The sequence below is a fragment of the Pseudorasbora parva genome, chromosome 19 (genome assembly GCF_024679245.1).
Source record: "Pseudorasbora parva isolate DD20220531a chromosome 19, ASM2467924v1, whole genome shotgun sequence".
Classification (NCBI taxonomy): Eukaryota; Metazoa; Chordata; class Actinopteri; order Cypriniformes; family Gobionidae; genus Pseudorasbora; species Pseudorasbora parva.
In genome coordinates, this window is record NC_090190.1 from 32088646 (window position 1) to 32147717 (window position 59072).

The 59072-nt window shown below is 37.2% G+C and overlaps 3 protein-coding genes across 9 annotated transcripts; all 3 read left to right on the plus strand.

Annotated features, from left to right (window-relative positions):
* The first annotated feature begins 272 nt into the window (after window positions 1-272).
* ccdc106b (coiled-coil domain containing 106b) lies at window positions 273-4644 on the plus strand. The gene is made up of 6 exons (XM_067425731.1): window positions 273-419; window positions 1369-1467; window positions 1563-1769; window positions 1844-1996; window positions 3260-3466; window positions 3543-4644. The coding sequence occupies exons 1-6, from the start codon at window positions 383-385 to the stop codon at window positions 3857-3859; spliced, it is 1020 nt and encodes a 339-aa protein (XP_067281832.1). The 5' UTR covers window positions 273-382; the 3' UTR covers window positions 3860-4644.
* A 657-nt stretch (window positions 4645-5301) lies between these two features.
* On the plus strand, window positions 5302-19067 carry u2af2b (U2 small nuclear RNA auxiliary factor 2b). 4 transcript variants are annotated; one of them, XM_067424915.1, is made up of 14 exons: window positions 5302-5792; window positions 7541-7561; window positions 12211-12343; window positions 12715-12750; window positions 13001-13104; window positions 13826-13977; window positions 14844-14960; window positions 15049-15187; window positions 15456-15535; window positions 15956-15976; window positions 16208-16330; window positions 16422-16508; window positions 16688-16939; window positions 17112-19067. In XM_067424915.1, exons 1-14 carry the CDS (start codon window positions 5744-5746, stop codon window positions 17244-17246), a joined length of 1449 nt encoding a protein of 482 aa, XP_067281016.1. In that variant the 5' UTR covers window positions 5302-5743; the 3' UTR covers window positions 17247-19067. The 4 variants fall into 4 exon arrangements, with proteins under 4 accessions (XP_067281016.1, XP_067281018.1, XP_067281019.1 ...); XM_067424917.1 differs by lacking the exon at window positions 7541-7561; XM_067424916.1 differs by lacking the exon at window positions 15956-15976 and having other exon boundaries at window positions 5303-5792.
* A 763-nt stretch (window positions 19068-19830) lies between these two features.
* cnot3b (CCR4-NOT transcription complex, subunit 3b) lies at window positions 19831-51514 on the plus strand. 4 transcript variants are annotated; one of them, XM_067425588.1, is made up of 19 exons: window positions 19839-19985; window positions 27904-27960; window positions 34181-34244; window positions 34457-34524; window positions 35706-35780; window positions 36069-36158; window positions 36412-36540; window positions 38166-38261; window positions 40317-40539; window positions 40626-40753; window positions 41422-41475; window positions 41573-42449; window positions 42564-42669; window positions 43244-43385; window positions 47014-47110; window positions 47200-47356; window positions 48815-48947; window positions 49607-49732; window positions 50021-51514. In XM_067425588.1, exons 3-19 carry the CDS (start codon window positions 34220-34222, stop codon window positions 50117-50119), a joined length of 2625 nt encoding a protein of 874 aa, XP_067281689.1. In that variant the 5' UTR covers window positions 19839-19985; window positions 27904-27960; window positions 34181-34219; the 3' UTR covers window positions 50120-51514. The 4 variants fall into 4 exon arrangements, with proteins under 4 accessions (XP_067281688.1, XP_067281691.1, XP_067281689.1 ...); XM_067425587.1 differs by lacking the exon at window positions 27904-27960 and having other exon boundaries at window positions 19831-19985; XM_067425590.1 differs by lacking the exon at window positions 27904-27960 and having other exon boundaries at window positions 19831-19985; window positions 40320-40539.
* Window positions 51515-59072: the final 7558 nt, after the last annotated feature.

Genomic DNA, 59072 nt, shown 5'->3' on the forward strand with positions numbered 1-59072 from the left:
CAAGTTTATTAACCCCCATATGCAACAAATGTATCATGAACTCATTTAAGCAAATTCATATATTCAAAGCGTATTTAAATACAGGCTACGCGCATGAATTTAATATAGCAGCCAGAAACATACATTAAACGAATCCATTGCCCTTTTTATACAGGGCAAGAGACGCACAAGCAAATTAACTAATGTTTAATTAACTACTTGTTAATGTTAATGCCTAATTAACTACGTGGTTGTTATTAAGTGCAGCACGCCCTGTGCTGTCATGCATTTTTAGTCTTTTGAAATGTTTACTATCGGTTTTTGAGAGCAGTTGGATTCGTGATTTCGAGAGTTTATATTTTGTAGTTTTGCGGATGTATCAGCCATATCCATCACCGGAATCATGACTGATGCACAGAGAAGCACGGGGAGCTGCAGAGGTCAGACTTTAGTAGTTTTAAAAAGCTTTTAAACTGGGTAAAATCCTATTCCTTATGGAAAATCCAATTTGAGATGGTTCAAGGGGATTTTTGGGACCTTTTTAGCCATTGAACAAGCATATTAGCTTGTTGACTTATCTGTTTCAGAGATGTTTGACAAAATAAGCTATTTCTTTGCTGGTTTAACCCTCCAAATCCTGACATAAAAATTGAAAATGGAACAGTTTATTCAGTCTTTTTACAAAATATTAAGTGATAAAAGTTTGCTTATATTAACTAATTAAATTACAGAACAAATTAAGTCACATAGTGACTATGTGATGTATAGAGTTGGGTGTAAGTAGTTACTAAGTAGTGTAATATAGTGAGAATATGAAGCTTACACTCAAAGAAGGAAAAACCAGCCCAAAATATGCAGTTATTTTATAAAACCGAAAATTAAATTGTTATAGATTGTAATGTCAATAAGGTCTTTATATAGCAGACTGTACATTCCATAACATTTCTCAAAATCGTGTAAAATTTTATAATTGTTCTTCTCAAAAATGATGTATGGATATTCAAGGAAAACTAAGTTTCTTCAGTCCAGTAAATGTTCATCTAACTTACTAACAATATACAAGTTTTTCCTCTGGTGGTCCCTCTTACGAAAGATTTCACAGCAAAAAGTGAATGTGTTCCACAATCTGAAAGGTAGACATATTTTGATTTATATTAATAGGCCGTTTACTTGCTAAAGAGTATGAATTATCAATCAGAGGGCAGAAGGCATATAGTAAATTGTGTACAACAGGTTTTTCAGCAAAGTTATTATCATGGTAATAATTTAGAGGTCTTAGAAATTCACATATCACATTTTATACTGTAGGCTCTTAGGGTTAAGATTGGAGCAAATGGCCAGTGTGGATCAGCTAAAACCAGGTCACATTTGTCTTGTTCCTGTTTAAAGGTTTGAAGAACGAAGATGGGTATGAAATCTCAATCCCCTTTGAGGACAACAACCTGGACGATTCTGGTTTCTATAATGAAAATGACCACACCTTCGACGGTATTTACTTCAGCCATGTTGTGACCGCGTCACGTTTGATTATTAGAATTGAGCGCTACACTTTATTATAAATCTTCAAACCGATGCTTCTGTAGAGTCGGCCTCGGGTCAGGTTCCTCCTTGCAGTCCGTTACTTCTGATCACCAGCCTCCGAGCACAACTGCAGATTTCTCTGGAAAAGAATTCCTGGCTCCAAAAGCGCATCGAAGATCTGGAGGAGGAGAGGGACTTCCTGCGCTGCCAACTTGACAGATTCATTTTCACCACCAAGGGCCAAGAGTGCAATGGCACAATGAGAAACGGTAGTTTTAAATTGCACTTGTGCAAAGTTGTCTTTGTGTATTTTATGAAGTAATTTTTTATTGTTTTATGTAAGAAACGGAAGCAGAGGATATGCAGCAACCCACCTATCAGAAGCAGCCCACCAATCTGAAGCCTCCCATCCGGAAAACACCCACTCCTTCATCGCCCATGATGACACGCTCTGGAAAAATCCCCACACGCAACCAAAAGCGCAGCAGAAAAATCAGCTAATTCACTTTTACTACCACTTTTTGTTTTTTTTATCATTAAAAAAATCAATTGCAATCTCACTGTTGCTTTATGCTTCTCAACAGTGTTATTTTATTATCATTGATATAATATATTTGTTTTTGTTAATATTTTAAACAAGATTTTCTTTTTTAATTTTTATAATGTTTCTGTTTTTTTTAAACAAAATGTTGCTTTTGCAATTAAAGAAAACATCAATTGCATTTGCAATGATATTTTTTCATCACCATGTCATTTTAGGCCTTTAGAAGCTCTGTTATATTTTAGTTTTTTGTAAATTATTATTTGATTTAATATTATTACTTTTGTAAAAAAAAATTTTTTAAAGGGGTGATAAAACATATTCTTTCAAATGCTTAATTGTGTTCGCGGGATGCACTGTAACGTGTGTTCATGCTTCATTTTTAAAAAATTGCATTATTTTTCATACATTTTACCTTTATTGTACACTGCTCTGTCTCTCCTTCTGATAGTTTCATGGTTCTATGTAACCGGTCCCTCAAGAATACGCAGTGGGCTCTGATTGGTTAGCTGGCCCAGCTGTGTTGTGATTCGCTAAAAACCTAATGCACTCGAGCCTACTCTTCTACGCAGCAATAAAAAATGTCCTTGTCCCCCTTATTTTATATTCTCGGAGGAAAGGTTTATGTAAATATTGGAGCTGCTGATGTCAGCAACCCTGGAGGAAAAGGCTGTAGTTCCCAACCGTCCGTTTGCTGTAGTCCTTAGAAATGGATTTCTTTAAAAGCAAATATCTCCCTTTGCTTTAAACTTTAAGCGTTGTAACTTTGCAGGTGTTGATTATGCTCAAACAGCAACATTACACACTAGCTAAAGTTAGAAAAGTGAAATCGTGTTTTACCACCCCTTTAATTAGAAATTATTTTATTTGAGTTAGTTTATTATATTTTAAGTTATCAAAATACTTTTTATGGTTTGCTTTAGTTAATGATAATAATGACTTTAAGCAACAGCTACTGATGAAATGGTGAGGGCTATAGTAAGTAAATATATATAAAATATTACATTTAAGTATATAATCGGTCACATATTAGCGACTACGGCAAATCAGCTATTGTCCCGTAGTAGACGGTTGCTGTAGAACGTCACAAAGTAGCAGTTAAAGTTGTGCATGCACAATAAAAATCCAGACGGGCATTCTCGTTACATCAGCAGATGTCTCTAAATAGCCCTGATCTGTAATTATAAAATTATGTAATTATTATTTTTACTTTTTCAGATCAAGAAGCAGAGGAGGTGATTGAGGAGGAAGAGTATATAGCGGAGGAAGATTATGTGGAAGAGGAGCAGGTTGTTACAGATGATGATGGAGACGATTCAGACAGTAAAAGCTTACAAAAGAACCGTTCGGGCAGGCTGACTGGCCAAACGAGAGTGAAAAGACGACGTGTTTTTCGTATTGCGCGAAGCATGGAAAGACAAAGAGGTAAGAGGGCCTCTATATTCTTCAAAACAACTCTATATTTCCGAACAGGAGTTCAATATGGCAATTTTGTTTACAGTTAAAGACCCTGCAGGGGTTCTGCTTCGCTACAATAAGATCCTTGTGACCTATCAGAAGTTGAAGAGCATGTCTCGAGCATTCCAGGTCCATGGGGTTGACCGAAACACTGTGGCCTCCACCACTCCTATCGCTGAAATGCTTTTGGTTGCTCCTGAGAAGGTGTCTGAGGTTGGCGAGTTTGATTCCTCCAAGGAGAAGCTTCTGGATTATGCGAGGCGCTGCTATAAAGCTCTTGATGAGGACTCTCACGCTAAGGTGCAGACCTTGAAGAAGAACAACCTCTTGCTGCCCATTTCATACAGGTTTAGGCACTGAGTTTCCAACAAAATGTATTACTTTTTGGGGGAGAAGGAGCCAGCGGTGTTGAGGTAGTGGTTTGGACACCATAGAGTCCATCTATGGAACTTTATGGACAGTTTTTTTTTTTTCTCTCTCTCTCTTTTTGTCCCGCTACCTCAATTCTAGATCTACACATCCACAACTATGTGCCAGTTATTGATGGTAATTATTCAGTTAGAGTGTGTATATTGAAAGAATTGGATGTTGAGCAAGTATTTGGACAAATACGGTACAGTTTTGAAAGTTAAAGAGAAAAAATGTGTGAGGTCACAAAGGTCAGTACGTTTGTGAGGTAACAAGTCAGCCACTGTATTTGAAGGGTTGCTTGTCTTTATTTTGTATTTTTGCTTAAGTTTCTCATTGTGACGTTTTGAAATCTCACTCCTTAAATATAAAAGACTTTGTCTTGTTTGAGTTTATAAGTCGGAGATCACATAAGGTACCTCTTCTCTTTAATATCCTGACCTTGTGATCACATTTTGGCAATATGAGTCTGAGGTTAAATATTATTAAATAAAAAAATGTTCTCAGCTTGCTACCATCTAAAACAAATTGTGTTCCTAAATCATCTTCAGACTTTCTTTCTAAACTTTTCCTAACTAAAACGTTTTGCTATCAAATGATAGAGCGCATATTATTCTTTAATATTCCATTACATAACCTAGTGAAGAGGAACCTAAAAAACAGAATCATAGTTATGCTGTGTTCAACATCTGTTAATCATTGAAATTACTTGGATAAAAGTGTATTGCCTTATTAAAACGACTATGCACAAAATCTTTTTCTTTTCTTGTTTTGTAATTGACAAAAGTGGAAATTTAATTATGTACACCATGTATTTGATATCAGTCATTGTTTACTTTTGTACACTTTCCTACTCAGAAAATTACAACGCAAACCACAAATGCCAAAGATTTTTTTATTGATTTAAAATATAATTAATGAGAAAATGTCTTGTTCATAACTCTTGGTGTCTTTGTTTACTAGTTCAAAATCCTCTTTTGGTGTCTGTATAATGTTAAATAAAAAGCTCAATCTGTGTTTATACTTTGCAACATCAGTTTAATGGCTTAAATTGAGCTTCTGTTGTTGTATCTATTACTACTTTTGTATTATAACTTAATTTCAAAACTGTACCGTGCTGTTATTAAACACAATATTGTGGAAGAGCGTATCTTTCAGTCATTTATAGCGAGAAGTTCACTTCACCCTATGTGTAAAAAAACACACACAAGAAAACACATTTTGCCACATGAAAAACTACGATATTGCTTTCTTTGCTCTTGTTCTTATATCTTATAAAACACAAACTGCATGCACTGGTCCATTTGAACCATAGACTGTAAAAAATGTTTTACATGAAAAACGGTTTCCTCCAGGACTGTAGGGGCGCACAGATTCATTACCTTTGTTCACAGTGACTTTTGGGCTGTGAAGAAACGGTCAGCATCCGCCAACGCGGAATGAGCAGTTAGCTTCCTCGGCCGAGACGGGTTAGATTTCAACACAGTTAATAATGTCAATTGGCAGCATTTGACTATCAGGGAGACTATCTAAAAGAGCAAGTCTGTTTAGCTAAGTGCTTTAATCATCTGTATTGCCGACGCGAGCGTTTCTTTATCATCCTGCGGTGGTTCGAGCTAGCATTAGCAGCTAACAATTGCTCTGAAGCAAAGCGTGTATTTCTCCTTTCGCGAGTTTAGGTGCATTTCGGGAAACTATATATGCTGGTGAGATTTTAAAACATCTGTATTTTATAGTCCGTCCCTTGAAATTGCGTGCGACAGAGAAAGCGTTATTTACAAACGAAAGAGCGCGTTAACCTAAGTTTCAGAGTCTGGGTTAGATCAAAACACCAGGATGTCCGATTTTGATGAATTCGAGAGACAGCTATCTGAAAACAAACAAGGTGAGTATAGATGTGCACCATTGACTGCTTTGAACAGTAATCGCATGCATAAGATCATAATATCAAAATAACTAAATAAGTTGATGCTTACGGTAATGAAACTCACTCAGCACTTGAAGCATGTTGGTTGTTTTATACTGTAGAGAAAAAAAAGAAAGCTGTAAATATGCACACACATTTGTTAATTAGTCATTTGTTTATATTTTTCTGGCATAAAACGCGTTATTTAATTGTATTCTGTATTTGGTGAACATTCCGTTTGCTTGGATATAAAAGTTGTCAACAAAATTTCAGTGTACTTAAAGTCAACATGAAATTAAATTTATGGAACATTGCAGACGATGTTATAAATAATATATCCGTGCACATCATTACTTTTTGAAAAAAATGTATGTGCCCTTGTAATATTTAATTAAAAAAAAATCTCCCTCCCACTTACAAGGATATCCCTTGCCTGGCGACGTCATTACTGGCGCGAGGGCGGGACAACCTGTCATTCACATGAGATCAACCAATACCAATAGAAAACCCAAAGTATCCAATTCCCCATGGAATCCCCAAAATCAAGTCCAGCCCTACATTTTTGTTGTTGTTGTTTTCCAAGAAGCCATTTCACTCAGGGAAGAAAAGACTATCGCAACTTCCATTTCATGTTGACTTTAAGTCTTAAAATTGGAATAATGTAGTACATCGACTACATTTTTTTTGAACACCTCTACAATAACTGCTGAGAGTTTTATATTTGTAATCAACAGTTCAGAGCTTATGTGTGTGTGTTTTTTAGTTTTTTTTTTTTTTTTTAAGTTTTTTGTGATTGTCCCACAATTGACATGCCATTTTAAAAGCTTTGACTTTAAAGGGTTAGTTCACCCCAAAATGAAATGTATGTCATTAATGACTCACCCTAATGTCGTTCCACACCCGTTCATCTTCAGAACACAGTTTAAGATATTTTATATTTAGTCCGAGAGTGTATGCAAGTGTGCACACTATACTGTCCATGTCCAGAAAGGGAATAAAAACATCATCAAAGTAGTCCATATGTGACATCAGTTGGTTAATTAGAATCTCTTGAAGCATTGAAAATACATTTTGGTCTAAAATCACAAAAACTACGACTTTATTCAGCATTGTCTTCACTTCCCTGTTTGTTTTCAATTCTCTAAGAAAGATTTGAATGGTTATGAATCAGCGTATGGATTCAGGATTCGGATCGTGTGTGAAACTGCTGAAATGACGTGACATTGGCGATCCGAATCATGAATCAATCCGCTGATTCATAACCGATAAAATCTTTTTTTGAGAATTGAAAACAAACAGGGAAGATAAGACAATGCTGAATAAAGTCGTAGTTTTTTTATTTTTGGACCAAAATGTATTTTCGATGCTTCAAGAGATTCTAATTAACCAACTGATGTCACACATAGACTACTTTGATGATGTTTTTATTCCCTTTCTGGACATGGACAGTGCATACACTTGCATACACTCTCGGGGCTAAATATATAAAATCTTAAACTGTTCCGAAGATGAACGGAGGTCTTACGGGTGTGGAAGGACATTAAGGTGAGTCATTAATGATATTTCATTTTTGGGTGAACTAACCCTTTAACTGCAGGTTTTTTATGTCTACATTGTTGTCAGATCACCTGCCATAAGTGACATTCTGTATTCTGTTTGTAAGTTTATTTGAGTTGCATTAACTTCTGTTTTCCCTTTTTTTAACCCCTCTCGTTCTCTCCGCACAGGTGACAGTCTAAACGGTCATGGTGGGTATCCAATAATGAGGTGCAGAAAAGCACACACAACCTGTCTCTTTCCTTTACCTCTAATCTTCCTTTTTTCCCTAGATACTCACTGTGAAATCTGAAATTCTACATAATAGTGTGCCAAATCTTTTATTCTGCAGCTGGAATGGGCTTTCTCTTCTTGTTCCTTCCTCTTTCCTACTCTGACTCGATTGGTAGTCATACAATTTGGCCGATCTCACGAACCCATTTAAATTTGAGAAAGGAACAGTCTAGCAGATTACAAAAAAAAAAAAAAAACATTTGTTTCAATTTGTGACCAACTAAAAATGCATATGAAAAGTCGACGGGAACTTTATATATAGATTAGGGTTTTGCACCACATTTTTGAGAAACATTATTAAACCTAGCAAATCGCACATCTTTATTTAGATACGTAATATGATGCGTCATTTTTGAGAAAATCCTCACCAAGTGACATGACATGCTGTAAAGCTAAAGCTATAGGACGTCCGTAATCCGATCGCGCCACGATCATTATGCAGTGTTTTCATTTGAAAGTTCAACCAATGGAAGCTAGATCTCAGGCATGGTGGGTGGGTATAGTGTGTAGTGACAATGTGTAGAGGCCAATCGGACACTGTTTAACAGCTGGAGTGCGCTTAGATTGGTTTGATAGCTCAGATTGACAGGTCTTGATTTTCCGCCATAGAATAGAATGCTGGAGGATCATTATTCACCAACCAGGATCTTATTCCTTGTTACTTATTCGACTTGTTTACATATATTTGTATGATTTATTGTGCCGTTTACTGGGGGTGTAACGGTTCTAAAAAAAAAATTTTTTTTACTTTTTAAAAATCCGAACCGTATCATTCTACACTCAAGGTTTGGCACACGCTTGCACCAGATTTCAACTGAAATCTAACGATGCATCTATAATAACATGGTTTGTTAAAAATAACAATGCGTTAAACAGAAAGACTGAGTTCAGCTAATGTTTCTGTTGATGGATACACATTTTGGCTTCCCAATATATTACAACAAAAGCGATGATCAAAAAAATGTGGACAAAACAGTCACTCTTAGTAAACTTTGTTCAGTTGGAGTGCCGTATGCTCTAATACGACCGTCAGTGAAATTTCACAGTTATCGATACTTCAGCAAAAACTACTACTAGGTTAAGTAATGTAGGCCAAGTAAAAAGTCCTCAAAACAGTATAAATAAGCAAAATACAAATTAAATAAACAGTGTTTTAGGTTTTTCAATATGATGTACTTACAGTGGTGTTCAGATAAGCAATAGCCTACAACAGAAATGGAATAATTAAATATAAAATATCACTGCTGTATACATTAAATATAGACTAATCCTTATTAAAACTACAGCTTATTCATTCAAGCAGTGAGTGATTTTTATCTTTGTTTTTTCTTGTTTGATTAACATTAATGACTGCGGCCGTCACTTTAAGAACTGCACGGACCCAATATACTGTCACACACGTTCTTTCTCAGTGTTTACATTTACATAAAGGGTTAGTTCACCCAAAAATGAAATTTGTCATTTTTGACTCACCCTAATGTCCTTCCACACCTGTAAGACGGAACACAGTTTAAGATATTTTATATTTTAGTCCCAGAGCATATGCAGTCTATGCCCGCCATACTGTCCATGCTCAGAAAGTTAATAAAAACATCATCAAAGTAGTCCATATGTGACGTCAGTTTGTTGATTAGAATCTCTTGAAGCATCGAAAATACATTTTGGTCCAAAAATAACACAAACTACGACTTTATTCAGCATTGTCTTCTCTTACGTGTTCCTCAAATAAAGATTCAAACGGCCATGAATCAGTGAATCGATCAATGGTTCGGATCGTCAATTCCACGTGATTTCAGCCGATTACGTGTTAAACTGCTGAAATCACGTGACATTGGCGACCCGAATTATTGATCGATTTACTGATTCATGACCGTTTGAATCTTTATTTGATTCCCTAGTATATCCGCTCATTCAAAGCATGCAAACCCATGTCTAAGACAGCACGCAAATATTGAGTTTGAAAAAAAGTTTTGCATTTGGACAAATTCACACAAAAGAGATGTCAGCATGCCCGTCATGGTGAGTATCCTAGCTGACATAGTCTGTTACATCTTAAGTGAATATAAACAGTCGAGAACGACATGCACATGTATCAGTATATTAGATCCGTGCATTATCTTAAAGTGACAGCAGCCTAATATTCCTGCTGTCTGTTTTTAATTTTAATCAGATAAAAGACATAAATTACTGGCTGCTCTTGATTGAATCGTTTTTGTAACTTTAATAATGATGCATCTTTAATTTAGTCAAATATGCAATATTATTTTACATTTGCTTACTTTATTCAATTTCTGTACATGCAAACTAATGATAGACCTACATGAAAAGTACTGATTGTTTTATTTGTATATTTGCTCTATTGTATTTATTTGTGCGGTTGCTTGTAGTTAGATTATTTGTTCTTATTTTCTTGATTTTTATTTGACAATAGTCCTTTTTTCCCTGAACATAGCACATACCGTACAAAAATCGTGACTCTAAAACCTTGATGCAAACTGAATTGAGTAATTGTAACCGTTACACCCCTAGCGTTTAGACATAATTGTTAAGTTTAGTAAAACACTCAGGCATAGTTTCACAGACAGGGCTTAGATTAAGCCAGGACTAGGCCTTCAATAAATTACGACATTTAAAGGGATAGTTCACCCAAAAATGAATTTATTTAATTCAGTCATTAATTTCTCAACCTCATGCCGTTCCAAACCCATAAATAAAATATTAATTTGTAGTAATATTTTATTCTTAATTTAAACGGGTTTGAAACTACAAGAGGGTGAGTAATTAATGACAGAATTTTCATTTTTGGGGGAACCATTTAACATTATGAATCAGTGTATCGATTCATGATTCGGATCGCCAATGTCACGTGATTTCAGCAGTTTGACGCGATCCAGATCGAGAATCAATACGCTGATTCATAACTTTCGAAACTTTGTTTTGAAATCAGCCCATCACTATACAAGTCGGTATTTCGGGGTTTTTTGCGCAGAAAAAATATTCTTGTCAATTCATAAAATTATTGTAGAGCTACTGTAGTGAGATGGGCTTTGTAACTACGTTTTTTAGTTCCTTTTATGGGTCTTGAGAGATGAAATGACATTGGTGTTAATGAAGGCCTTTCTGAGCCATCGGATTTCAACAAAAATATATTCATTTGTGTTCCGAAGATGAACGAAGGTCTTACGGTTGTTCATTTTTGGGTGAACTAACCCTTTTATCTTGGTAGCACTTTACAATAAGGTTGTATTAGTTAACATGAACTAACCATGAACAACACATTTGTTCCACATTGGTAAATGTTTGTTAACATTACTTAATACAAATACAGCTGTTCATGGTTTATTCATGTTAGTTCACAGTGCATTAACTAATGTTATCAAGATTTTAATAATGCATTAGTACATTTTGAAATTAACATTAAAAATGGTTTATAAGTGCAGTTCATTATTCATGTTAATTAATGTAGTTAACTAACATTAGCTAATGAACCTTATTGTAAAGTGTTAACAGTATCGTATCTTTTATAATCCCACCTTGAAAAACATTACTGGTGTAATGTAATGGTGTGCATCTTGAGACAGAACAATGGCACTGACATATTTTAAGATAAATAAAATATCTATTTAGTATTTCATTTAAGATAGATAAAATACTAAAATGCATGTCTTAACTGAAAGCAACTTGCACTGACAGCAAGTCGCTTTCAGTTAAGACATGTATTTTAGTTGGGACTAAGTTTGAGCCTTGTCTGTGAAACCGGGCTTCAGAATGGTCCAAATGCCATAACTTTCGATAGCTTTTGGTTCTTCTTGAACGCTTTATCTCATTTGAACAAAACCGTGATAATATTGATAACCGTGATAATTTGGGTCACTATAACCGCGATGTTAAAATTCAATACCGTTTCATCCCTACTTTGAGATATCAACACAAAATTTGGCCCAGATGCAGTTGACTGGATTGTAAAAATGGCCAGAAGATGAATAGTGGTTTGCATAAGCCTGGTTTTTAAAGCCCTATTAAATGTTTATTGTAAAATTATATATATTTGTTGAAGTTAGTTATTTGATTCTCAGTTTAAAAACAACATTACTGTAAACCAGTGTTTCCCAACCACGATCCTGGAGGCACACCAACACTGCACATTTTGCTTGTGTCCCTAATCAAACACACCTGATTCAAATGATCATCTTATTAGTTGAGACTCATAGACCTGAAATGGGTATGGCAGATAAAGGAGACATGCAAAATGTGCAGTGTTGGCGTGCCTCCAGGATTGTGGTTGGGAAACACTGCTGTGAACAATATAAGGCAAGAGGGCAACATCTGTAGTATTACTTTATCTGGGGGGGAGGAAAGGATAACAGTCACAGTCAACAGACAGCTTACTTATCACTTATATAAAACTTGAATGATCGGTATCGGCCGATCATGATGACGAAATCGGTAGTCGGTATTGGCTGCAAAAATCCTGATAGGAGCATCCCTACTGGTTTGCTTCAGGAGCCTGTAGCTTTGTCTAATTTTTTTGGATGCTTATATTTTTCATTTCTTCCTTCTGTCTCAGAGCGGGATAAAGAGAATCGGCACCGGCGACGCAGCCCTTCACGCAGCCGTAGTCGAGAGAGGAAGAGGAGGAGCAGAGAGAGAAGAAGCAGGGAACGCCGCAGCGACAGCAAGGACCGCCGTCATAGACGCAGGTGCGAGAGAGAATGTTGTAACGTGACTGTCATCGCTGTTCAAGGCTCAACAATAAAGATGGTGCAGAGTGAGAGCTTTGGGCCAGTTGATGTACATGCATATTTAAACATCTGATTTTCTGCTAGGTATTCTTAGTGTTGAGCCCTGTTGTAACAGATGTTGCTACTACAATATGGGTCAGTTCGTGCCCTTTAATAATGCTATTTCTTGTTAATTTGTGCAGTTTAAACTGAATTTAAAACTGTAATAGTCAGGTTTAAGTGCACACACAATGGCACACAATCATTAGTCCTGCTCTTATTTATGTACTGTGGTTTAAGCTACTGTAAAGTAGCTACTTGTCAAACACTGTTCTTAAATGTCATTTCAGTGATCAAATTCAGAACCATCCCCAAGAAAATGTCAGGTAATACTGCAGTTGGGCTGACCCAGTTTTACGATTTGCAAGTGTTTTGACTCTTTGAAGGAGTTTGTGAGATGAATTAATACTCATTTCTGGATTAAAAGCATTTTTTTTATTGTACTGTTTTTTTTTTTTTTGGATTAAGGAATAATTTAAATAAGTGACTCTTAAATGAAATGAATAATCTTAATATTGTTTAATATGTAATATAACAGTTTGATAGAAATTAATTTACTTTGGTTCTTTTCCTCAGCCGTTCACCTCAACGGGAGAAAAAGAAGAAAATTAAGAAGTACTGGGATGTACCACCCCCTGGCTTTGAGCATATTACACCCATGCAGTACAAGGCAATGCAAGGTGCGCAACATGACAAAAGACTATGCTGGGTCTAGTGTCCACTCATTTTACTCAGTAGGGGTGGACGATTTACTGGTTGTGTATAAAATTTGATAACCATATCAATGACATTATTATTATTATTTGTCAGTAGTTTTAATTGCGTTCCATAAAATTTATATTTCACGTGATACAGTAGTTGTTGTTTTTTTATGACCCTACAAGTTTGATGCCTAGACTACTAAAACACTAAACTTGGTTAAGGCATTTATCTGACAAAATTATTTGGCAAAAAAGGCAATCTACAGGTTTAATTTTATGCATAGAATATTGTTTTTCCATGTTCATAATCTCTTTGCATGTCAGCCTGGCCAAAAATGATGTCTACACCATTTGGCATGTTTAATTTCTTTATCACAAATAAAACAATTCACTCCCAGCACAGCTACGTAATATGATTACAATAATATGTTCATAATAATTAATAAATAAAGGGTGAAGATGTAAATTTTCCCAGGCTGGACAATATATACTTTTGGTATGTTATCAACGAAATATTAGTTTTTTGCTCATATCGACCACTCCTATCAAGTATTATTTATCATCACCATCTCTTTCTTTGTCTGGCTTTTTTTATTTATTTATTTTAAATTTTGCAGACGACATCTGATAATAACAATGTAAGAATTGAATCATTCATGTTCTGTTGTTCATGCAATTATTCTGTCTGTTTCTTCCTCAGCTGCTGGTCAGATCCCTGCTACCGCTTTGCTGCCCACCATGACGCCAGACGGCCTGGCAGTAACGCCGACCCCGGTGCCCGTAGTGGGCAGTCAGATGACTCGCCAGGCTCGCAGACTTTACGTTGGCAATATCCCATTTGGCATCACAGAGGTGTTGAATGAACACCATTTACACACTAGAATTATTCTGCAGGGGTTTGGAGAATAAATCCACACCGATAACTGGCACAATTAGATGTATTATGCAAAAGCATATTTAACTGTACATGCTCATTTCCCCTATGTTCACATTTCTGAGAAACACTGTTGATATTTGAAATCAACCCAAACAAACTCACCCCTCCCTTCATTGGTCCGCCACCAAAATGCATGAACATGCAATGCAAGAGTGAATCATAGTTTAACAAAAGCGTAAAAATGTTATTCTCTAGTAGAACACCAGCTCTAGACAAACAATGACACTCAAAACTATAGCTAACATTACAAAAAAAAAGTAAATCTTGGTTCTGTGAAACAGAAAAACGAATGTTACTCACATGTCCATTCAAGGCCTGCCTGCTTCCTCCCCAGAGTTAGAAAGCTTTTCTAATATTAACACGGGTCCTCTTGCCTGAACGTAAACCTTCTTTTTCCAGTGATATTCCCCCGACCTCCTCTCTTTGTAATGTTTCTCAGCCATCTCTCTTTCTACAGTCTTTCCTCAAATCTCCCTCTTGGACACGCCCCTTACTTCTGATAGGCTACACGTGTGTTGTGGTGCTTTGTCAGATCCACTTTCAACAGTGTTTCTCAGAAATCACTTACTGCATCTTTAAAGTTAATCTTTAAAAACGGTAATAAATGAATACAACTTTTACATCTTTAAAATGTTTGTGTTTATTTTTGGTTTATTTGGAAGTATACTCTTTAATATAGACCATTTTATGTGGGTTAGTGGTCACAACATTAAAAATTATAATCTCTTGGTTATCTGTCCATCCTTTTTTTAACACTTTATATTACACCCATCTTCCTCAGGAATCCATGATGGACTTCTTCAATGCCCAGATGAGACTTGGCGGTCTGACTCAGGCCCCAGGAAACCCTGTCCTCGCCGTCCAGATTAACCAGGACAAGAACTTTGCTTTCCTTGAGGTGGGTAACACCTGTGCACACTGACTTTGTATTGCATTTGAATAGGCAAGCTCGGTTCTTTACAATTTTCTCCCAATTAATTCTTCAGTTCCGATCAGTGGATGAGACCACACAGGCCATGGCATTTGATGGTATCATCTTCCAGGCACAGAGTTTAAAGATTCGCCGGCCGCACGACTATCAGCCATTACCTGGCATGAGCGAGAACCCCAGCGTATATGTGCCGGGTATGCCCCTTTTACTTGTAGATCTTAAACTACAACAAACATGGCATGCTCCTTTTGTTCTTTTGGTTACAAATAGCTGATTTCCGCATACATTTTTATTACTTTCTCAGTGTTCAGACGAACGCATGTTGTAGTTAACTTGACCCTAAGAACATTCGTCTGTTACCAGTCTTGTACATTTCACCCCTATGATTTTAGTCTGTTATTCTCTTTATTTTCTTCTGCCAGCCAATTGTCTGTTAATGAATGTTCTCCGTCTGCTCCACAGGTGTGGTGTCCACTGTTGTACCTGACTCTATTCACAAGCTTTTCATTGGAGGATTGCCGAACTATCTCAACGATGACCAGGTTGGTTACAAATGGTTTCTGGTAGAAAGTCTATATAACGCATATATTTTATCAGAGAAATGTTTTAGCATAATTTATCAAATATTTTTAGATGCAAGAGCCTCATGTGCCATGAAAACTGGCTGCTCCCTTTTACTGGAACTAACAAAAAAGAACAGCATTTAATAAAAGTAATCTGCACAACATGCTTGCACACCATACTTATTTCACTGTCATAAAAATGATAGTGAAATAATGAGCTAGTATAAAATGTTATTCTTCCTAAACATTATAACAGCTCGCAATATGTCGTAAGGTTTGCCCAGCTTTGTGCTTGTCTTGGTTGCATGTGGCTCTTCATACTCTGCATAGCCTTCCCAACATGAGAAATGAGCAGCTAAAGTTGATTTTTTAAAAAGGTCCCTAATATTTCTATTACAGGACAGATTGTTTCAAACCCAGGTAATATATGCATATTTGACACACGAGCAAACTCACAGCAAAAGGTGGACATTGATCAGGGAAAAGCTGAAATGTTTTTGGCACAAAAAAGTATACATTTATAAGTGTACCACAGGGTAAATAAATATCTAAAATTTCATGTTTTTGTTTCGTTTGTATGTTTTTTTACTTTTTTTCCCTGCTTATGTTAGGTGTCATGTAAAACCTGAATTTCTTTCTTTGTGTATTCAGGTTAAAGAGTTGTTAACCTCTTTTGGACCTCTCAAAGCCTTCAATTTGGTTAAGGACAGCGCTACCGGCCTCTCAAAGGGCTATGCTTTCTGTGAATATGTGGATGTTAACATCAATGATCAGGTGAGTCGGCATAGTTCGTGTTTCATTCTATCCATGGATTTAGTATAGGATAAGACTTTAACATTTATGTATCTGTTAATATTTCTTCCAGGCTATTGCAGGATTGAATGGTATGCAGTTAGCAGATAAGAAGCTGCTGGTTCAGAGGGCAAGTGTCGGGGCCAAGAATGCCACAATGGTAAAAATCAGCTTGAAATTAAATATTTAAATTCACTAATGTGACATTTTATACAAATAAGACCTTATTTCTTATGTTACATTACAAAAGTTTGGGTTCAGTTAAATTATATATGTTTTTAAAAAGGATGATTTTAAATAGGATAAATATTCTATTCTTCTTTCCCTAACCCTCTGTAGACAAGCATAAATGAGACTCCGGTGACGTTGCAAGTACCGGGGCTGATGACCAACTCCATGATGCAGATGGGCGGCATCCCTACCGAGGTCCTGTGCCTGATGAACATGGTCGCTCCAGAGGAGCTCCTGGATGACGAAGAGTACGAGGAGATAGTGGAGGATGTCAAGGAAGAGTGCTCCAAATACGGCCAGGTCAAGAGCATAGAGATTCCCCGGCCTGTTGATGGCCTTGATATCCCTGGAACCGGCAAGGTAAGACTTACCAGACCAGCTCAAGTGATGGATTGGGGTCAAACTCGGCTGTTTATCAGTCCTCACGTAGGTGCTGATTAAAGCACTTTGACTCTGAACATCAGCAATGAACATCTGGTAGTGCTACACAAACATACGCAAACCATCCCAACAATCTGTTTTATTTTTCCAGATCTTTGTGGAGTTCACATCCGTTTACGACTCCCAGAAAGCCATGCAGGGCTTAACGGGGAGAAAGTTCGCCAACAGGGTGGTGGTGACCAAGTACTGCGATCCAGATGCCTACCACCGCCGAGACTTCTGGTAGAGGAAGAGAGCAAGAAAAGTTGTGATGGAGTAGCAGCTTTGCGATAACTCGTAAAAGAGAGAAATTGAGGCAGAGATGACACGGGGGAACATTTTTTTTTGTATGCTTAAAAAAAGCCAAAAGGTGAATGTTGTGTTTTTTTGTTTTGAGGCTTAAATTAAAAGATGATTTGTGAGCAATTATGGGAGGGTTTTTGCTTTTGTTTGTATTTTAAGATTATTAGCGGGAGATATTCTGTTATACTGATTATACTTATTCTGTTAATAAAATTGTTACTATTTTTTAATTGTACACTGAAACAAATGATGTAAAATCGTGATTGTTGACCATCAGAGAAGATAAAAGAACTTGATACCCAACCAAATGCTGAGATTTGTTTATAATCGCTGGGTGATTCAAATGAAGATGTAATCTTTCGGTCCCTTACCTTGTTTTTATCGCTTCTCTTTTTATTCCTCATTTGAATCGTATCCAACTGACAGATCCTTCTCAGAAGTCATTTGTCTTCTCTGTTGGCCAGCTCACCACATCTCCCTCCCATTTTGTAGCTTTTTGCAGTTCATATCTCCAGGTATTAGATCTTGTTTTTGTCTGTTTCGTTCTTACACTTACTGGGTCTCTTCCATACATATCACCAACCGATTAGATGGTGATGACATTTGTCCAATGTGGCACCTTTTCTGTTTCTGTATGTGTGATGTCTTTTTCTTTCTCAGTATAATAGGCCACTTTTGATAATAAAACTCTTGGAAGTATGATCCGTTGTCAATCTGTCCGTCTGGTTGTCATTGGTTTGAAAGACGCCGCATGCTTCTCTGTTAAGAAGCAATATGTAGCATTTTTGTACTTTGTGGCTGATCAGATGGTTTCTCTCTAAACAGAACTGGTATCTTTTTCATCTTGAGGGCTTAATATGCGTCTTTATTCCCTCTGCACGTCTAGTTAACTTGTTTTGAATATTTTTATTGCTTCTTGCATATTACAGCACAACAACCAGGCTTGTATATCTACAGGTTTTTTTTTTTAAATAGTACTAGGAACTTCTTTAGCGCTACAAACCCTAAAACCTAAAATCGGTAGATTGAAATAATACATTCATGTGCCGCAAGTGTCTATAATCAATGACAGATTTCCGAATGTTTCCCATTTAAGGACTATTTAGCGTGAAGGTCATCATAGTCTTTTAGCTTCTGTTACAGAATATCGGCTTGAACTGGGATGTACTGCTAAGGACTGATAGTTGTGTTTAGTTTAAAGAAGTCTTTTGTGATTCCAAACCAAAGTTAATCACTTATTTCTCCCTCTCTTTCTCTGTCAAGTTAAAGACTTTACCACTGCCGTGCAGCAACATGCTGCGAACACTTTTCTACTGGTGTGTTCTGATTTAAACTAGTTTTTATGCCGTCTAGTTCAAATCCAGTCTAATCATGTTCATTGTGGTTTGAACATCGAGATATGTGGTAACAAACACTGTAAGACGGTTGATAGAAAACCGAATAGGCTTGTTGTGTATTTTTATGTCAGCGGTCAGTTGTTCATGATGTGTTTCCATCTCATTCTCTGTTCATTGAATACTTTTGGTAATGTCTTGATTTTCTTATGTAAACAGTAGTAAAATGCTTTTACAACAATCAACAGTCTTTTAATGGAATGATTTTTGAAGATGCTTTTTTTTCTTGTGCATTTAAAACAACAACAACAGCATCTTACTTTGAGAAAGTTATGTTTCCCCCCCAAATGATTTCAAGATAACAGAGCATAAATCGTTGGCAAATAAAAGTGCACTGGATTGTTCATAAAAAGAATACTACTTAGAAAGACTTTTATTGGTTTGTCTTATTTCATCCCTCAATAATACTTCAATGAACTTGATTAGAGATTATTGTATTACTATACTATTATAGTATTAATGCTTTGAATATTTGAAATTTTTTTAATTCATATTTTCAACTTTCATTCTTTCAATGCGTTTCATTTCCATATTAAACTAAAATTAGATTATTTCTCTATAGCTTTATTTTTATCCAGGACTCCCTGATAGAAGAGATGTTTTGTCTCAATGGGGCCTTCCTGGTTAAATAAAATGGAATAAAATAAAAGTCATTTTAGTACCCCAACTTATTTCAGTCATTTCAAACCAGTTTAACAGTCTTAATTTATGCTTCGTAAAACAAGTGTAAATACTTAATCGAAGGTTTAGAAATTATTTCACGTTTTCACATTCTCGTGATATTTCATATCCTATATCCCATCCGTTTCCCTAGCAAGCTGTTTGACAAACTACATTGATGGTGAGAAGCTTCTTAGATTGGAAATTAATGTGAATAAAGTACTGCTTTTGTTAGAAACCTCTTACTTTTGATCGAAATAGTAATTAATAGAAACCATAGCAAGTCAGACAATTTAAAGATATCCCGGTACACCTTTAACCTCTCCATATACACCAACCATAACTCGCTATGTACGGAAGCTGTCAAGCACTTCGAATAGATAGACAGCTCCTCTTATCAAATGAGAGACGAGAACTGATGGCTGGCACCCAATGGCAAATTAGTGGGCGGGGCCACAAGGCTCCAGCGCACCAGCGGAGGAGGTGTTCCTGGCGGCCATCTTTGATGCGAGAAGTGATTGTTTGGCGAATAGAAATAATAGGAAATAAAAATATAGCGTGAAAAGTTGTGGAATTGTGGCGGAACTGAAGGGGATATTAAGCGGGAAAGTGAAACTCAGGAAAATCAGGTAAACATCCCCACGACGTGGGAGGGTCACTCCAATTATGTGCTGTTTTTTTTTTCCTTTCCAATTTGTATCCCAGCCAAAAAAAAGCTCTCACCGGTCGCGTACACTACTGGCTCGCGAGCTGCTTGCTGGAATTGAGCTTTCGAACTCCTCTAAAGTGTTAATATTATCGCATCGGTGTCTGGTCGCGTAGAAAAAGTATTGTGTGTATAAATGAAGTTGGCTAAGAGCATAGAAAAAAGCCACATGCATGCAAAGACAGTGGCAGTCTCTGGTTTCAAATTGCTGGAGTATTATTGAGTCCCATCTAAACCCGGGCTTGCTCTAAATGAGCTGTTATCACCAGGACTGTGAGATCTTGTGTTTTAGGTTTACTTTAAGCTGGTAACATATCGGATGCAGGATCAGCTCGCGAATTGCCAGGTGTTGTGGTTTCACGCGCTACATTGTTGCGAGAACTCAATGGACGCGCGCAACTGTGTGTCAGATAATTTTGATTGACATGCAGCTGTCATCCTCTCTGTTTATATTATATACGATGATCAGGACTGCTGCTTAGTGAATGTCACGTTTCTATGCAATATTCGATTTCTGCTTCAGTCACACTTGTACTTAACTACTAGTCATTGTGGAAGCGCATGGATGCATGAAATAATGTCTTAATTGTAGCAAATTAAGATGTTGCATCTTGCTCAGCTTGGACGATGAACATCTTTCTGATAAAAATTAATGTTTAATTTAGATTTCTGCTGTTTCATGGCATATTTTACTGTTGTCTAATTTGTGTTATACCTACATGTGAATCACTGACCATCACCAAAAGCAGGTTAAGTCATTATTGATTAATCCATTTTATTTGTTTAAATGGGATGTTGCAGTATTTATTATAAATAATTTACCTGTGGTGTGCACATTATCATTATTATTTTTAAACTAATGTGCCCTAAACTTCTCCCTCTTATAAAAACATCTCTGATGACATGTTTACTGGTGTGAGTGCGGGACAACCTGTCACTCACATGAGATCACATAAAACAATTCCCAGTGGACAAAATCAAGTATCTCCTTTTTTTATTTCTGGTTCGAGAAGGCTTTTACTCAGATAAGTGTCAAAATAGGAAAGAATTCCAAAACTTCTCTTTCATTCTTACTTAAAAGTAGGGCTGTGCAATTTATCAAAATGATCGAAATATCGCAATATGCTTTTTGCAACGGCACGCAATATCTGAATGATTTTAATAGGCTACTTCAACATTGTGAATATACACACACAGTTATGTCAAAACGGCTGTATTGATGAGTATTCAAGTAAACCCAGTCGGTTATGCTTTAAGTGAACAGTATCAGATGGGGAAAGAAACCGAATGCTTGTCAATAGGATCTGTGCATTAGCTCTTAAAATGACAGGCAGCTAATACAGTAAACCTGTCACTCTCTGTCAAACAGCAAGAGAAAAAGAGAAAATCACTCTTAGACTTATCTGTCACGAAGAATAAAGTCTGCATTCATAATGCCCACCGTTATGAATTCCCGTGCAGCCGCGCCCACACGGATTATACTTTCACTTTAGAATGAGTATCAATTTGAGAGTAAACTGACTGAATGGTGTGTTTAATATTAACATCAATACTGTTCTTAATGAAAAACAGGACAGAACAGTACAGTACAATGACAAGCTTGTTTAAACAGGCGCTTTTACATTTAGTTTTGAAACTGAATCTTCCACCATATATTGTCAGCTTCTCACTCATGATAAATGAAATCTGATTCCTGCCGCTGGTCTGAGCTCAGTTCATGGGGTCTGTTCGCTAACTGAACGAAATTATATTTATTTATTAGGCTACTGTAAAATAATCAAAACGATATCGATGCCTGTTTATGATTTCATACAGCTATATCTATAACGAAGTCTTGACATCATATCCGGGAGAAGTCAGTAAATTCGAGTAAAATCACTGGCTTTGCTTATCCCGTGCGAATGCGCCACGCAAATCTCAGATGTGGGGGAGTAATTTCTAAATCACAGAGGTCCCTAGATAATACTAATCCTGTGCGAATAGCGCTTTAGATAGACGAACCACTTCCACGCCACTAAAGAAAGTTAGTCTTTCTTCTCTTATCAACTATTTATTTCTCCTTACTTGTGGAAGCTCGTTCAGTCACATTTGTGTTTCGGTCAGGGAAACTCTCTTTGTAGCTAAAATGTGCCACGTTGGATCTATCAGCCCACTACTGCTGAGCACTGGCTGCGTGTCCGTGGTGTACGTCATCGCTAGGGATGGGACGATACACTTAAACTCACGATACGATGCACCTCGATATGCCAGTGTTACGATACGATACGTCACGATACGATATCAAATTTTATTTTTATTTTTTTCAAATCTGTGATTTTTTTTACCACCAAAGTAATGTACTTAAACGAAAGGTAGGATTTTTCTATTTTTTTGCATTTTGGTTCTATGTTGTTTAAAAAAGAAGAAGAATTTTTAGAAGTCCGCGACCACATCTTAAACAGGGGTGCCAATAATTGTGGAGGGCACTATAGGGCTGTCAATCGATTAAAGTATTGAATCGCAATTAACTGCATGATTGTCATGAGTTAACTCGATTTTAAATCGCACCTTTTTAGCAATTGTAAATGTATCTTAAATTAAGTTTTTAATACTCTAATCAACATAGGTATGGACAAATATGCATGCTTTATGGAAATGTACATTTATTATTAGTGAAACCATACTTATTCAATAATAATCAATACAGTATGAAGACTAGACATATCAAAGGTCATAGATATGTTTATCTAAGAAATTGTTCTCTTAAGCCTAAACTTAAAAATAATGAGTAAGTAACTGTTAGTGATTTCTCTCATTTTAAGAATATAAAGGGAGTTTTTACACTGGCAGTTTAATTCAGAACAGGGCAAAGTTCGAATGAAAAATTGTTAATGTGTACCAGTGAACGAACCAGAACCACACCATACCTGGAGGAGGTCCATATTACACGAGTAGGAATATAGTGCGGCCCCTTTAAGAGATCCGCATTTCCTGTTGAACTAACTGCTGGTATTTTGCGCGTGCGCGCCAAACTGGGCCGCGATTCACGTGGACAGTGTGAAGAACACGGACTCGGGAGCGCGCTTGTTCAGGAAAGTAACCTGTGCATTCGTTTTAGCCGATTGTAATGTATTTAGTTCAATAAAACAGGTGTACTGTAAGCGGTGATGGTGTTAATGATTTACCTCAGACATGAGCGAGAGTGAGCTGCAGTGCATCGCGCTCAGACTGCAGAGAATGTGCTCAGTGAAAAAACGCCCTTTTCTTTCTGGAGTCTAATAAAAGTTAAACAGAAAATATGGTAGTTTATGTAGGCAATAACTGCATTTTTGGTTTAGAATATTAATGCTAATGTCAACCCTTTTCTTTCCCTATCAATGTTTGCTGCTGCACCCCACCCTCATTCTACGCAAATCATGCAGCAGTGCCATCTATCTTTATTTCGCGATACATTTTTTTCGACCTCGATGCATTTCGTCACGTTTTGTATCGCGATATTTTGTCAAACGATATTTCGTCCCATCCCTAGTCATCGCGCAAGAAGCCAATCGTGTTCTGCTCTTTCTGATGGCATGCGCCCTGAACGTCAGTCATATCGAAATATCGGAAATGTGTTTAAAAATCATATCACCGTTATTGAAAAAAATTCGCGATATATATTGAAAAATCGTGATATATATTGATATTGAATTATTGTCCAGCCCTAAGTTACAACATATACTTCAAGGTATTAGTTTATTTCTAGTCTGAGGGACTGTCACTCATGTCAGAAAGTGAGTAACTATAATAACTTGTGAGATCAGCACTGATTTGAGACGCGAACCATTTATAACAATTAGATTTAGAACGATTTAGAACGATTCAGTCCGATTTGGTGAACTGGTTTGACCGGATCACTAAAAAGATCTGGTTAAAAAGAACGTTTCATTCGCGAACCAGACATCCAGCGGCTATTGTTTAGGGTTTCAGGCCACCACGAGACAAATCGGCATTGCAAATTGAACATATAGCTCGACTTGAATTGCCTTCTTGTGATTGAAAGTACTGCCAAACAACACATTTTCTGTTCACAAGTTCCATTTTCACTCTCTCACAGCCTACTGCATTCGAACGGTCCACCTAGTAAACACGTTGCCATAATCAACCGCCGCATCATGTTCGACCAGTATTGCGTAGTGCAAGCGGGTTCGGTTCGGTAGAAAAAAATTCTACGGTTCGGCAGAAGCCGAAACCAGTCAAAAAGCTCAATATTCGGCCGAATCCGAACCCGAATCCTGGATTCGGTGCATCCCTAGTTAAAAGACTTACATTGCTCACCATAGCTCCGTTTAAATGAGTGCCGGCAGCTGCGAGCTGAGCTCTGAGTGTGATCTCCCATCCCCCATGTGCAGATTCAAATCATGAGGAAATGGCTCCCTCTGCTGGCTGTAGACTTTAGCCTTTGGCCAAACATTCCTCCTATGATGCAAACACTCAGTTTCAGTCATGTCAATCTTGAGTACCTATAGAGTAGTATTGCATCCTTCATATTTCCAAAAAGTCTTTAGTTTTATTATACTTATAAAAGAAATATAGGCTGTACCGAGTCTTTCTGGAAAAAAACGAGCAGCTGGAGGCGTATCGTGTGAACAGTGCTAAAAAATGAAGAGCGCGCACAAAGCGGTGACGTCCTCAAGCGCGGAGAAGAAAACGTTACTCTAATAATCCATGGCTATCAATCAGATTCAACTAATATATGGTCCAGAATCAGATCCGGAGGCTGAAATAAATTGAACAGGAGAAACAGCAACAGCAGGACATCCGTCTCTGTGGTATGTACTGTATTTAGAGGCTTGTCAACATTTGTGTTTACTCGCAGTTTATGATGACATGATTTTGTTTATGCGCTATTGTATGTGACTAAACATTAGCAGTAGAGAGCAAAACAGTTTTGCACGTCAGACTAGTGTAACGTTATACATAGAACAACAATGGAGTAGCCGTTAGCGCAGGTTTATGTTTGGGTGGTTTTACAATAAACAAACTGACACCTATAGTGATCAGCTAAACAAATGTATTTAAACACACACCATAGATCGCATGCTCCATTGATAAATCAGGAATACTCATAGGAATAAAGTGGAACGCAGCGTGACAGAAGTGTTGCACGGACGAGTGGACCTGCACCTTGAGAGCAGTGTTTTTGGGCGTGCATTTGCTCTCTCGCCTTAAGGGGGTTGCACACCGGACGCGGAGCTCGGCGGCGCGCCACGCAGCGTCTCAGGTATCGCACACAGGACGCGCACATTTTAAAAGGCTACGTTTATTATACATTTCCCCAAAATATGTTTAGACTTTATTCAAGCTGTTGAACTCAGAATGTAAAACAAATGTGTCTTGTAGCAAAGGGTGAAATCAGTATACCTTAACGATAATATACTTTTAATATAAAGCCTTGAAATGGCGCTCTGTGGCGCGGCAGGATTTAGAACAACTTCCTGAGTCGCCGCGGACAGGCGCCGAATGCCGCCACCGGTGTGCGTACACTCATTGAAAACAATGTATTCGAATTTTAAAGACGTGGCGCGCCGCCGAGCTCCGCGTCCGGTGTGCGACCCCCTTAAGTCACGCGCGCGCACCCTTCCGGGAGAAGAGCCCGTACGGCCTGTATAAGGACATTCTGCTCTGTCAACGTCAAGCGGACCCATACGCAAAAAAAACTGTCCGAAACTTGTGAGAAACCCGGAAGGAGTATTTTTGACAAAGAAATACTCCATCAAACGTCCAACTTAGTTTTTGAAACTTTGTCTATGTTTAGGATGGGAATCCAAGTCTTTAACAGTGTAAAAAGCTCAGTATGCATTAAACAGCATTTCACCCCCCCCTTTAAGGGCAAAAATTGTCCAGATACAATTTTAAAGTTAACGTGGATGTGGTAAGTTAACACTAAGCTTAATTATGTAGATGGTTTATAACGGTGTCTGTTACTGTCTAAAAATTAATCGTGTTGTAACAGTTATTACAATGCATAGATAACGTTACACATCACTGACAAACCGACATTAACAGAAACAAAGTTTTTATTGGCATTAGGTGTAACATCAATATGTCAATGAACTTATGTATACATCAGTAAACACATAGCATTTGCGCTAACATTACCCTGCCAGTACATAAAGACAGATCAAATTGACATTACTTTAACCAACCATTCAGAAATGTCCTGTTTAGCCTTAAATGTCGAATTTCGTTGGAGCGGTCATCTTTGTCCAACTCCGGTTCAAATTGACACAGTTGCACAGATCTCCTCAGAGACTCACGGCGCCATTCGCTTCTAGTGTTGTCAAGGGTAACACACCTCGTGCCGCCCACAGAACAGAGGGGCGGGTTCATTCATCATTTAAAGCCAAATCAACTGAAATGGCTTGGTGAAAACGGAGCTGTTTTTGACCAGGTAAAATGAGTGTTTTCTTACAATACTAATGAGAATTTTTAATTAAAGTATATTGCAAAGTTTTCATTTAGATACTAAAGAATCATATTAACCTTTATAAAAATGGCATTATATGACCCCTTTAAAAGGGGCTATTTAATTGTTTACACATGTGTGCTTCTTCAAGTGCCTTTACATCAGGAGCTCTTTTAGATTCTAATTAATCTTTAAATGAAAGAGCATTGTAGGTATTATATATAAACTTTATTACAGGCTCTAGGCCCAACAACAAGACATACAAAAAAAAAAAAAAGTTTATTGTCCACTCTTTGAAAAAAAGGGTTCTATATAGAACCTTAAAGCAGTTCAATTCTGTCATTAATTACTCACCCTAATGTCATTCCAAACCCGTAAGACCTCCGTTAGACTTGAATGAGAACATTTCTGATGAAATCTGAGTGCTCTCTGTTCCTCCATAGGCAGCCATTCAATTACTACTCTCAAGGGCCAGAAATGTAGTAAAGGTATCGTTAAAATAGTTTGTGACTACAATGGTTCAACCTTAATTTTATGAAGTGACTTTTTGTCCAGAAAACCCCCCAAAATAACAACTTTATTCAACTATTTCTTATCGTCCGGTACAGGGAGAGCAACAGAAAGCATAACGCTATCTTAATTTGTGTTTCAAAGATGAACGAAGGTCTTACAGTTTTGGAACGACATGAGGGTGAAGTCAAGAACCCGATTAAACCATTTTTCTAAAAATGCTGCTTGTCTTGAGCAAAAGCCTCAAGCCTTTTGAATCTTATAAACACGGATTTCATGTCTGCATCCTTGGAAGTCTCTACAATGTGAGATGTGCGGAGAATAGATTAATGCATTTACTAAATATAGATAGAGAGAGATTGCACATCTTTGGTTCACACCGGCATTCTTGTGTGCATCTCAAAGCTTCCTTTGAGTACGCATTGGAATATACACTCACATAAAGGATTATTAGGAACACCATACTAATACTGTGTTTGACCCCCTTTCGCCTTCAGAACTGCCTTAATTCTACGTGGCATTGATTCAACAAGGTGCTGAAAGCATTCTTTAGAAATGTTGGCCCATATTGATAGGAAAACATCTTGCAGTTGATGGAGATTTGTGGGATGCACATCCAGGGCATGAAGCTCCCGTTCCACCACATCCCAAAGATGCTCTATTGGGTTAAGATCAGGTGACTATGGGGGCCATTTTAGTACAGTGAACTCATTGTCATGTTCAAGAAACCAATTTGAAATGATTCAAGCTTTTTGACATGGTGCATTATCATGCTGGAAGTGCACATCAGAGGATAGGTACATGGTAAATGTCGTGCCTGCACAGTGGTAACAAGGCATGATGGATTCATGCTCTCATTCTGATTACGCCAATTTCTGACTCCACTATCTGAATGTCTCAACAGAAATCGAGACTCATTACACCAGGCAACATTTTTCCAGTCTTCAACTGTCCAATTTTGGTGAGCTTGTGTAAATTGTAACCTCTTTTTCCTATTTGTAGTCCACCTCAAGGTTGTGCGTGTTGTAGTGCTGCAACGATGCGACAACATCATCGATGACGTCGACTACGGAAATATGTCGATGATCGTGAAATGCGTCGGCGCGTCGTGTCACATATTCATCTCGCGTAATGTTGGCTTCTGCTCCTGGGAATGGAGAAAGTTCTCCATTCTATCACAAAAACCTAGACCACGAATATCAAAAGTATGGGAATACTTTAAACAGAGACATAGACTAATTTGTGGCGGACCGCAACATAATCAATAACGGCCGCCACATATTGATTCGTCATTCATTCATTTTTACGCCATTTAAAAGATGCACGCATATTCGTTTAGCTGCATTTCCTTAAGTTCTCTCTCCGTCCTTTTGCATGTCTCTTACTCGCTCACACACACACACACACACACACACACACACACACACGTGCGTTGCATTCGAGCGTAAAACAAGTTTTATTTCATTTTGGCGCATTTAGTATGACATAGCTTTTAAAACCTGAGCAGTTGAATAACAGAGTTGCGACACGCCTTCATCACGCGGCAGCGCGCGGTCACGGTGCTCATTATAATTCTAAACAAACCAGCGCGGTGTCAATCAATTACAGACCAGTGTTTCCCAACCGGGATCCCGAGCAAAAGATGCCGGGACGCATTTACACCACGGTTCATCTCACATCTGATGACGCATCTTTAATATGGGTTGTAACTTGAAAATAATCTTGTATGTATGCTTCTGTTGATGGATACACGTGCTGACTCCTCAGGTATACACTACAACAACAGCGATAATAAAAGAAAAACGTGGGCAAAATGGTCTCTCTTTGTAAACTTTATAAAACGCATGCGAGTGCTGCCGTGCGTCCGAATATGAGCAGTCATTTTCACCGTCATCACCCCTGTGTAGCAAGGAGACTCGAATGAGAAGATCTGTCTGTGTGCACTCGTCCCAAAGCACGCAAATATTGAGTTATCTTTCAAATCCTGTGCTTAAACGTATAAACTCACAAAAAGTAAAAATGTCATAGCCTACTCTGTATATGCCTTAAGTGAACTTTATACAGAAAATACGACGACTATCCGTGGGTCTTAAAGGGGCAGTAGCCTTCACTGCTGTCTGTTTAATGTCAAACAAAAGATAAAGACATCACTTACTGCTCCTGACTGAATAGCTTTTGTATGTTTAATAAGGATTATTTTTTTAATTTTAAACAGTTAAATGTGTGGTTATTTTACATTTGATTACTTTATTCCATTTCTCTACCTAAAAACTAATGTTAGACCTACCTGAAAAACCTGAAAAGCATTGTTTATTTTATTCTCATCTTTGCTCAATAGTATTTATTTGTGCTGCTGCTTCTATTTAAGTTATCTGTTCTTATTTTCTTTATTTTCATTTGACAGTAGTCCTCTTTCCCCTGAACATAGCAAATACCGAACTGTACTGAAACGTGAACCTAAAACCGTGATACAAAGCAAACTGTGAGCAGTCTGTACTGTTACACCTCTAGCGTAACTTATGTGAGGGGGTGCAACAGAATTTTGAAAAAATTTCAAAGGGTAAAAAAATAAATCGTTAGATTAGTCGACTAATAAAAAAAAATAATAATCGTTAGATTAGTCGACAGAAAAAATAATCGTTAGTTGCAGCTCTAGCATGTTGTGGCTTCATACCTCGGTTGTAACGAGTGGTTATTTCAGTCAAAGTTGCTCTTCTATCAGCTTGAATCAGTCGGCCCATTCTCATCTGACTTCTAGCATTAACAAGGAATTTTGGCCCACAGGACTGCCGCATACTGGATTTTTTTCCCATTTCATACCATTCATTGTAGACCCTAGAAATGTTTTTGTGTGAAAATCCCAGTAATTGAGCAGATTGTGAAATACTCAGACCGGCCCGTCTGGCACCAACAAATATGCCAGGCTCAAAATTGCTTAAATCACCTTTCTTTCCAATTCTGACATTCAGTTTAGAGTTCAGGAGATTGTCTTTTCCAGGACCACACCCAAAAAAAGCATTAAAGCAAATGCCATGTGATTGGTTGATTTCATAATTGTATTAATGAGAAACAGGTGTTCCTAATAATCCTTTAGGTGAGTCTATACACGCTGATCAACATAGGATTTATTTACTTAATGCAAATACACCTGGATCTAAACTGAAAGGTTCAGATTTAGTTTATTGTGGAGATGTTTGAAGACATATCTGTAAACTCTACAGTATAATGAGAGCTTAGTTGCCTCATGATTAGCAAAATTGCCTTTTGCGTTGGAGGTATTTTGATTAAAATTAGCAATGTGTAGCACATTTGCATAGAATGATTTTTGGATGGTGTAGGTGAAAAGGTGGAGTATGCATTTTATTCAACATTAAAATACTGTATCTTTTTCCATTTTAATGTGCGGAAACAACTCTGTAATTGAAAGCAATTCATAGGTTGGCTTCCAAAGAGAGTGTAAACACGGTCTTTGTGTCTTTGACAACATTGACAACATTGACAACATTGACAACATTTCAGCATCTCATTTAATGACGTGGGTTTTTTTCTGTACAATTATTTGCAGAGACTGCCAGCAAAGACTATTATTTATTACTATATTATTACTGCCATGCTATTATATTATTCTCTACCTAAAACCCTACCCTTTTCTATAGAAGCGTAATAATTTTATGTAGGCCTATACAAATGCGCTATTTGCACTTCTGGTTAGATGCTAACTGTATTTGTATCTAATTAAATCCAATCTAATCTAATATTTTTTTTTCCATGCAGGTTTGTTATTATAGTATAATAGTACCATGATACCACAAAACTGCCCCAAATGTCAAATAAAAACAAACTTTGGTTGTTTTTTCTTTACGTGGTTGTCTGCTGCTTATTGACAAGTCAAATACATCATTGGGTTCGGTCTGGTCCCAGAATTACTAAGGAGGAAAAGAGTAATTGCAATCTTTATATTCACAACAAACCTGTCCTGCCTTCCCCAACAGAAATCACAAGGGTCGATTTGTGTGACTATAATGACGTCATTGTGCCATTAAAGTAATTACACTAATAGCTCAGGGAGAAAAAAAAAAAAAACATGTAATTATAAAATAGGCCATCCGTCTAAAAGGCTTGTGTTCTTTAATTGGACATATGGCGTTGAAGCACATTATAATATTTCTTGTTTCTTACAAATCCAGTCATTTGTAAGTTATTTATACAGTGTTCCAGACTGCAACCAAATTTTTTCCTGCTAAGCTAAATATTATAAGTTCCACTGGTGCCACCACCACGATGCCAAACTGATAAGAGCTGCCATTTCACCTGCATATGAGAATCAAATGTGGAATGAAACAGTGCTTTTCGTTTGAGCTATGCAGAGTGGACCGTTTATCAGCTTGGAGCCTCTGACAAGCTCAAAACAGGTCTCTTGGTCCAATCTTGACCACGCAACACGATTATTACGCAAAACTTGGAGTTCCAGTGAGAAAGTGTTTGAGTTCTCTGTCATAAACCATAGATATAAGGGGCCTGTCCTTCGTACGTCGCTAACTCGGTTAGCTGGATTTGACTGTTGACGATTTGGCTTAATCTCTGATTATTTGGTTCTTCGAAGTTCATCCTGAACTCGCTGCCATAGCAACAGGTCCATGGTTAATATGTTAATATGGCAATCCCCCTCTTCACATTCGACACGGTGCCATAGAGTGTTAAAACGCGAAAGGCGAAGCTTCAATTTATCGGTATGTCCCTCTTTGGCTAATGTACTTTCAAGATGGAGTGGCAACATGGCGACCAGCATTCGAACCCCTCACCCGTATGTATTTTCAATGGGATATTATAAATTTACGAGAATACTTTATTACTTGAAAGAAGTAAATATACATTAATGAGCACATATATTTTTTGAAAGAACTAGGTGTTTTTAGATAAGAATAAACAAAAAAAGTGACACAGTGTAGCTTTAAAATCTGTCCCAGCTTCTGCTACTTTATTACAAGACTTCATTACTGAACCAGGGGCAATAATAATTTAAAATAATAATAAATATAAAAGTTTATTTGAAAATAATATTTTAATGTTGTGTAAAGTTTGCGTATAATATTATAGACACAGTCACTTGATTGAGATATTTATTTGTGAATTGTGATGGAATAATTACTTTATGGTTGTATTGGAGGTGTATACACATTGTGCAGTTAATCTCCGTTGTACATTAATTTGAGTGATGATGGATAATATGGGAGAGGCTTGATGCAGAGATGCAGATAATTTGATCTTGACGTTAAGAAACTTTAATTAATACTGTCACTTAACAAATCTGTTTTAAATTTAATTAAAAATGTAATTACAACGTTGAAATAAAAATGTAAACGGTGTATAAATTCGATAAAATCGTGAATAGCTTATAAATCATTGGCAATCATGTTCATCAAAACACTGCAGTAATTACTTAATCACTACTTAATTTAACTTAACTTTTATGTTGGTTTGGTCGTTTCCTTATAAAGGTCCAGAAATGTGTGTTTTTTCTTTCTTGTCAAGTTTTTTTGCCAGGTGTTATTTTTAATTATGATGTCATTACATTGTCTTGACGCCAGCCAATCGTTGCAACTCTAAATGTGGTTTCTAGTATTGATGCATCTGCCCTCTTCAGGGAACACAAGAACATGCAGTGATCTCAGATAAATTAATCCAGATATTTTAATCCAATCTGCAAATTCGTTTGAAAAACCAAATTAGCTAGAGATCAGTTATCAGGATTAGAAGATCTCGGATCTGTCAAATCATCTCGGATGATCATGGAGGTGTGAAGAAAGGCCCCAGATCAGCCAGCGTTGTAGTGGCTGGAGAATTTTTTTGTTGTTGCCAGGAACGAAGTTATAGAATGTTTTCAGTCCACAAATCACCTTCATTCACCATAGAGTTAATGTAGTAATTATGGATGTAACGTTACATCGTATATCAGAATATAAATGCAACAATGTATATTGATAATGTAAACAATATCATTTGCGATATAGTTAGTTACATCCAAGACTCAGCTTACTGTATCAATAAGGTATAATTCAATATATAATTCAAGTGAGTAACAGCCGAACTAACCATTTACAGTTTGGGAACGGCCATTTTGACTCTATTTCTTGCGATTAGAACTGTGATTGCATTGATCATCTAAAACTTACACGCTGCTGGAATGACTCTCCTCAAATTGGAAGCGCAAACAGTATTTAAAGAGAAACATAATTTAAATCACCATATCACATTTAGTAGTAGTAGTATGTTTATTCAAAAGTGTGTTTTTGTATAGCACATTAATAGCAGGAGAGGCGGAACATAGCGAGTACCGGGAAAGTCTGTACAAACAGCGTGAGAACTGCATGAGAAGTTTACGGAGTTTCAGTGACATTACTACATTAAACTACTATATATATTGTTGAATATAATGTATAGTAATGCAATGGGGGGATATTTGTGTGTCCTGATAAAAATATAATAGCAATAATATTATTTAAATAGTAATAAAAAAGTAATAATACAAAAACATCTGTACTTTATTTTGACTTAAAATATTGATATAAATATCATATCGTGAGTTTTGTATCGCGATAGTATTGTATCGTGACGGGAGTGTATCGTTACACCCACTTAATGTGATGTCTAAAAACATTACTTGGTCATCTTATATTATATTTTAGACATTATGAAATCACTGTTATAAAATAGAATCCTCAAAAAAGAAAATTTTGTCAAAGTTTAGCTTGTTAGCTTTTTTTTTTTTTTTTTTTTTTACTTCAAATTGCTAATGAATTACGCAGAAAGCAAGCAAGTAATATTTTATAATCAGAAGAATTATGATATTATAGAAGAACAATGCACATTTAATAAGAGTAGAATATTTTTGCTATGTTACTGTTGTTAATAAAAGTTAACTGTCAAATGTACATTTCCAAGAAACAAACATATAAAATTATTAGTTACTGCACTTATTAATGCATAACAATAGTCATTTTATTAATAAGTTATCTTTATGATAAAACATCCCAATCATATGTTACCAAATCAGGTGTAGGTGCCAACATATGTAGAACTAGAACAAATGTCAGTCTGGAGCCCTGCTTTGTTGATTTTATAAGCACCATAAATGGAAGAGTGCTCATACAGTGCTCATTTTCTCTTTATATTTCTTTCAGAAGAAGAAGGCATGAAGAAAACATCATAGTCAGGAAGTCATGGCTGATAAAAGAAAACTTCAAGGTAATGAGGGCTTTTTGTGGGCCATACATGTTTAATGGTATTTTTGGGAGATATGTTTATGCAGCTTAGTTTGAGGAGAATGCTACATGAATAGCTTACATTATTTAACATTATCTGCTGTATCAACCAACCCCACGTGTGCATGCGTGTCTCTGAGCATGTGGCCTGGTCTCACCTCATCATGTACTGAAGGTTTGCTCCTCTCTCTTAAGGTGAAATAGACAGATGTTTGAAAAAAGTTGCAGAAGGGGTAGAGCAGTTTGAGGACATTTGGAAAAAGGTAAGAAATGACTACAGTATTTATTTTTCATGTAAAGCTCATTATATAATGTTAATTACATGTTATTTTACATGAACATATCTAAACTGGGTGAATTTAGATGTGGTTGATTATTGCATAAAGTACTATCATTGAGAAGTCTACTTTCAAAAACATTTAAAAAATCTTAGTCCCTAAACCTTTGAAAAGTAGTATAATGTTATATATATATATATATATATATATATATATATATATATATATATATATATATATATATATATATATATATATATATATTTAATATATATAGAAATGGTCAAATAACAACATGTACAGTAGTAATGCTATGCTTGCATTTTTAAAAAATGAACACTGAAAGTAAAATCACACAGCAAAGCATATTTGCAAACTAATTCACACCCACAACAACATCCTTGCTCAGCATTTACATTAAAGGGATGGTTTACCCAAAAATGAAAATGTGATGTTTATCTGCTTACCCCCCCAGGGCATCCAAGATGTAGGTGTCTTTGTTTCTTCAGTAGAACACAAATGAAGATTTTTAACTCCAACCATTGCCATTCACATGCATTATACGACTGGCAGACCGCAACGGTTGGAGTTAAAAATCTTCATTTGTGTTCTGCTGAAGAAACAATGATGCCTACATCTTGGATGCCCTGGGGGTTAAGCAGATAAACATCACATTTTCATTTTTGGGTGAACTATCCCTTAGATCCACAATGAACAAGTGTTATAATCAATGAAATAAGACGTTTCTTAATATGAAGAGTTAAGGAAATGTATGTACCTAATTTATTGTGCAGCTTTTCGTTTCTTTTTGATGCTTATGGATATGATTGCAAACTATTTGTGGTTCATCTTTGTAAATGTGGGCAGCAGGTTCATGTGCGTGTGTTCAGAGACACACTGCATGTGACACACTTAAACCTCTGGTGTGATTTAAGAACAGAAAAGAAAACCCTGAAGATTTGATGCTTTTCACCATATACACTTGGGTAAATGGTCATTTAATTGAAATTTGCTCTGCTCATGCTTCTTGAGTAAGGCCCAATATATAAAATATGCAATGCATAGAACAAAAGGTACAATCACATTCTTATGATTCAAGCCAAGCAAAAATGCTTTTAAATTAATAAATAATTGATATGGGTTTTTTGTTGTTGTTGCTCTTTCAGCTCCACAATGCAGCCAACGCAAACCAAAAAGAGAAATATGAGTCTGATCTCAAAAAAGAGATTAAAAAATTACAGGTGAGAGCTTTTTGGCCATAGTTTAGCCAGTTGAAATATTAAAAGATTGAACTGCTTTTCCTTTCATTTGTAATATACTGGCTTGTTTTTCTGCTCATGATGTGTTTGTCTTTATTGGTAACCATGAGGACAAGCGCTACCCATGCCGAGGGTCATGTATGTGCGTGTCCTCTGTGCTTGGCGGCACAAGACAAGTCGGGCATGCTTGATTTCAGGTGTCCAGCTCAATTTTCTTTCATTTTTTCTTTCTGCACGCTCTTTCTTTTTCTGTCTGCATTGGTTCTGCAGCGCCTCCGTGACCAGATTAAGACATGGGTCGCCTCCAATGAGATCAAAGACAAAAGACAGCTAGTAGAGAATCGCAAACTCATTGAGACGGTGAGTAGATGTCTGTTTAAATCTAAATAAAAAGACTGGATGCTAATGAATTATGCCGGATTTAATGTGCGTTGAACAAATTCATCCAATATAATCGCATTTCATTGGATGAAGTACATAAGTAATGTAAATAATAAATCCATATAAGACCAATATATCCGTATTCTGGAACAGAAAAGTGCTCAGCTTTGGAACACTATTTAAAGGTAATAGTAAAATAAAATGTGGATTTATGAGTTTTTGTTTTTCGCAGCAAATGGAGCGTTTTAAGATTGTGGAACGGGAAACCAAAACGAAAGCGTACTCTAAAGAGGGACTCGGCCTTGCTCAGAAAGTCGATCCTGCACAGAAAGAGAAAGAAGAGGTCGGGCAGTGGCTAACGGTAAGAGCGGCAGTGTGAAGCACTCGAGTTAAAGTCGATGTGAATTGTTTTCAGCCCGTTTGACTTCTGTAATGTGGAAAAGTAGAACGGGCCTCGGTTTTTATCAATTCTTTTGACTAACCTGCATCAATAAATCATTCACGCTGAAATAAATGTGCATTAAGAAAGTAAATGGGATTCGTTTTTGATTTCATGTTGACTTGACAAATATTCCTGTCATTCTGAAAAGGATGTGTGTCTTGACTCAATATGATAAAACATTAGGATCATTTTTAGATGCCAAATGCCTTGTTTTTAATGTAGATGATAGTAGGCGGCTGCTGTCAGGGGAGGAGTGAAAAAAGAGCAGCCGAACTCCCACTTCTTGTAGTGGTCCAGCAATCTACTGTATGTATGCAAAGGCAAATATCGTGATCGCATCCTTGGTTGAAGTGAAGTGGATGTATTTGACATCCCATTTACATCAAGATTGATAGGATAAACAAGTAATTCAGTGTATCTATTGTTACATTGTACTGCAATCTGCATCTTTTCCATCCATTTTTAGTTTAATAAGACATGAGTTCAGCAGTATGTAAAGTATGATCTGAACTGTGACCTCAAAATGAGCAAAATTTCACACAAAAAATGTATCCCGGTTGCAAAATCTGTGTGGATAAATCTCTTTTACACTTGCTTGAAATCCCTGATCGTGTGGATTTGTGTTGAAATTATTTTTTCTGACCCACGAAAATTCATCGAAAAGCGGTAAATGTGTAAATGTGACCGCAAATCATTTCCCATCATTCTTTTTGTTTGCAGTCTATGGAAAGCCACTGTAACGCCTGGTTCTGAAAGCTGCATCCACCTCACTAGCTATGTTTTCATCCAAAGTTGCAAATTGCCAAAATTGAAACATCGCATTTAACATTTGCAATTAAAGCAGCAATACCATCCAGTGAGTTGAAGAGAACAAAACTGGCATTTCTGATAAACTGGCTCTAAATATCACTAAGAAAAGTAGGAGAAGCCACTGTATATAATAAATTACTTGCGTATTAGAGCGTGCAAATGGCTTTCGGAGGCAGATGGCTGTTTTTTTGGGAATGTAGTTGTGAAAGACAGTTCTGGAAGGTAATTATAGTGAACCACTTTGACGACAGACTTTGTTCAGGCATTTCAACAACCAATACAGCATTTAAGATGATCTGCAAAATGATTGGTCGGCTGGTTAGTCCAGTTATGCCGTTCCATCACAAAGTCATATGATTTGTTTTATTGTGCAACAAGGAATTGATTTGGTACATGTTTCCATTGTAGTTTATGTGCATATTTTATTAGCTGAAAAAAAGAAAGAATCCGACTCAGTTGAGTGCATATGTTTTTTTTTATGTGCCGTTTTAGAACGTATGCGCATCTTGGTTTCCATCCAGCAGTTTTTTTTTTTTTAATGTGATATCCCAAAATGTGCAAAAAAATAAGTGGATGGAAAAATAGCTACTGTCGTGAGCGTATTTTGGCAAACAATGCCAAAAGCTTTTCAAACTGCTATGTACCAGAATATTCAGCAAAAATCTCCTACTGTTGCTCCGTTTGCATCATTTACTGATGTCATCTACTTCTGCTTTGTATCTCGGTTCCCCTAGAACACGATAGACACGTTGAACATGCAAGTGGACCAGTTCGAGAGCGAGGTTGAATCACTTTCTGTCCAGACCAAGAAAAAGAAAGGAGACAAAGAGGTCAGTCAAATTTTCTAATTCACATCATTTTCGCCTTTTACAATGCAACTGTTTGATGTTGGATTGTATAGCCTAATAATTGCATTTCTGGGCTGAGGTTATTGTCTCTTTGGATAAGTGTTTGCAAAATTACAAATTAATTTGTTATTATTGACGCCGAGGATATGGATTGTGTACTTTTCCTATTTATTTTTATAATTTATTTTCTTCTTCTTTTTTTAAAGGAAAAAATAATGTTAAAATATCTGATGGTATCAAATGGTTATACTCTAGTACTTAATAATTTTCATATAAATGTGCCATATTATTTTTACTCCAGTGTACTTAATAGAATATTGTGGGATTACCATGCATGTCCAAAAAAACAAACAAACATGGTAATAATGGAAATACCATTTTATGCTGTAAAAACCTTTTTTCAAAAACAAGTTACCTGCCTGGTTGCCTTAAAATTTTGAGTTAATTGAAATTAGTTAATACAATGAATTTTTTCGAGACATTTATTTAAATATTATTAAAAGATTTTTGTAAGTATATTGGGTAATTGTGTTTTATTTTTCTATTTTCATGATTTTTATGTGGTTCAGATACAATAATATTTTGAGTTTTATTTATTAAACCAATTTCCTTCATTGTATCAACTCTAATTTTTTATTTCAATAAACAAAAAATTTGAAGGCAACCAGGTTACTTACTTTTTTAACCCTTTATAGAAAATTATGGCAAATAATTGATTATGTATTTCTCTTATATTTTGCCATATTTTATTGTTTAGACTCCACTCTAAACTACATAATTATGGTTTGATTCACTACTTACCTGATATCTTGTTTGACCCTATTATTCGATAAACGATCAGCAACTTAATTCTTTTGTGTGACCGACTGAAGTTTGCAAACTGAACTGTCATCAAAAAGTCCCATCCCTCCATGCTAAAATCAGACGGGGGGTGGAGCAATAGAGCTGTTGAAGAATTTTGTCTCATCTCCTTCTTTTGACTGCATTTTTTAACACTCAAAAGCCCCATTCGCACGGGACTAGTATTATCTAGGGACCTCTGGTGATTTGTAATAATTGCAGAGAATGTCTGTGATCTTAATCCCGTGCGAATCGGCCATGTCTGTAATTTGTAAAGTAAAAATTCCCCCACAAATTACCTACCATATTTCGCCCTACACCGAGGTCCTGTGATAATAGTAGTCCTTTGCGAATCGACATCTCTGTAATTTGGGCATGATTAGGCGGATCGTATATAATTTTTCAAGTTTTTTTTCTTCCTTAGAGCATTTCTATCTTTATCTGTCACAAAGAATAAAGTCTGCATTCATAATGCGCACTGTTATGAATTCTTGTGCAGCCGCGCCCGCACGGATTACACTTTCACTTTAGAATGAGTATCAATTTGGGAGTAAACTGACTGAATGGTGTGTTTAATATTAACAGCAATACAGTTCTTAATGAAAAACAGAACAGAACAGTACAGTACAATGACAAGCTTGTTTAAACAGGCGCTTTTACATTTAGTTTTGAAACTGAATCTTCCACCGATATTTTCAGCTTCTCACTCGTGATGAATGAAATCTGGCTCCTGGCGCTGGTCTGAGCTCAGTTTTTGGCGTCTGTTTGCTAACTGAACAAAATTGTTTATTTATTACTATAAAATAATCAAAACGATATCGATGCCTGTTTATGATTTCATACAGCTATCTATAACGAAGTCTTGACATCATATCCGGGAGAAGTCAGTAAATTCGAGTAAAATCACAGGCTTTGCTTATCCCGTGCGAATGCGTCACGCAAAACTACGATTTGGAGGAGTCATTTCTAAATCACAGAGGTCCCTAGATAATACTAATCCCGTGCGAATAGTGCTAAAGTAAGGTCTACCTTGCGGTTGAGAAATCAGTTAAAGGGTAAAGTTAAACCAACAATATTTTTTTTACAGTGTAGTGACCATATACAAAACCATTGCCAGCAGTTTCACTCGTTCTGTTAAAGTGACTGATCATTCAAATCAGAATTTTATTTTTTGTTCCATGCTGTGATGATGTTAAGCAGAAGCAAGATCGGATCGAGGAACTGAAACGAATGATCGAGAGGCACCGGTATCACATCCGAATGCTGGAAACCATCCTTCGAATGCTGGACAATGACTCAATACAGGTGGATGCCATCCGCAAGATTAAAGATGACGTTGAGTACTACCTTGATTCTTCTCAGGATCCTGACTTTGAGGAAAATGAGTTCATCTATGATGACCTTGATTTAGAGGAAATTCGTAAGTGTTTATTTTGTGTATTAAGTGTTCAGTTGAGAATTCGATTGCGTATTTTATTCTTATTTGTAACCCTTTCCTTCCTGTAGCCCAGCCACTAGGTACCACATCTCCACCTGGTAACCCAGAGGATGAGCTCTTCCAGCACTCCAGTTCCACACCAACCTCCACAACTTCCTCATCTCCCATACCTCCTTCTCCGGCTACTTGCACTACGGTGAGCATCAGACCTAAAATTAATCAGAGCTTGGGATGCACAATATATCAGTACCATACTGGTTACTGGCTAATATTAAGATCTTTTTTATTATTTTTTATTTTTTTGGTATTTGCATGGCATTATGTTATTGATATTGGATATTTAATTTTGCATGCTCATTTCTACAGATTTTTATTTGATAACACTGTTAAATGAAATTTTTAGAACATATAAAAATGTATATCAAATTTTCATACTGAGCATTATAATGTTGTAATGCCTATGTTCACTTCAGCATTTCAAACTTATTTTAAAATAATACTTTTTTTATTATTTATTGTAATAATACGATGTATTCAATTTAATTCAAGTGTGCTTTATCTATCTATCTATCTATCTATCTATCTATCTATCTATCTATCTATCTATCTATCTATCTATCTATCTATCTGTCTGTCTGTCTGTCTGTCTGTCTGTCTGTCTGTCTGTCTGTCTGTCTGTCTGTCTGTCTGTCTGTCTGTCTGTCTGTCTGTCTGTCTGTCTGTCTATCCTCAGTTATTGGTCAGTAAATATTTAAAAACACCAAAAATACTTACTCATTTAAACTGAATGTAGTAAAAAGCAATTCAGTAATTTGTTTGGTTTGTTTTTGTTCTATGCATGTTCTCTTTATTTGCACGGATGAGAATTCGGAAGATGATAAGAAAAGAGGTCGCTCGACAGACAGTGAAATCAGTCAGGTGAAAAAGATATGCAAAATCGCTGTTCTAAAAGTCTTATGGTCTTTTACATTTTTGGCCTGACACTGAATTTAAAAATCCTGTCCTTTCGTTGCAGTCACCTGTCAAGAATGGAAATCCATCTTCATCTCTATCATCCTCTTCCTCACTGTCATCCTCATCCTCGGGAACCTCTTCAAACTCTTTGATCTCCATGGCTTCTGTCGCCATCAGTGGAAGCTCAGCATTAGGGGGCAGCAGCCTCTTAGGCAACATGGGCGGCCCCCTCCAGAACTCTAGCAGCTATAGTTCAGCGACACAGCAACAGACACAGCAATCCCAACAACAGCAGCACCAGCCCAAAACCTCTGTCACCTCCCACACCGGCACCAACGCTGTCTCCTCCAGCAACAGTATCCTACTCCCAACATCCAGCTCCACATCGCCGCCTAACACCAGCATGCTGGGCCCCCTGACGCCCAGCTCACAGAGCCAGCCTTCATTGGTAACAGCTCTTTCCTCCAGTCTGGGCCTCGGAAAGGGTATGGCAGTTACGAGTACCATGAACCAGATGCCCAGTCTGGTCCTTTCAGGGATGCCGGCGTCCTTGAGCAGCATGACTGGGTTTTCGAGTGGATCAACCCCAGCGCCTTATGCGCAAGCGGCTGCTGCAGGTTGCATAGGCAGCGGGCTGTCAGTATCGATTGGAACGAATATTAGCAGTACAAACTCCAGTGGAGTCATAACGTCAGTGGGTTGTAACGGAAGTCTAGGCTCCATAAGTCTCTTGGGCTCAGGGTCTGGTGTTTTAGGTCTTGGGTCCACACAGTCTGCTATGGAGCCTTTACCTCTGCTGGCTCCCAGCCCGGTGGGAGGCGTACTGACCTCAGGGAGCAATGTGGGAGTTATCGGAAGTAACGGAGGATCAGGCAATGCAGTGGGAAGTGCCGCGCTACCACGGCCACCTAGTGGGCCGAAACATAACGGTGGTACAAGTGAGTGCAACTGTATGCTAAAAAAAATAGTACTGTCTGATAAGAAGACAGTAAATATTTACTATAAATACAAATTTGTCCTAATTTTTACTTAAATATTCCTGCATCTTCCAGGTTATAGTGCTGTGGTAGCAGACAGCACATCAGACTCCGCCCTCAACAGTGCCAGCCAATCACAGAACAGCCAATCCTCACCCTTAAATTCCTCAACAAATCAGCCGTGAGTACTAGCTTGCTTACAACACGTTAGAAGCCCATTAGCAATGCCCTGGCAACCACCTACAACACCTTATCATTATGACCAACTTTTTTGGTGAGGTTAATATTCGATTAATAGACAACAAAGACAAATAATTTTCAGTAATATTAAATAATTATCTGCACTACTACTATCGGATGAGAACAAAATTTGAATTGAATTAAGCTGGATTATGACACTTACTTTGCAACAACGACACTGTTATTTAACTGGTTTGAATCAACATCGAGCTGATTTCAGCTGAATGATGATACTATTGTCTAGTGTATTGCTGCTTTACATCTGAAATTAAATTTTACTACATAAATTTTCTGTTTATTATTGTAAAGCTGCTTTGAAACAATCTGTATAAAGAGTTATATAGAGATCTATGCATAGGCAAACGCCACCTTTCATATAATATACAAATCTAGAGGAGACTAGCATGGTAATGTTTCACTACTTTCCTTGAAAAAGAAAGCTTCTGAATTGCATGTTGGTGTTATTCGTAATCAAAACAATTTTCTAACTGCTCTTCTCCCTCCTGACAAAACAGTAAGGACAGTGGGTCCAGCCTCCTGGGGTCAATGACACTGCCGCCCAGCTCGCCCTCACCATCATACAGTGAGAGTAAACCATGCGGTGGCAGCCTGCTGAACGGCCCCCACTCATACACACAGGCTACCGACACCATCAAGGTCAGTCGCACAACATTTGCACATACTCCGCAACATTGTGTATCATTGCAGCACATCACACCTGTTTGATATGCGGGTCTAAAGGCAAAGTCTACTTTGCTGTTCCCCGGTAGTGCCCTACAAATTGTCTTCATGTGGTGTTTTGCCAAACTGAGATTAGATGAGAGACAGGCAGTGGAATTACTCTTTAATTATTGATCACCACCTGAATGCTGCAAGAAGTATAGCTAAAGTAAAAGGTGTTTACAGTCTGGGTTGTTAGTTGTGAATAAACATAAGCTACCATTCAGAAGTTTTTTGAAAGAAACAAATACTTTTATTCTGCAACGATGCCTTAAATTGCTCAAAAATTACATTTGTAATGCTACACAAGATTTGTACACAAGTGAAACTTTTTTTTCACAGTTTCCCCAAAAATATTATGTTTTCAACATTAATAATAACAAGAAATGTTTATTAAGCACCAGACCAGCATATTAGAATGATTTTTGAAGGATCTTGTGACACTGAAAACTGGAGTTATGATGCAAATTCAGCTTTACCATAACATGAATAAATATATCAAAATAAAGAGTGTTATTTTAAATTGTAATAATATTTTGCAGTATTACTGATTTCATTTTTTTTTATCAAATAAATTCAATCTTGGTGAGAATAAGAGACTTAATACAGACCTAACGATTGAACAATAGTGTACATATAATAAATTAACCACATTTATAATTTTATACATACTGAACATTGCAACCATCACACTTAAATGTAATAATATTAATATAATATACTGATGAGCCAGAACATTATGACCAGGTGAAGAAAATATCATTGATCATCTCCTAACATGGCCATGTATTAAGCTCTGGGTTGATTGGATGGAAAGCAAACTCTTAGTTCTCATAATTAACATGTTGAATGTTAGGGAGGGGCAATATGGCCTAAAATCCATATTGTGATACATTGTAGCTTATTGCGATGACGATATATAAATTATAATTCCATTTCAGAACAGGTCATATAGACCTTAAAGCCCCGTTCACACCGCCAGCGATTTTTCCGCTGCATGTCGCCAGTGCCAGAGATTCATGTCGCTAGTGGGTGTTCCCACTATGGGTTGCCTATAAATGTCATTAAATAGTACCGTTTTTATTACTGTTTTGCAGAACACTGCAAGTTATTAGAATACATACACACTGTACTGTAATAGGTAGACCATATTGCATGCAGTTTTGTCAAAGTGTACTTGACATCTAGCCTGACAAGCCAGACCCACATCAAGATGTTTGGTCTGGAAACTCACCATAGACAGGGCTCAATCCGAGGGGCGGATAAACGGTTGTCTTTCAAACTCCCTCTGCACGCGATAGGATAGCGCTACACCAACCAGAGCAATGAAGGTGAAGCGGAGCTTGTTGATAGATTAAACATTCGCCGTATCCGGTCGGCAAAACTCCGAACACATCTTCCCTTTTTAAGAATGACTTCAGTGTCGTTCTTTGTTCTTTTCTCAGAGAAAAGCTTAACTCCAAGTCATTAGAATCGCGGTCAGAGCTGATTTGAAAGACCGCCGCCGTTCGCCAGTTTCTGTGTTTACTAGAAGCAAACGCAACTCGGCTGTCGTCATTATGGCCCTGTCCACCGACTCTATACACGATATGATTGGCCCGGCAAGAGTTTGGGGATTACAGCTTAGAAGGGAATTGAGAGTTGCTAGACGACACTCGCGGGCAGATTAAATTTGCTGCCGCTACGGTGCGTCTAGATTTCTAGGCTACTTGATATCCCTACAATCCCAGACACGTTTTTCCATGCATTTAAAAAAAAAATGTTGCTCTGTATGTACTCAGAGACACCGTAAAGAACAGAGGAATTGTTAACAGCTAAAATCAACTTCTCCTCCATCTTGAAACGACACAACAGTAGCAGTACGTGCACTCCACTGACTTCGCTCCTATTGGTTGTCGCTCGTGAAAATCGCTTCTTATTTGCATAAATTTGAAATTTCGGAACTTTTGTCGCATGTCGCTTAAAAATAAAAATAGAGCCATCTTTTACTCTCCCTGCTGTTGTTCCAATGCTTCCTTCTATCTTTCTCGGACCTCAAAAGCAGAAAAAAGCAGAAAAAAACAAAAAAAACGTGTACGTAAAAAAGTCTCCTAGGCTAAAACTTTAAGAAAATGATAAAAAAGTATCACGCAATAATACACTGAGACGCGCCACATATGGACAGTGTTCAGGCGGCATACTATAAGGTTTTGCGAAAAAGAAACCGTATTATTCAGTCAAAATAATGAGCTTGACCGTTACTCTGCATGTTTTTCTGTGATGAGTGTGATGCTTCATCACCCGCCGGCGCTTATGGTTCCTTCACAAACTATCGGAAACTTGCATCAATCAAGTTTCAAAATATGAGGGCGTTTTTTTCCTAGGTTTTAAAAACTCATATTTATGCTAATTTCACGTAAAGGCATTACTATCAGTCATGCTGTTGTCATGGCACCCAGAATAAGTACACACACACACACACACACACACACCGTTTTGAGAAATCAGGCAGATGCGGCTCTCCTCTTTTCTACAAGGTATAAGATAAGAAATAATACCAATAAGGTAAACCTCCTGAAGTGCATGTTGTGAGGTGGTAGAACAGATTAGTCATGTAACGTGTCTCTTAGCCGGAACTGTTGCCCCACACACTCTACAGTATAGTTTGCTGCTGCTCGTCAAACGGCTTAAATCTAAATAATGGATGTTTCATTCTCCAGCTCCTCTGTTTCGCTTACTCAAGATGACGAATACAATGATGCGTTGCAGCTCATAGCTCTAAATTTCGCGGGTAGATTGCCTCATCATCAACACGCATTACCTAATTAAAATCTCTATCAATCGTGAATTAAAAACTCTATCGTAGGCCAATTTTGTATTTGTTTATATTGCATATCGTTCATATCGCCCATTACTATTGGATGCAGGAGAAATGGGCAAGAAGAAAGTATGGGAGACTTTAGTAAGGGCCAGATTGTTTTGGCAAAGCAACTGGGTCAGAGAATCCCTCTGAAACGGCAAGGCTTGTGCCTAGTCAGCAGGGGTGAGAATTTACCAGCAGTGGTCCGAGGAGGGACAAACCAAAAACTACCGACAGAATGTCGGGTGCCAAAACTCATCTGCATGAGGGGAACAAAGGTTATCCCGTCTGGTCCGAGCCAACAGAAGGTCTACTGTCTACACAATTTTAATAATGGTTGTGAGAAGAATTTGTCACAACTCTGTGACTCACATGACACGGTCCATTGTCAAAAGCACCTACAGTGGGCAAATAAGCATTGGACATGGACCTTGGAGCAGGGAAAGAAGGTTGCCTGTTCCGATGAGTCCTGTTTTCTTTTACATCACATGGATCGTCACATGTGGGCCATTCATCTGAGGAAGTGATGGCACCAGGATGTATTGTGAGATGATGAAAAACCGGTGGAGGGAGTGTGATGCTCTGGGCAATGTTTTCAGTGGGATTGTTCATCATCCCTAATTATTTCCCCATAGCACTGTTTTGAGAACATGTTAAATCACTAGAGTCAACTTTTATTGACCGATTTGACCAATGCATTTCCCCCTCTACATTCACTGTCTTCAGCCTCAGGAGCCTCTGAGTTCTCAAAAGTCGATGGTAGAGAGGGTCGCCCCAGGCTCAGGGTTAGAAGGAGAGCTGTCTGCACTACATATCTCTAGTGGTAAGTGTCAACAAGTACTCATTACTCTAAGGTTATCTTGCCTCGTTTTCTATGTTGTTGGTTACATTCTTTCTCTCACCCTCTTCCAGCTTCTCAGTCTTCTATGTCGGAGGTGAGCATCCCCCCTTCATTGGGTGTGTGTCCACTTGGCCCCGTCCCCCTCTCCAAAGAGCAACTCTACCAGCAAGCCATGCAGGAGTCCGCCTGGACGCACATGCCTCACCCGTCCGACTCTGAGAGGATCAGGTGAGTGCACACCAATACACACACACACACACACACATACGATTTTGTGAGTATTCACTTATTCTGACAGGCAACTACACACATGCCTCAAAGTCTAGGAAAATTCCTGGAACCTTATACTCCAATGTGACCATGTTTTGCATCATTTTGTCATCATTTATTTTTCTTGTATTCATTCTAAAATATCTAATGCAACTTTGATATTTTGGGGCATTGCAAATTGAAAAATATTTAGCCCTTTAAACAACCACAATTTTCAATAAGTAATATTTTGTGGAAACATTGCACGAAACATTTCTTAAAATCTGCTTTCATATAACTAACACTGGATTTAATTTTTTAAAAAATTAAATAAAATAAAAATTACATGTCACTGTATTTACTTTAAATAGTAAAATTCTTCATGAGATCATTTGTTTGAGAATCCTGATGCAGCCACATTGATTTAATTATTTAAAAAGAGGTGCATTTAATTTGATACATTATTTGATTGATTTACCAAAATGTTCCTATTGGTACACTTATTTTAGTATTTTCATTTGTATTAGTTATTTTGCACATGTCTATTTGCAAAGGTAGGTATATTTAACTAAATATAATAAATAAATTACATTTTTGAATTCTAAAAGTGTTAGTTCACCCAAAAATGAATTTGATGCTGATCAGTTAGTTAATTAGAATCTCTTGAAGCAACGAAAATACATTTTGGCCCAAAAATCACAAAAACTACGACTTTATTCAGCATTGTCTTCCGCATTTGTTTTCAAACCTCAAATAAAGATTCAAAAGGTTATGAATCAGCGTATTGATTCATGATTTGGATCACTTGTCAAACTGCTGAAAAGACGTGACATTGGCGAGCCGAATCATGAATCAATCCGGTGATTCATAACCCTTTGAATCTTTATTTTGAGGACTGAAAATAAAACCGGAAGAGGAGACTATGCTGAATAAAGTCTTTTTTAATAAGTATAAAGTGATTTTTGGACCAAAATGTATTTTCAATTCTTCAAGAGATTCTAATTAACCCACTGATGTCACATATGGACTACTTTGATGATGTTTTTATTACCTTTCTGGACATGGACAGTAAAGTGTGTATACAATTGGATACTCTCTCGGAATAAATATAAAATATCTAAAACTGTGACTGAAGATGAATGGGTTTTACGGGTGTGGAATGACATTAGGGTGAGTCATTAATAACATCAATTTCATTTTTGGGTGAACTAACCCTTTAAGTTCTAGTTTTTTCACCCACAAAAATTAGAATACACCACACAGCCACTAAAAAAATGATACATCCAAAGATGAGGTTCTCTGTATTTAATCCTCACAAAAATCATATATTATCCTATCACAGTGGTTTGGCTAGCAAACTGATTTTGATTGATTACTTCAGTGAGTTTTCAAAGTAATCACTTCTTCTTCTTCTTCTTCTTCTTTTTGGACACACAGGCAGTACCTGATGAGGAACCCCTGCCCAACACTGCCTTTTCACCACCAGGTGCCACCTCCTCACTCTGACACTGTGGAGTTCTACCAGAGACTGTCTACAGAGACCCTCTTCTTCATCTTTTACTACTTAGAGGTGTGTGCGTGTGTGTGTGCGTTCGTGTGTGCGTTCGTGTGTGCGTGCGTGTGTGCGTGTGTGCGTGTCTGCGTGTGTGCGTGTCTGCGTGTGTGCGTGTGTGCGCGTGTGCGTGTGTGCGTGCGTGCGTGCTTGTCTGCACATTTATAGTTAACAGTGAAGTAGCATTTTAATTTTCCTTCAGTACTCTGTCTGGGATCGCGGTATATTCTCTCCATTTAAATTTGAACCTGTCCAATCAGCGAACAGAGGGAGGGGCTGAGAACGATGACGCTGATGTTGTGTGCTAGTTTGAGATGACATGAGTCACGACCAAACATTAACGATTGGTTATGGCAGATCCAGAGTGGCTCTGGGCAGATCCAATAGTTTTAAACTTCAACAGAGTAACTGCCTTCAAGGAAGTCAATGCTTGTCAATGGAGAGTGGCCAGAGTGTTTGTACAAATGAAATGTATGAGAGTCTGGTAGGACTAGGCTATCAGTGACGCCCCCTGTATTTGCAAATAGGTTGATTTGTCCTTCAGTAAGCACACATGGCTTGCATTGATAGAGGTACTATTGATCTCTGAGTGGGATTTCAGGATTGCGGTCTGATTACAGTCCCTTTTTGTTGGCGTAATTCTGGTAAATGACAGATTGTTCTTTTCCGCTCCCTAGGGTACAAAAGCGCAGTATCTAGCAGCCAAGGCCTTGAAAAAACAGTCATGGAGGTTCCACACCAAGTACATGATGTGGTTCCAGAGGCACGAGGAGCCCAAGACCATCACTGATGAGTTTGAGCAAGTGAGTCACACTGTAACAATTGATGCATTATGATTCTGGGACCCAATTTATCATATTTTAGCCAAGAACCGCTTACTTCGACCAATATGTTGTATTTCTGGTTTTTAAACATTGTTTTACACTACTGTTCAAAACAATATAAATTATTAAGAAATAAGTCGTTTTATTCAGCCGGGCCACATTAAACCTAGGGTATACTTTTTGTATACCTGTACTTACTACCCACCCAGCACTGTGAATAAGACCCCAAAAATAATAACTTGTAATGTTATGCTTGCTTTTCTACAGGGAACATACATTTACTTTGACTATGAGAAATGGGGCCAGAGGAAAAAGGAAGGATTTACATTTGAGTACAGGTACCTTGAGGACCGGGACCTTCAGTGACGGATGGTCAACTAGAACGGAGGACTACTGTCGACATTCCGAACTGAATCAACACACACATGTACACTCTCTTTCATTCAGGTGCACATGCGAGGCTGTTTTATGTCTCGCTGGTGCATAATGCATCTGGAGCCCCTCCCACTCTTTACAATCCTCCCGCCCACCAGCTGTGTTCTTTGTGACTCCACCCTCTCATTCAATCAGACTTATCGGCCCTTTCTGAGAACTTTATGGAGCATATTTTGCGCCAAAGAAGAACTTGAATAAACATTCACCCGATCAGCAAGATGATTACAAACACAAATTATTTAGCCATGGCTAATTGCATAAAACACTGAAGTGATATTGATAACCTAAAGCCAAACTAATCCAAGTCCTCTGAGCTACAGCTGTGTTATTCAGCAAATGATTCGATTAAAGTTAACATCAGCTATTAAATTCTTATGCACAACCATTTTCTTGCATAGATCTGTCCACCAAAGCCATAACAGCTGCTGATTTCTCTTAGGAAGCTTGATTTTGGGGTAGTTACACCCCTTTCTTGTTGGCTCCAATTAAAGCACAGGTGTTAATATACAGAAAAGCTTGCAAGTATATGTCCCAAACTCAAATATTGATATTCGTAATCGTTATATCACTGTGGCACCAAATAATGAGTCGGAACGAGTCTCTTGCCAGCTCAAGCACACTATTTTTTTTGTTTGTAGACAACAAACAGGAGGCCAAGTACGTTACCCAGATCAGGTTTGTGACTCTCAGTTATTATACAGAGGGGTTTTTTTGAACTCAGAAAGGGAATAATGAATATGTTCATTTACTAGGGTAATTCTCGCTGGTAATTTTTAAAAGCGACAGGCTTTTGAGAGTTTCAGTAGACGTGCATGTCTTTCAAATTCTACTAAAACTTCACTCTTTGATTTCACAGTGGAACTCATGCATTTTCCAGCATTTTATGACGTATTGTACCCCTTATTGGTTTGTTTGTGCTGTATAAATTAGCAATCATGAAAATAATTTAAGGAAAAAAAACATGCTGTAAAGAGGAATGTGGTCAGTCATTTTGACATTTCTTTACAATTCAGCAAGAATGGGGCATTAAAAACCCAACCTTACTAAATGGCCACGCACACAACCTTGTTTTTATCGTAACGCTTATCTTTCTTGATGAGCGTGTGGAAGAGAGCAGAAATGTGAATTATAAATATATATTTTTTCCTAACTGGAAAAGTGTTGTACAGAACATTTGTTCTCCTTCTGTTGACCCCCCTCATCCCCACCCCAAACCATTTAAACGACTTGGAAAATTACACTTGCAAAAGTGGACTGGAGTAAAAAATAAAAACACGGAGAAAATAAAGCATTGCAATGAAAGTCAAGACTGTAAAATATAAATAAAATAATTACTTTTCAAAAAGAGGGCATCTGGGTTTTTCATTATCGCCGAGCATCTGTTTGGAATTACATTGCTCTCGTGAGACGGTTTCCAGTAACATAATATATTGACTGCCTTGTGAAGAAATTGATTATCATTTTAATTTAGTCCCATTTTAATAGTTATTTCCAGTCTTCCGATTTGATTAGCTGAGCGCTGTTCCAAGAGTGCTGATGTACAGTCCCATGAGCACTAGGACTTTTTACTGTTTCTATCATTATGCTTTCTTTTTTTCAGGATGGAAGCAGAGTGAGGGACGGGTTTTTGAAAGTCAGAGCATCTGTGTTTTTTCTTGGTTTGTGATCGCTCATGGTTTCTTGCTAGTGTGGAAATGGAGCTGAAGCTGAGACGCTTTAGAACGCAGATGGGAAAATCTGCATCATAGCATCGTGAATTAGCTTTAGCTAAAAACACTAAGACACTTGTCCCTAGTAGGGCTTTTAGTTAAAATAAAAATAAAGACTAACATTATTAAACATGAGATAAAGATACAATTAAATGAAAAACATTAAAAAGAAAGCAAAAAATGTAATGGAAAAACTACATACAGTGGGGCAAAAAAATATTTAGTCAGCCACAAATTGTGCAAGTTCTCCCACTTAATACGATGAGAGAGGCCTGTCATTTTCATCATAGGTACATTTCAACTATGAGAGACAAAAAGAAAAAAGATCCAGACAATCACACTGTCTGATTTTTAAAGAATTTATTTGCAACTTATGGTGGAAAATTATTTGGTCAATAACAAATTTTCATCTCAATACTTTGTTACAAACCCTTTGTTGGCAATGACAGAGGTCAAACCATTTCTGTAAGTCTCCACAAGGTTTTTACACTTTTTATGATAGTTTGGCCCATTCTTCCATGCAGATCTCCTCTATAGCAATGATGTTTTGGGGCTGTTGCTGGGCAACACAGATTTACAAAGATTTTCTATGGGATTGAGATCTGAAGACTGGCTAGGCCACTCCAGGACCTTGAAATGCTTCTTATAAAGCCACTCCTTCATTGCCCGGGTGGTGTGTTTGGGATCGTTGTCATGCTGAAAGACCCAGCCACGTTTCATCTTCAATGCCTTTGCTGATGGAGAGAGGTTTTTACTCAAAATCTCACAATACATGGCCCCATTCTTTCTTTCCTTTACACGGATCAGTCATCCTGGTCCCTTTGCAGAAAAACGGCCCCAAAGCATGATGTTTCCACCCCCATGCTTCACAGTAGGTATGGTGCAACTCAGCATTCTTTCTTTTCCAAACACGACAAGTTGAGTTTTTACCAAAAAGTTCTATTTTGGTTTCATCTGACCATATGACATCCTCCCAATCCTCTTCTTGATCATCCAAATGCTCTCTAGCAAACTTCATATGGGCCCGGACATGTACTGGCTTAAGCAGGGGGACATGTCTGGCACTGCAGGATTTGAGTCCCTGGCGGCGTAGTGTGTTACTGATGGTAGACTTTGTTACTTTGGTCCCAGCTATCTGCAGATCATTCACTAGGTCCCCCGTGTGGTTCTGGGATTTTTACTCACCGTTCTTGTGATCATTTTGACCCCATGGGGGTGAGATCTTGCGTGGAGCCCCAGATCGAGGGAGATTATCAGTAGTCTTGTATGTCTTCTATTTTCTAATAATTGCTCCCACAGTTTTTTTTTTTTGTTTTTTTATGCCAAGCTGCTTACCTATTGCAAATTCAGTCTCCCCAGCCTGGTGCAGGTCTAAAATTTTGTTTCTGGTCTCCTTTGACAGCTCTTTGGTCTTGGGCATAGTGGAGTTTGGAGTCTGGACAGGTGGACAGGTGTCTTTTATACTGATAACAAGCTCAAACAGGTTCCATTCTCTTAAAGAAGTAGTTACAGGTCTGTGAGAGCCAGAAATCTTGCTTTGTAGGTGACCAAATACATATTTTACACCATAATTTGCAAAAATATGACAATGTGATTTTCTGGATTTCTTTTTCTCATTCTCATTTTTTCTCATTCTGTCTCATAGTTTAAGTGTACCTATGATGAAAACCATAGGTACACAGGCCTCTCATCTTTTTAAGTGGGAGAACTTGCACAATTGGTGGCTGACTAAATACTTTTTTGTCCCACTGTATGTGAGCAATATTGTTCCTGATTGTTTTGCTGTTTTTTGAAGATGGGTAATGTTGTAATACATTTCAAGTGGTCTGGTAGAGAATTCTATAAATTCTACCATTTTAATGAAAAGGCAGTTTGGGCAAATTATGTTCTATGGAAAGGAATACTACAATTGCCTTTTAACGCTGCTCGGGTGATGGATCTGGTATACCACTTTTCTGTATTGTTATTATTTTGCAAAGAAGTGGGGGAGCATCGTTATAAAGGCATTTGAAGACCAATTTAATTAAGTGCAGAGAGATAAAATGAGCAAAACTTAAAATCTTATATTTGCTTAGAATTTGGCAATGAAGATACCTTATTCTCTTTTTTTCCAGGATTTTCAAGGCTCCGTTATAAAGACGCTCTATAGACTTATCTGATGACTGGTGAGCTTCGGACCATGTGGTTAAGCCATATGATATGTGCAAGAAAATCATATAATTTATATAAAATGTATTTATAAAGAGCCATACAGTTTATCATCATCATAAAACAGCCCAATTTGGCCTTAATAGTTTTACTGATTTTCTTGATATGACTTAAAATTCAACTAATAGTCTATAATTATTAACTATTTGTTAAATAAGCTCCTCAAAGAATTGAAAATAATCAAATATATTTGATTTTTGAATTGAACAGACATTTGCGTTACCTTTTTCAACTCCCGTCTCTGTTACCAGAAGGGCCATTTGGAATTCCTAAAGACAATGAGATTCTGAAGGCCTGTAGGCCAAATGTGTGTGCCTTTATTTGACACATTCAAACTGACCAATCAGACCAAACCTTCCCCCACTGTACTAAAGGCATGACACACACCTTTAGTACAGTACGGGAAATTTTGTCTGATTGGTCAGTTTGAATGTTTCAAATTAGAGTTTCAGTCACATGGTCAAGGAATAGATAAAAGAAGATTGTCACTGTGACACTGTCTCTTGTATTATCTGGTTTTCTTAATTCACTGGCTCTTTCTTTTCTTCTGGGCCTTCTCTTTGGCTCTTCTCTTCTTTGCTCTTTTCCTCTCTCTCTCTCTCTCTCTCTCTCTCTCTCTCTCTCTCTCAGGTCATATATTCATGCTGGGTATGATTAACGGTATACGTTTTTATCATCTCATACATCTGTTTTGTAACTATTTTGTCACTCATTTTTTCAATTACAAATTATTTGCTAACTAGTTTTGATTTAATATTGACTATGAAGTGTTATCTATTGCGATACAATATACAGTCATATTATATTTTCGCTCTCCCACATATTTTGCTATTGTAACTGCACCTATTTCCGTAATCGCTATTATGATCCTTCAGAAATCATTCTAATATGCTGATTTTCTGCTCAAGAAATATTTATGATTATTATCAGTGTTGAAACAGTAAATTTGGTTTTCATTCTTTAATAAATAGAAAGTTCAAAAGAAACACATTTATTTTAAATACACTCTTTTGTAAAATTATAAATACCTTTACTGTCACTTTTTATCAATTTAATGCACACTTGCTGAATAAATGCATTAATTAATTTATTTAAATAAATAAAAATCTTACTGACCTGACCCACAACTTTTGAATGGTACAACAAATGCTGTAAATGCTTTCTGGTGCCTCGGTGGGTATAAGAGACCTTTCAAAAACATTTTTTAAAAAAAATTACTTTTTAATTTTTTCTAAAAAAAATTCTAAAAATTACAATTTTACAGTATAAAGAGAGAGTTCACCCAAAAAGGAAAATTAGCCCATGATTTACTGCCCCTCAAGTCATCCTAGGAGTATATTCATTTCATAAATCCATAAAAGTGCATCTATATCCATCATAACTGGTCCATACGGCTCCGGGGGGTTAATAAATGCCTTCTGCTGAAGCTAATCGTTGTGTTTGTGTAAGGACAATATCCATATTTAAAACCTTAGAAAGTAAATTAAGAGTGGATATTTTTTATATAACTTTGATTGTAATCATCTGAAAGAAGAACGTCATATACACGGCTTGAGGGTGGGTAAATCATGGGCGAATTTTCATTTTTGGGTGAACTATCCCTTTAAAGGGTTACTTCAGCGATTAGCATATGCCTTTGTATCAGTAGAAACCCTGGAGTATTTTCAAATGATTGTGCTTCCCCCCCTCATATCCCCTGAGACAAGAGATTTATGCATTTTATTTCTGGAAAAATTCCTCCTATGATGCAAATTGACCTAGAGCTCGCAGCTGCAGGCACTCATTTAAACGGAGCTATGGTGAGCAATGTAAGTCTTTTAACTTCTCAAATTAATTTCTAAGAAAGTTAAGCTTGCAAAGGCATGAACTGAAACGCACCAGACTGATCTCGCGTTGTGAATGTATGCCGCGAGTGTAGTCGCGATTACCTCAGCTCTCATCACAAGAGCTCATCAGCTCATTTATCTGACTCCTGCAGTCAGTGCTCAGTGCTGTGATACTCGCGCGGTGACTCACTGATTATATTGAACAGACACGTTCAGGTTTTAATTGTAGTGTCTTCTCCAACTCAGTCACAGTAATGAAGTTGGTGGCTTTGGCAGTGGTCTCACAGGGTAGCGAAGCATTCTGGGAATTGTTGTCTTTCATCCCCATGAGACAAAAATACATTTTCTGTCTTTTCTCAGTCTAGAAGGCACAAAATTCAAAAATAATTTCACATTTCTACTACATTGATGACCCAGTTTAAAGCTACACTGTGTGATTTTTTTTTTTTCCTCCATCTAGCGGTGTAAAGGTATATGACCATCCAGTGAATATTAGTTTCTGTTCCTCTCAATTCTGATTTTGTTTTAACTCCTACGGTGGTCGATTTAGTTCAAGATTAATATGGCAATCCCCCTCTTCACATTCAACACGGTGTCATCTAGTGTTAAAACGCGAAAGGCGAAGCTTGTATTTACGGGTATGTCCCTCTTTGGCTAATGTACTTTCAAGATGGAGAGGCAACATGGCGACCGGCATTCGAACCCCTCACCCGTATGTATTTTCAATGGCATATTATAAACTTACGAGAATACTTTATTACTTGAAAGAAGTAAATATACATTAATGAGCCGATATATTTTTGAAAGAACTAAGTGTTTTTAGCTAAGAATAAACAAAAAAAGTCACACAGTGTAGCTTTAAACACAGATTCATCTTCCCAGTGCTGTAGTACCCCTTTAAGTAACTTTAAGATGTAAAGTGGCCCCTTAAACCACACAAAAATAAATGTCACTGCATTAAAAACTAAATATCAAACCAAGCAAACAAAGCTCAGAGCTACACTGTAAAAAAATTCCCCGTTAATTTACAGTAGATTGCAGGCAGCTACTTGACCTGTAGAATGCTGTAATTTTACAGTGGACCTACTGTAATCTGAAACAACAGTTAAATACTGTAAAAAATATTACAGTACTCTGCTGTAGAAAATATAGGCTGTACAGTATAATACTGTCAGGTGTTTCCCTCCCGTTATAATGTTATTTTAGTGTTCCTGCTGTAATTTTCATAAATGGTTTAATACAATAACATTTATTAAAGTACTATCAAATGTGATATTTATATTGCAACACTACAAGAAACTGATGATGTATAATTTACATTTTAAAACAAAAAACACTGAAAATTGCTGGCAAACAAAGGGCTCAGACAAAAGATAACTTTAAAACATGCTTTTATTAAAGCTAATAACATAAAATCCATTCATAGAATGACAATATTTCTGCTTCACCAGTGAGGCTAGGCTGAACAGAACATAATGCTGTGACTTTGCCCCACTCCATGAGTTTTTTAAGACGGTGACTAAAGATTCACAGTTGTTGCCTTTTTCTGCACATGCGTCCCTGTCTGCTTGGACACCACCTTTGCCTGGCTGGCTTTTGTTCCTCTCTTGGGGTTCACACAAATAGAGCATCTACAATATAATTACACAGAAATATAACATATTAGTGAGGTAAGTAAATATTAATTGCACTTTAGACATAAACACACTGCATTCAAATATAGGCCTAAATATTCTAGGTTATTGACATTAGGACAGTATTTGCAAATCAAATTTTGCATCAAAAGATCTGAGGCATTAAGAGACCTGAGTATCATCTGTATGAGTTATTTTCTTCTGTTCAACAGAAAAGAAGATTTTTTAAAGAATGATGGTAACCAGACAGTTGACAGACCCAAATGACTATCATAGTAGAAACAAAAAATACAATAGAAGTCAATAGCTACTCTCAACTGTCTGGTTACCAACATTCTTTAAAATATTCTTTGAACACAGAAAAAGAACAACTAGAGAGTATGTTTTATTCTGTTTTATTGTTTTATACTCCATGCTTGCTTGTGACACTTACCTAGCAGTATCAGTGGACGCAGGAGGGTCAGGGTGTGCTCAGCATCTGCTGCAGTGGCAGATATCTGTAGAACAGAAAAATGGTTGCCTATGTAGTGAAATGAAAATGTGTATACAGTCACAATAGGAATGAAGTAAATACTAAACAAGTGGAATACTAAGCAAAACTCACATCAGCACAGAGTATCATTGCCTCTATGTGTGACACTTGATGGCTGAAAACATAGAAAAATGTATTATGCACTCGGGGATACCACACTTTGCATTCAGCAAAAAACTATGAGCATTGCTGCGGGTCTTACCACATATGTTGCACATTAGCATTTTTATACTACAATCCACAGACCTACACAACAAAATAATCTTACCATTTTAACACAGACAATCTTTAATCTCTCAACGAATGGTAGGACTATGTAAAACAGAGGCAGCCAGCAGTGACTGCTAGTCTCATTGCTTTAGTGCACATTTAAAACAAAAAAACAATACCTGATGTAGATTCGATAAAAAATCAAGTCAGTTACAAATAAACACTTTTTTTTCAGTTTGCATTTACCTTGATAAATTGGTGAAGTGAAAAGCCACATGCTGGTGATGCACCGTCGTCTGATCTGTGCTGGCAGGGTCACAATCGGAGCAAAAATTCTTCCTTAACTTAATCCTCTTCTCATTCTTCTTTTCTCACAATAAAATATTAAAGTAATGTAATGTTAAACCTTAAATGTTATGGTAATCCTTTTTGGTTGCACGCCTGTTGATGAGATGTGATGCTTCCTGATTTTCCTATGAGTTGTGAGCAGACTCAAGCATGTGACTATGATATAAAAAATACTGTATTATCCCGTAAAACTGAACAGTAGCTTGCCGTTATTCATTTGTTGGTCAAATTCTGCCTCATTTACAGTATTCAGCTGTATTAATGAAGAACGGTAAATTACTGTACAAAATGTCCCGTATTTTTACAGTAATTTTTTACAGTGTAGCTTCACTTTTTGGAGTATATCCATATTCATATTTGCTTGCTTTTTATCCAAGAGGATTTTTTGTGGACCTATAAAGTGAACATAATCCAGTC

Excerpts from the sequence above, each read along its gene's own strand:
- u2af2b (XM_067424915.1), top strand. The coding sequence starts at position 5,744 with ATGTCCGATTTTGATGAATTCGAGAGACAGCTATCTGAAAACAAACAA. Across the intron at positions 7,562-12,210 it reads TGACAGTCTAAACGGTCATG|AGCGGGATAAAGAGAATCGG; the intron begins GTGGGTATCCAA and ends CTTCTGTCTCAG. Across the intron at positions 14,961-15,048 it reads AGAACTTTGCTTTCCTTGAG|TTCCGATCAGTGGATGAGAC; the intron begins GTGGGTAACACC and ends TTAATTCTTCAG.
- cnot3b (XM_067425587.1), top strand. The coding sequence starts at position 34,220 with ATGGCTGATAAAAGAAAACTTCAAG. Across the intron at positions 34,245-34,456 it reads TGATAAAAGAAAACTTCAAG|GTGAAATAGACAGATGTTTG; the intron begins GTAATGAGGGCT and ends CTCTCTCTTAAG. Across the intron at positions 42,450-42,563 it reads GAAACATAACGGTGGTACAA|GTTATAGTGCTGTGGTAGCA; the intron begins GTGAGTGCAACT and ends TGCATCTTCCAG.
- ccdc106b (XM_067425731.1), top strand. The coding sequence starts at position 383 with ATGACTGATGCACAGAGAAGCACGGGGAGCTGCAGAG. Across the intron at positions 1,468-1,562 it reads AAATGACCACACCTTCGACG|AGTCGGCCTCGGGTCAGGTT; the intron begins GTATTTACTTCA and ends ATGCTTCTGTAG. Across the intron at positions 3,467-3,542 it reads AAGCATGGAAAGACAAAGAG|TTAAAGACCCTGCAGGGGTT; the intron begins GTAAGAGGGCCT and ends TTTTGTTTACAG.